General features: G+C 35.6%; 2 protein-coding genes, 1 long non-coding RNA gene and 3 other non-coding genes across 6 annotated transcripts; 4 read left to right on the forward strand and 2 right to left on the reverse strand.

The window, feature by feature from the left end:
- Positions 1-816: 816 nt before the first annotated feature.
- Positions 817-1827, reverse strand: LOC145820457 (uncharacterized). The gene is made up of 2 exons (XR_014362032.1): positions 1586-1827; positions 817-1134 (listed from the first exon to the last, which is right to left on the reverse strand). It is a non-coding gene; the product is annotated as an uncharacterized LOC145820457 (long non-coding RNA).
- A 22006-nt stretch (positions 1828-23833) lies between these two features.
- Positions 23834-30634, forward strand: LOC114267671 (uncharacterized). Its single transcript, XM_082916125.1, has one exon. It carries the CDS (start codon positions 30047-30049, stop codon positions 30464-30466), a length of 420 nt encoding a protein of 139 aa, XP_082772251.1. The 5' UTR covers positions 23834-30046; the 3' UTR covers positions 30467-30634.
- Positions 23994-24077, forward strand: LOC114267751 (small nucleolar RNA snoR116). The gene has a single exon (XR_003631050.2). It is a non-coding gene; the product is annotated as a small nucleolar RNA snoR116 (small nucleolar RNA).
- On the forward strand, positions 25726-25819 carry LOC114267748 (small nucleolar RNA Z161/Z228). Its single transcript, XR_003631047.2, has one exon. It is a non-coding gene; the product is annotated as a small nucleolar RNA Z161/Z228 (small nucleolar RNA).
- Positions 27671-27767, forward strand: LOC114267749 (small nucleolar RNA Z266). The gene has a single exon (XR_003631048.2). It is a non-coding gene; the product is annotated as a small nucleolar RNA Z266 (small nucleolar RNA).
- Positions 30635-55567: 24933 nt separating the features above from the next.
- Positions 55568-57370, reverse strand: LOC114314676 (AAA-ATPase At4g30250). Its single transcript, XM_028261138.2, has one exon. The coding sequence runs from the start codon at positions 57234-57236 to the stop codon at positions 55707-55709; it is 1530 nt and encodes a 509-aa protein (XP_028116939.2). The 5' UTR covers positions 57237-57370; the 3' UTR covers positions 55568-55706.
- Between the last annotated feature and the right edge of the window lie 14719 nt (positions 57371-72089).

The following is a 72089-nucleotide window of genomic DNA, read 5'->3' on the forward strand; positions in this document are numbered from 1 at the left end:
ATTTTGTGCAAGAAAGGATGTGGTGATCCCACCGAGTTAGAGGTGTGGAATATGTTTTGAGAGCACAAGGCTCTTTTCTTTCTTGTAATTATTTTTGACAAGCCAAGGACTTTACATGTATGGGTTCGAAAAACTATTTTTGTATAACTGGGCTTAAACCTTGGAATTTGTAGCCCTTGAGGGCATTTATTTGTACTTGACTTGTTATGCCACATGCTATAGATTTATATACTAGGGATGTTGAATGTATATTCATGTGGAATACCTTTTGTAAATCTCTTAATGGTTAATGAATACAAATGTTGGAGATTTGAGGATGATGTCAATATTGAGACTTTAATTCCGTTACATTAATTAATGGAAGTTGATGAATCTATATTGTGTAAATTTTCGAGGTGTGACATTTTGGAAAAAAAGGTTAAAAATAAAAATAGTGAAGATTTCCGTTGTTTCAATTCATACATCCCCTGTTTTAGTCAATATGAGATGGAAAATTAGTTTTAAAAGGCTTACAGAATTGCAAAATTCAAAGAGTTTCCAAATGAGTTGTTAGGAAAGCTTTATTGTCATTTGTTTTCATGTAAGGAAGATGTTGGCTTTTCAGTATATAAAATAGGTGAAGATATATCATTTGGATCAACCCTCCAACGTGCAACTTTCACTGTTTTATTTTAATGAAGGCATAAGCGAGGTGACATGTAATTGTCAATTGTTTAAGTTTAGAGGAAGATTGTGCCGACATCAAATTATGGTCTTCATGCAAATAGAGAGAATGAACCACTCCACTTCAAAGCTACAAAAATGTAACATCTCAAATGAGTCACCAAACTATAATCCATTTATTTCCATTCCAAATTCAATAGTCATTACAATTCAAAATACAAAAGTTGCTAATCCAACTAATAATCAATTTTGGAATAGCTTTTATTTTGATTCAAAGTACAAAAGTTGCTTGCCATTGTATGAGGATTAAGCATTCTTTCTTCTCATAAACAAATACAATTTGTCTTTGCTCGTCATCTCGGAGGACATTACCACCGTTGCAATTTTTGCTCACAAATCTCAGCTCATACTTCTCACCATCATCTTTGCCCCCATTGTAGCACATGTTATTAGATGATGATGATGTTGATTCTGCAAAAAGAAGAAGAAACAAGTAAATATTGAAGCAAACTAAATACTCAAGTAATAATGGTAATATGAAACAAGGTGAGCAATGCAGTTGCTTTTCAAGCATTTCCAGTAACAAAACAACCTCTCTGATGGGTATTTGACATATTGGGGAATAGATTATAGCACCCTCTAAATCAATTAGGGTTGAAGGGAAATCCACGTATAGGGAGGAAAAAAAAAAACAGTCATAAGCTTTAATTTAGTTATGATTTTTACAAAAAATAATCTCTAAAAAATAACAAATCCCTTCCTATCTATTTTTTTTTTTGAAAATCCCTAAATTAGTTGGGGAGATAACAAAATTCCCAAATTCAAATTCAATATTTTAGGGTTTTATACCATAACATAATTTACATCATCAAAAGCCTAATTTAAGGGAAAAAAAACAATGAAATTATAAATTTTTGCAAACCTTTTTAACTGGTATGAGTGATCTACTTTGCATGCTTGATTCCCTCGCATCTCCCTTTGTTGCCGAGTTGAGATTCTCAAATTGCCTATGACCAGATCGACTCACTACTTCTCTACATTTTAGTTCAAGTTTGCTTGTCTGATTTTCAAACTATCTAGCGACGACTCGTTGTCAGCAAAGAAATCCCAAAATACCTATTATACGAAATCCCCTATATGCAGTTTACTAAATAATACCTTTGCTGCATATATTTTTTTATTTGGTTTAGTGTTTTATATTTTATTTTTTTTAATTGATGAGAATAAGTAGAAAGTGGGACCCACAGGATTATTATTTTCCTTTTTTTAAAATTTTTTTTTGCTAAGAATGTAGAAAGTGGGACCCATAAGAACTATGACAAAAGCCATGTAATTCTCTGTGGCTAAATTTGTGAAATCTCACTGTGCTAGTACACTTACTGTTATGACTAGCTTTGAGGTTAAGGGATGTATATGACCGTACAAAACTATAACCAAATCGAATCCAAATCTTCAATGTTTTGGGTCTTGAATTCAAATGGTGTGTATGTGATTGCAATTTGGGGATACTGCTGCGCAGCAGCAACTGCTGTACGGCGAAATGGGTCCATTTTGATAATTCAAACCGTTCATATTTTAGAATATATCAAGTAGAACAAAACTGCAAAAAATCAACTTAATCAGATATCGTTTACCTATTCATCTACTCACATTTGTATTCATTTTTAATACTTTAAATCACAATTATTATTTATTTTTTTAGATACAAATGTGAGTGAATAAACAGGTAAACGATATCCTATTAATTTGATTTTTTGCAGGCATGTTCTACTTGATATATTCTAAAATGTGAACGGTTCAGATTACCAAAATGGGTCCCGAAATTGGCCTATTTTTCCACATAGCAGTTGCCGTTGTACGGACTGCGCAGCAGCATCTCTAATTCCATGTGATTGTAAGAACGAGAACCCAATCATATTTAATGTTTATGAATTGGTTTGTTTTGGTGATCAGATTATTTTAATAATTTTTTAAATTTTCTATAAAAAGATTAAAAAAAAAAGAATGATATGACAATTTATAATGATTTTTTTAACCTTTTAACTAAAATATCTCGTTTGGCATGTATAGCCCGACTTTTCGCGCTCCTTTGGGAAGACGAGGAGCCCTATAGTATCGGACTCCTGCGGTTCTGAATCTGATCTCACAAGTGCAATGTGAAATAGATAAACACCAAAAAGTCCAAATCCGATAAATCTTTTGGAAAATCGATTTTGAATCAAATTGTCAAAAATGGACCGCTTTGCCAAATACAGAGTCGTTAGCTAAATATTTTTGGGAAATTTTGGAAACTCATGAATCGTGCCAAAGGCCACGTGTCCGTCATCACCAAGATTGTCTTAGCTTGAGAACTTAGGTATGAGAGGGGAATGTCATAAATTGAGCATCTCACTTGTCCAATTAAATATCGGCCTCTACTAATTATGACATGATTTTTATTTACATTATATGCTTTTGTTCTGATTATTAGGCTCTTGTTACTATGTGATGCGCACACAAGTATATACTAACTTTGTAAGAATTAGGACACTTGATCTTGTGTTTTGTTTTAAAAATTGTTTCGAATATGTATCACTTGAAAAAGTTATCGCATAATGAACATTTACTCAAATTATTTCAATTCAAGCAACTAGCCTTCATCCACAGGCATTCAAGCAGTTTATCATTTAAGCAAATAGCCTCATGGTAAGCATACTAGACATGGAAACAATCACACGCATGCCATATGCTAAAGCGAGTAAAGGCTCACCTAGTACGTCAAGGCAAGCCAAAAGAAAAGAGTTAAAAAAAATGCATGCTCTAACTAATGCAAGATGCCTAATGCAACACATGTAATATGCAATTACTAGGCTCGGCTACTAATATGACATATGAATCAATTTGATAGCATGCAGTTTAAGCACCTTTTTCAAAGAAGTATTTAAACGACAATGCAAGTTAGAATGATGTGCCAAGCCTAATACATGCAATACAAGTGGATGCAAGGCATGAGAGATGTTAAACAAAACATGATGCCCTAAACTAACCATCATAAATAGTTAAATAAAAGGGAGAAAGACATAGGGTTGAAAGACATACACATTATTACAAGTTTTGTGCCCTCACATAGGAGGGTCCAAATGAACTAGCTAGCTAACTAATTAAAGCTAAACTAATTAATTAACTATTACAAACCCAAATGAAGCTAACTATTCTAGCTAGTTATTACAACATCACAATCTAACTAATTAATTACACTAATTAATTAATTACAAAATTCTAATTAGCTAACTAATTAATTACAACATGAAGTAACTAAATTAATTACTTCGAATTACTCCTCCTCGGGAAACGGGGAATGCTCATACATGCGCGGACTTTCCATCCGACAAAGCCACTGTTTCTGCTGCTTGATGCCTCTGTTGCACAGTAGAAACACTGTTGTCCACCTCAAGACCAATTTCGTTCTGCTTCAAAAGTACACTGCTGGATTTTGCATTGGTGGCTGGTAGAGGGCCTGTCGTCCACTGAAGGTGGCCTGCCGGCCACTGCTGACTGGATTGTCTTGCTACAACAGAGAGCAAATACAGCAGGTATAAGGTATTCTCAAGGGTTTATTTGCATAATTTACCCCTCCTTATCATTTGAAAAACTCAAAAGAGTAGTAAAAACTTGATTCACAAACCATAAATCTTTGCAATTTCATTACATGATGGCCTATAAACCAAAGTGTGCAAGTTCATTGAATGCAACAAAATAAGACTCTTAAAACCACCTCCCTCTCATGAAAGATCAAGAGAAATAGTTGACAATGAATCTCGAACCGTTTTCATCACTAATGAGTATGAAATGACTCAAGACTCAAGGGTTCAATTAACGTTCGATTGAACCTAAACCAAATTATTATCTTGCATTTTTTTTATATTATTCACCAATTTTATTGCTTCATTTTAATTTACCAACCATTCCTTTATCAATTAAGTCCAAAGGTGAATTTAAGTCCTCTAATGGAAATAGAGCTCAAACCAAGTGTTGCTTTGGGCATGAAAGAGACATCATACAATTGGTAATGAACCCCCAAAGGGATTAAACCATTAAGCATGACATCTCAATCTCATGTTTAAACAAATGAATAATTTGAAACCACTTTCAAAGCAAACAAAAAGCCAAGAAATGAGGGAGGTTACAAAGGTGATTAAAAGTGATCACAAGTATGGAAAGCCATAAATAAACACTATTAACTCAAATAAAATGGTGTCTAATGCCTAAAATACCAAGCTTTAGACAATTACACTACAAACATGCAAAACAATGCTCAAATGCAACAAACACTTAAAAATAGTCCTAAAATAGTCCTAAATAAGTCCTAAAACATGCTTGAATTAAGACAAAAATAGCTAGAATAATAAGCTAAAACATGGATCATGCTTAGCTAGTAAGCAAAACACAAGGAAGGGAGGCTAACCCCTCCAATTTTGGACTTCAAACCACTAAAATAACTCTGAAAATTAGTGTTAAAAGCCCAAAAAAAGATAGTGTAAAGGTGGGAAACACAAAGGTAAATGTCACGACCCGAACCTGCCCCCGTGGGTTAAGGACATAACCGGCCAGTAATCATGAGATTACCTACGACCTCAAACCAAACCAGACGTATTTTAACAGAGTTAACGGGGGCCAAACGGAAGCAATTTTAAAACTTTGTCCATAGAGCTGTGCTTATATGCACATCATAACATTCCATATATACATATGTTAATATCTCACAATAGAAAGTATAGTAACATAAAGTTCTATACAGATAGGATCATTCAAATCTAAGTCAGCCAAAACAAAGCTATATACAGACGTACACCAAAGTCCTCGCCAACATGGCAAAATAACATAGAATGGCAGAAGGGCGAAGACGTGTCTCGTGCGTGAGACGCAAGGGCTGACTCTTCAAAACCTTAGTTGTTCCATACAGACTTCACTGGGGCTGGGTTTGGACTTCTCCTAGCTCACCTACAAATACATGAATGAGCGTGAGCGATAGCCCAGTGAATAATATCAAATGAAGAATATACATTGGAACAATATACATCAAACGGCCTTGCGCCCAGTTTATATTTCTAACTAATACATACATACATAGATATATGTAAGTTAAGTAACTGCGGTTCCAAACACATCATACGGCCTCGGGCCTAATCCATTCATATCATTCTTGTCAAATTGGCCTTTGGCCCATTAATACTTTCAGGTCAAACTGTTACTCATGTCAAACTATCATTCATGTCAAACAGTTATTCATGACAGACTATCATTCGTGTCAAACTGTTATTCGTGTCGAACTATCGTTCGTGTCAAACTGGCCTCTGGCCCATTCATTTATGTCAAACGGGCCTCTGGCCCATTCATTCATGTCAAAACGGCCTCTAGCCCATTTATCTATGTCAAAACAGCCTCTGGCCCATTCATCCATGTCAAAATGGCCTTCGGCCGATTCATTTATGTCAAAATGGCCTTCGACCTATTCATTCATATCAAAACAGCCTTTGGCCCATCCATTCCTGTCAAAACGGCCTTCGGCCCATTCATTCATGTCAAAACGGCCTTCGGCCCATCCATTCGTTCTTGTCAAAACGGCCTTTGGCCCATTCATTCATTCTTATCAAAACGGCCTCTGGCCCATTCATTCATTCTTATCAAAACGGCTTCTGGCTCAATCATTTAGTATAACAACCCGTGTCCACCAATCGAATTAATGAACTTATAAAACTTACATAGAAGTAAGCAATTTGGACAACAACATATTTCAGATATCTTTGTTAAGATATTACTCACAGTGATCGGTTGGTTGGTTTGCCCTAGAGCTCGACCCTACACATTCCATGAACACAAAAGGGTCACAAACAATTGAATTCATTCTAAATTCACATTTTCCTCTTTAGGCTTCATTCTTATCTCTTTAATTCAATTACAATTCTCAATGCATGCCTAAGAGTACTTGGAAGTGAAAGAGAATAGAAAATGAAACACAAAATGTCTTTTCAAAATTTCAGAAAATAGGGTCCCCGCTTGAGCGTCAACTTCCCCGCTCGAGCGGACCCAATAGGTTTGCAAAAGTTCTGGTTAGGTCAAATTTACGCTCGATCGTCCACTCCGACGCTCGAGCGGAAGGGCTCTCTACATGGCTCCCTGCTCGAGCGTCAACTTCCCCCGCTCGAGCGGACACCATGTCTGCAGAAAATGCTGGGAGCCTGTTTTTCACACTCGAGCGGCAGTTTCCCCGCTCGAGCGGGCACCAAATTTTCTGGGTTTTCCAGAATGTGTTCTTGGGCTTCAACTTGATATTCAAAGGTTTAAAATGCATGTTTTTTGCTCAATCTTCACATATACATATACTAATATGGTATAAATACCCAATTACAACATTTTGAAGCTCAATTTCACGATATAATCACATGCATGTCCCAATCAACACCAAACTCATTTTCAACGTAACAATTCCATGTATTTCAACTCATATTCCCATAAATTGTACATGCATGTGGAATATAACTCCCATTTCAACTTACATGGTGCAAATGGTGATTACAAACATGAGCTTTAACCAAAATCCTACATGGATTACACACATTGTGCTCAATTATGGAAATTCATAGCAATTTCCTACATGCATGCATCAATGGACTTCAAATTCATCAAATACTACACAATTCCTTCACTTATGGCACAATTCTTGCTCTTGATCATTAATCAACTTTAATTTTACAAAATTACAAACTAGAATCCATGAAATACTCACCTAGGAGCTTTAATTCTCACAATCTATAGCAAATTCTTGAATAATCTTCAAGACTTCCAAGATTCAAGAGCAAAACTTAGATGATCTCCCTTTTCTCTCTCTAATTTCGGGTCTCTCTCTCTCTAGAGAGTTAAATCAGCCAAAATGGACAAAAAGAGGAATTGAGTGTGTATAATGGCCCTTTTTAAAAGCTCTCTCAAATACATTTTTAAATATAAAAATAATTGGGCACCATAACATTAATTTAATCCATTTAATTTGGCCCAAATCAATTTTCAATCAAATTTCACCGTATGCTTTAAAAATTACGCCAATCACAATGGCGCAGTCGATTTCGGTTTCTACGGCCGATAAGGCCTTCAATTTAATTTCCAAAGCGAATAATCAAACAGATATTCTTACGGTGAACAGATAGAAATTCAAAACCACATATATTCACATAATTGGCACACAAAATCATATCAGACACATAATCAAATTCATAATAAGGACCCATTAGCATAATACGGAACAGGGTTATCACAGTAAAGGCCTTGAAAGCAAGGTGTAAAGAAGAGTGAGCCACCCCTCAACCTTTATTGGCCTTAAAAATCCAAGTTTCAGCCCAAAAATACAGAGTTTTTACAGCCTAAAAATAGTTGAAAAATAATAAGAAAAAGCATAAATACAAGAAGTAAAGAGGCAAAGCTTTATACCTTTTGAAGAGGAGACCACTTTCAAGAAATAAAATAAGGTAAACACACCCTCAAGAGCTCAAACAAGGCTCAAAGATACCTCAGCTCAAAGATAGAGAGGTTTGGTTAAGAGTATATAGGCAAAGGTAAAGAGTGTATAGGTAAAGGTGAAGAAATTTTCACAAGAGAGAGAGAATTATAAAAAGTGGAAAAATTTTGCTCCAAAATTTTTCTCACCCTAAAGCAAGAGGGGAGGTCCTCTATATATAGAGAAACATGAACCTCCCTCAGAAACATCCAACCATACACATGGGAGCAGATGCAAGCATCTGTGCAAATAGCTAGCACAACTGTCACAAAATATCTGCAAAACACATTGGTGGCCAGCAGCCCATAGAAGTGGCCGGTAGGCCACCAGAGGTTGCAGGCTTGATCCAAGGTTTTGGTCCAAAAACAAGGCAAGAAGGGTGCAAGGTTTTGAGGGCTCAAAGTTGTGGCATTCCGCTGAGGACTTCGAGCACTTGACAAGCATATACACATTCATCATTGGGTGTGCAAGTGATGACGTCCAAGTCGTAAGGGCCGTCAAAAATAGGGTGTCTACAACATGTAACAGTTTTAGCTTAGAAGCCAAAAAGTTACTAAAAAAAAACCAAAAAGCCTATAACCTATATCAAAAAGTCAAAAATTTTCTTTTCTCTCTACTTTTCGCACATCTTTTCGTAAAAAAACAAAAACTCATTCCAAACATACTAGTTTTTTTTACCTCATATTCCAAATGGGACCTTGGTCCCTAAACGAGGCCGGATCCTTCCTAAAGAAGCACTTTGTAGAGAGGATATTTTGTGGGAAATACTACAATAGAAGATAATTTTGGTGAATTATTATTTTGGAAGTTCTTTTAGATCGAAAAAAGTTTTTACTATGTAAATGTACGTTTGAAAAAAACATTTCAAAAGTGCCAAATAACTTGAAAATATGAAAATATATCCTTAATTATATCTCTGATCCAACTTTCTATCCAAGGGGTTTCCTTATTTTTATTTCTTATTTTTTATTTTATTTTATTTTATTTTTGGTTTGATTTATATGCGTTTGTAGTGGCCTATTTGAACCTTAAATTTACATGTTTAGAGATCATTCATGTATATCAAGTTTTATAGACAGAGGGCCGCTATTTGCCTCCGCCTTTTTAGTTTGGCCTCTCACTTATTTGAACCGTCACCTAGCAAAATGAAACCCTTCATTTTCTCTTTGATCCCCTATCTCAATACCAACTATACTCCTAACCCCAAATTCAAACCCAAACCCTAACCCTAATTCCATCCTCACCACCTCCAATAGTTACGACCACCTTCGGCCGTGTCATGACCCAAACCCGCCCTATAGGTTCAGCATCGTAGCCGACGAGTAATTCGTAGATTATCGAAGGCCTCTTAACGATAATCAAATAATTAGGAGCTAGCGGAAGCAAATACAATCATATAATGTCTATAGAGCTGTGCAGACGTATATGGGACAAAGAATTTGAAATTTCTATTTACATATATGATGTCATCCTCACATCAGCCTTACGTCATCTTATATACAGATAAACCAAAATGGGACTTAGCCCAATCTACAGAATGCACAAAAACTTGTTCAAACTTAAACAAAAGAAACAAAAGTCCCAAACTTAGTTCACCAATTTCGATCACTTGTAGCATTCTGGGAACCTCCTCAGGAGGCGCACAGGTTGGCCTACACAAAACGGATCCAGGCAACAACTCAGACCTGATTACACGCTTGATCACCTACATACATAAACAATACGGTGCGTTAGATCCTAGTGAATAACAACAGAGTAAAGGGTTTATGAATAATAACCTAAATAGATTCAAAATCAGGGAACATATTCAGATTCACATACTTATACAGATTTTCTTAAGCAGTCATACGCGATACATCCATTAGCTAACAAATCATTGGGTCATAAAGACCCATATTCACTTGAGATGGTCATAAAGACCTACTTTTACTTGAGATGGTCATAAAGACCCACTTTTAGATCATATAAGCAGTTATGCATAACTAGTTCTATGAATGGAACCCACATGAAAACCCTAGTACCAAGTCACAGATATCACTTGAACATTTGATGCTAAGGATGCCACGAATACATTTCAGAAACACTGGGCAATCATTCATGATTCACAAAATAGCATTTCATAAAACAAATCATATTTTATCATTTTGAAAATACTTATAATCAAACATAGCATTATAGAGTTGTTACTCACAAATAGCTCCAGAAGCTGAACAGATAACTTAGACAGATAAGTCGAATAAAGGGGCGTGACCTACACACAAACACATGACAAATACATATAAACACAGGCCCCAAAGTGCTTAACTTACCATTCTTCTTTCTTAATGTGTGTTGCTAACTCTTGTTCTCATTATTGTAAATTAATCATGGCTTAGAAATAGCTTAGATGCAATGAGGATACAAAAATGCACTTTGGAACACTTAGCCAAATTTTGAAAAATAAGGCAGTTCGCTCAAGCGCAACTTTGGTCACTCAAGCGGTTTGCAAAGTCTGTAAAAGTATTGGATGCTCGATTTTCATGCTTGACGGTCGATCGATAGTCGCTCAAGCCAAGTGTTGAGAAAAAGGGTGTTCGATTGAGCGCCCAATCGGTCACTCGCGCCACCGTGCAATTGTCTGCAAAACTACTGGGAGCTTGAATTTTATGCTCGAGTGATGGTTTGGTCGCTCAATTTGTTCTCCTAGTTCAAAACTCAGTGTCAAAGCTTCAAAATGCATTCTTTTGGGCCAAAACTTAAGAAAACACTTGAAAACTCATAGAACTTCATGAATTGAAAGCCATTTCGCAATCTCACGGCCCAAAAATGAGTCAATTATTCAAAACCAAACTTGAAAGGCAAATAGTCAAGGTAAATGTATATAACATACATGCAATGACTTGAATAATAACTTGAAATCTTTGGTTCAAAACATGAATAAATGAAGTGATAAGTGGTAAATTGTTGAATTCTCAAGTCTCAAGGAAAATAAACTCTTACATGTAAGAATCTTTGAAAATAGAAACTCAAAGCTTTATGAATTATGCATGCATGCATGAATCACATTCCATTCTAGTTTCTTTCTCTTAATTCTTATGCTAACTCATCTAATTCTTTTGAATTCTTGCACTAAGTGACTCAAATGCAAAATTTAAGAGTTGGTTTTCTTACTTAATCCTTCAATTGAGCTTTAGATCACTTGTCCTTGAGCTACCAAGCCAATTTCCTCTCAATTCCCTAGTAATACTCCCTATCTCCAATCTTGAGCTTCACTCACACACACACACACACACACACACACACACACACACTCTCTCTCTCTCTCTCCACTCTCTCTCCTATTTTTTTTTATCTCAGAATGAAGTCTAGAATTGTTGTTGGCCTTATATAGGCTTGATTAGTGGGGTTTAATTAAGCTTGGCTTCAGACTAATCAATTGGTATTATTTTATTCCAATTGTTTGATTCTGAATTGAATTCTACTTAAACTTACTAGAAAATTTTAAAAATTCTAAATAACACATTGACGTAGTCAATTTCATGTTTGGTGGCCAATAAGGTCTTCAATTCACAGATTCAAGCAGAATTACTGACAGATATTTCCACAGCAAACAGATATTAACACAAATAACACATGGTACATGCAATTTACTTGGGATATCATCTTAATTACCTGTTAAGCATTCTTAATCAAGGATTATAAACTAATCATAGGTCTGGGTTGTTACAAGCCATTTCCTCCGGCAGTCCTCTTCTTTTTATTATTCTTATTTTTCCCTTCTCCCTTTGGCAACTGTAATGCCCCAACTTCTGGGTCGTTAATCAAACAAATCAACCTCAAATTTATAATTGCAGATAACTCATAATTCGAAATATACAAATCGTCTTCATAAATAGTTAATACAAATGTTTCCAAAATATAAATTATACAAATCTCCAAAAATAATATATAGTTGTGGGCCAAAAAAATTCTAACTCAAATAATCTCTTTAGAATTTCAAATTTGATCTCCACTAAATTCCTCCGCATCTGAAAAATAAATTAATTCGGAAAGTATACAATATAATAGGAATAACAAGGCTCGGACAAAGAATAAATCAATAAGGATCCAACAATTACACAACTGAATAGATTCGATAATCAAACAATTTACCAAATAGTACAAACAAGTCAACTCGACATATGATAATTTATCCAGGACCAAATACCTGGTCCTACTCGGTACATGACCAGTGACAGGCCTCATCCACCTCACTCAAGCACAACCGCTTATTTGGGTTGTTGGTTCAAGCTATTAGCAAGGTCCACTCGATCTATGTACAGAGCATTTTCACATCATTTAGCTAGACAAATCAACACTAACTACATAGAACAACTTCACAGAATTTATCAAATGACTAGAATAATCAAACGTATCAACGAGAATGATTTCACAAAATTTAACATATGACCAGGATAATCAAGAGAAGTACAAATGAGAAGTAATTAAAATAAACACTTTTTGCGAAGAGATTTAGAGGAAGCATATTGTTTACTACCTGAATTACCTCAAAACAATTCCATGATCGCTTGATGCAAAATCCCTCTAACACCAATGTTTTTAATCATCTGCTATATCACCATAAATTTCCAAAGGTTATGGGTCGAAAAGGTGTATAAAGTTTAACAAAATCTATAATTCTCTTCTTGAACAAAATGCTAACTCTCAGTCTAAATACTCTTAATCTAAACTCTAAATCTATAAAACAAATGGAGAAAGAAAGGGAGATGAAGCAAAAACAAAAGGATGAAAAAAGAGGAAGAATGATAGAAATAGTTGAGAGGTGAGCTCAAATTTATAGGCAAAGTAAAGAGTAGCCTCCTAGTAAACTTGGAGAAAAAGAAAGATAATTGACTTGTAGGCAAAGAAAGGTTGCTTGGATGGAAATAAAAGAACCTTTGCTTAGAGGGAAAGAAAAGAACCTTTACTTGGTGTCCAAGAATAATAAAAAATTATTAGAAAACAAAGGAGATGAATAATAATAAGGTGGAGATAAAAAGAGATAAAATAAATAGAGAAAATAAGTTAGGTTCTCATCTAAAAATCTCGGCACCAAACTACCACCAATATTTTTCACTAAACTACTAATACCTCAAAAATACAGGATTTCACAGCAACTCCCAAAGCAACCACCACCGTTACACCTTCCCCTTCGCTGCCTCCTCCCCAATCACGTCGCACTTCCACCGCCCTCTCCAAACCACCATCGGACCTAACTGCTTTCTCTTCTTATATTCTTTTTCTTCTTCTTCTTCTTCTCCTTGTCGCGATCTACCGCCAGAGTTTTCACTGTTTTCTCTTCCTCATCTTCTTGTCCCCATCGCGACCCATATTACAACTTTGATCACAACTCACTGTCGTTGCCATTTCTGAAAACCCTAGGGCTAGGGTTAGGGTTTTGATCTCCCTCTTTCTTTTTTTTTCTTTATTTCTCTCTCTCTATCTCTCTCTCTCTTTCTCTCTCTCTCGCTTGATCTATCTCTTTCACTCGATCTCTTTTTCTCGCTCAATTTTGCTATCTCTTTCTCTCGCTTGATCTCTTTCTCTAAGGGGTAAGGAGTGGTCGGAGGTGGTGGTGGTTGAGGCGGTGAGGGGTAGTTGAAGATGGTTGTGGTTGTGGTGGTAATGGGGTGTGTAGCTCAACTTTTCATGTCCCATCTCAGAAGACAAATAAGCCCTATAGTTTCAGACTTCCGCGGTTCTAAATCTAATTCCACATGTGCAATGTGAAATAGATAATCACCAAAGAGTCCAAATCTGGCAAATCTTTTAGAAAATTGATTTTGAATCAAATTGTCAAAAATGGACTACTTTGCCAGATACAGAGTCGCCACCTAAATATTTTTGGAAAATTTAGGAAACCTATGACTCGTGCCAAAGGCCATGTGTCCATCATCACCAAGATTGTTTCGGCTCGGGAACTTAGGTACGAGGGGGTAAGGTCATGAATTGAGCACCCCCGTTTGCCCGATCAAAGATCGATCTCTACTAATCATGACATAAGTCTTATCTATATTATATGCTCTTGTTCTAATTATTAGGCTAGCATTACTATGTGATGTGCACACACACAAGTATAGACTAACTTGCAAGAATTGGAACATTTGATTTCATGTTCTGTTTTGAAAAAGATTTTGTGAATGTGCCACTAGCAAAAATAGGCTTACATGTACGTTAATCAAACTACCCCAATTCAAGCAACTAGCCTTCATCCACAGGTATTCAAACAGTTTATCATCTAAGCACTTAAGCCCCGTTTGTTTTCAGAGATAGAATGGAGGAGATTCATAGTGAGGGGATTAATAGTGAGGGGATTAATAGTGAGGAATTGTTAAATTATTTTTATATAAAATAATAAAACAAATAAAAAAGATAAAAAATTAAACATTAATATTTAAAAAAAAATTCCCAATATAAAAAAAAAAAAAATTTCTAATCCCCTCACTATTTTTCTAATACCATCTCTATCTCCTCCTTACTAATCCCCCTTCCAAGGGGACTACTAATACCAAGGGATTAATAGTCCCCTCCCCATCTCTCAAAACAAACACTCCATTAGTAATACCAAGGAATTAGTAATCCCAATCCTCTCCCTATCACCCCAAACAAACGGGGCCTTAGCCTCATGACAAGCATGCTAGACATGGCAACAATCACATGCATGTGATATGTTAAGGTGAGTACAGGCTCATTTAGTACTCCAAGCCAACAGAGAAACTAGTTAAAAAAATGCATGACTCCTAACTATGCAATATGACTAATGCAACACATGCGATATGCAATTACTAGGCTCGGCTTCTAATATAGCATATGAATCAATTTGATAACGTGCGGTCTAAACACGTATTCAAAGAAGTATTTAAACTAACAATGCAAGTTAGAATGATGAACTGAACCTAATGCATACAATATAAGTGGATGCAAACATGAAGTATGCTAAAAGAAACATGATGTTCTAAAACTAACCATTGTAAACAGTTAAATAAAAGGGAGAAAAACGTGGAGTTGAAAGACATACACATTATTACAACATTGCGCCCTCACACAGGAGGGTCCGAATGAACTAACTAGCTAAGCTAATTACTATGAATTAACTAACTATTACAAAACGAAATGAATACATTAGCTAAGCTACTTAACTAATTATTACAACAAATTAATTAACTATTCTAGCTAACTAATTATTACAAGACAAAATTAAATAACTAGTTTAGCTAACTAATTAATTACAACATGAAGTAACCAAATTAACTACTCTAATTACTCCTCCTCGGGAAACGAGGAATGCTCATGCATGAGCGGACTTTCCACCCGAAAAAGCCACTGTTTCTGTTGCTAAGTGCCTCTGTTGCATAGTAGAACACTTGCACTGTTTTCCACCTCAAGACCAATTATGTTCTGCTTCAAAAGTACACTGCTAGATTTTGCACAGGTGGTCGACAAATGGCCTGCCGTCCACTGATGGTGCCCTGCTGGCCACTGATGGCTGGATTGTCCTACTGCAACACAGAGTAAATAGAGCAGGGACAGGGTATTCTCAAGGGTTTGTTTGCATAATTTACCCCTCCTTATCATTTGAACAGCTCAAAGGAGTAGCAAGTTTGATTTACAAACCACCAATGGATGCAATTTCATTGCATGATGGCTTATGAACTAACCAATGAATGCAACAAAATAAGACTCTCAAAACCACCTCCCTATCATGAATGATTAAGGGAAGTAGTTGGTAATGACTCTTGAACTGTTTCATCACTAATGAGTATGAAATGACTCAAGACTCAAGGGTTCAAAAACTTCCGATTGAACCCAAACCAAGTTATTCTCTTGCATTATTTTAGCCTAAGTTTTAACATTCCATTTTAATTACCTTTCCATTCTTTGATTCATTAAGTCTAAAGGTGGGCTTTAAGTCCTCTAATGGAAAAAAGCATCAAACCAAGAGTTGTTTTAGGCATGAGAGAGACGTCATGCCATTGGTAATGAACCCCCAAAGGGATTAAACCATTAAGCACAAAGCCTCAATCTCATGCTTTAAACAAACAACTAGTTTGAAACAACTTTCAAAACAAAGAAAAAGCCAAGAAACGAGGGAGGTTACAGAGATGATTAGAGATGAAAACAAGTATGAAAAGCCATAAATAAATGCTATCAACTCAAATAGGATGGTGGCTAAGGCCTAAACCACCAATCCTATGAGGACTATTACACTACATGCATGCAATACAAGGCTCAAATGCAATAAACAACTAAAAGTAGTCCCAAAATAGTCTTAAAACATGCAAAAGAAGTGCTAGAATTAAGACAAAAATGGCTAAAATAGTAAACTACAACATGGAGCTATGCAAGTTAGTGAACAAGACACAAGGAGGGGAGACTAACCCCTCTAATTTTGAACTTCAAAACATGTTTTTAGCCACTAAAATAACTCTGAAATTTAGGCCTTATTTGGTTTGACTTTGGGAGATAAGTTTTCAAAAAATATTTTGGGAAGAGAGTTTAGAAATTTTTGTAGTTTGTTTGATTGTATATTTTGAAAATAGTTTTGGAGTTTGGGATGATTTGATATTTTGTTATAATTGAGTAGATGTATGTGAGAGAAAAAGCGATTGAAAAAGAGAGAGGATAGAGAAAAAATGATTGATTGATGTGTAGGAGAGAGAAAGTGATTTTGAAAATTTTTGAGAAAAATTACAAACAAAACAAAATTTTCAAAAATTTTCTCCAAAATTTTTTTCCCAAAGCCAAACCAAACAAGGCCTCAGTGTTTAAAATCTCAAAAAAAAGTTGACAAAGAGGTGGAAACACAAGGGCAAAGGCCTAAGAAGCAAGGTATAAAGAAGGGCTATCAACCCTTCTACTTTTAATGGCCTTAAACCACAAGTTTTAGCCCAAAAATACAAGCTTTTAAACAGTCCAAAAAATATTAGAAAAGATGGAAAACAAGTGGTGTAAAGATGGTACAAAGGCAAGAGAAGGTATACCTCTTGAAGAGGAATGAACCCTTAAGTCATAAACCAACAATTTCATATTCTCAAGTGCTTCAAGAGCTCAAATTTAAGCTCAAATCACCTCATCAAGAAGCTTTCTAGGTTTGGTTTAGAGTGTTTGGGCAAAGGCTATATAAGTTGCAAAAGAGAGAGAGAATTGTAGAGAGGATATTTTTGCTCCCAAAATTTTTTCTAACCTTAAAACCAAGAGAGAAGGTCCTCTATATATAGAAAAATATGAGCCTCGGTCGAAAATATCTATATAAAGACAGGTGGAGCAATGTGGGAATAGCTGGCACAAATATTTGCAAAAATCTGGTTTTTTAACACTTGTGGCCAGCAGGGCACTAATGGTGGACAGCAAGACACAAAAGGGGTAAAAGTTTCACTACTAGCCGGCAGGCCACTAGCAAGGGCCGGCAGGCCACTATTTGTGGCTGGCCATAAAAATCTATTTTTAGGCCCCATTTCAAACGGGCATATCTCCTTCATCCGGACTCCGTTTCAGGTCATTCTTGAGTCTAAATTGAAGCCCTAAAAATATAATTTCCAATGGTGGTAGCCTCACATCTAAATTCTAAGTGTGTGCAAAGAGATATGCCTATTTTAGTGAATGTTGCTTAGTTTTGTCCTAACGGATTGATGCCTAACTTCTCCTCCAACTAGGTTTCTTCCCTCCCTCTCTTATTTTCTTCAACTCCAAACCTTTAAATAAGATTTTTTAAATATTTTTTCAAAGAGTTCATCTCTCTTCCATTTATTTCCACTTTTTCCTTACTCAGTTTACCAAAAAATGCAATTTTTAACGAAATGTGAGCCTCAGAACATCGTCGAAACTTTTGGAAAAAATATTTTTAAAAAGAGGGTTTTGAGGTCTAAAATAATTTTGGTCAAAATAGTTTTGGTCCAAAATAGTAAGGGTGGGATTTAGAAGCTCTTCTTGCTGAAGAAATCAAACATTTGCACAACATAACTTTCATCATCGAGTGATCAATCAATGGCACCCAAGCCTTAAGGACGGTCAAAAATACGGTGTCTAAAGGGTGGTCAGAGATGGTAGTGACTGTCGGAATTGATTAGGGTTTGGAAAATTCGGGTTAAAAGATTAGGAATGAGGGTAAAAATGAAATTTTAGGTTGAAACAAAATTGAAATTTTAAAAAAAATAAAAAAAATAGAAGAGGTGGGGGTTGTAAGAAGAAATGTGGGGGTTAATAGTAATGCATTTTTCATATTACTATACAATTAATAAAATACACTTTTAATATATTTTAAATACTAGTATTTATACTATGTTCAACTTGTACAAATAAGAAGACTTGTGTGATGAACCATTATTCTAGATTGTTCTTGTTTGACGAGGTGTATGGCTCAAGTTATATTTGGTTATAACTACTGATTTAATTATGACATTTGTTAAATCAACATTACACATTATCATTATTTGCATATGGTAGAGGGTGTCTTGTAGAAGGACCTATACCAAATTTAGGCCTTCTCTGGTATATCTTTCTAGATATATGATTCAAAAAGTAATTGTTAATCAAACAAAAATAATTTCTGATCAGTTTTTAATTATTCAGTGATATTTTAAAATTGACTCTATTGCTTATTTTTCATGTGATTTTAGTTTATTTTAATTTATTTAGAAAATAAAATTTTAAAATAAGAAGAGAATCCAAAAATCAAACAAGCAAGAAAAAAATAAAGAGTAAAAAGAGGCTAATCCAGACAAGGTCTAAACCCAAATGAAGGCTTTGAAATCAAAATAATGGAACTCTTAAAGTATAATCCAGAACAACAATGTTGGAAACATGTAAATCAACACGTAAAGTTGTCAAAAAAATATATGAATAAATATAATTTTATAAAATTTGTTGGCATAATTCATTTATGTGCCCTAGTTAATAATATATTAATTTGTATTGATTTTGATTAATTTTTTAATTTTAACTATACATTAAATTGATAAATTTCTATTTTTACTACTTATTAAATTAAATGTTTTTTAGGGCAATGCACCAATAAATCCCAAAATAAGACCTTGTGAACCATTTAGTCTTGTGTTTAATCTTATGGACTGATAAGTCCCATTGGAGATAAAATGGCCTATTTGCACGTGATGTTAGCGTGTGCCGTTTAGATTTTGTGGGTATTCTAGGGATTGAACAATGTTAAAATTACATTCCTACCCAATAAAGCTTACTATAGGTTGTTTTTGTTTTCCCTCCGTTGTGATACTCACGGAAGAGATTGACATGGAAAAATAGTAGATTTGCAATGTTAATCTAGTGAGAATGGCATTCAATCACGTTGCTGGGTTTGGTAATGTTTAATCGTCATTCTGAGTTTCCGATTTGTTATTTGGGTCATTGAAACCCTGGAATTACGAATCAACGTTTGCTGTAATCGATTTGGTATACTTTGACAACTGGTTTCCAGTGTGTGTAGTTCGTCGGTGTATCAAAGGCAACATTGGATTTGTTCTACGATGCTGTTAAGTATGGGTTTTGGTTGATTTAGAAAGCAACATATTCGCAAAACCAGTGTGATGAAGATGGAAGGTTCTTTGTTTGTAATGTTGGGACGAGGGAATTTTGCCAATTTGTTCCCCATATGATTTTAGTAACGTTGGATAATGATGTTTGATTGAACCAATTTAACATTATGGTTCATCAAAAACCCTAGAAATACAAAACCCCTTTCCTTCAAGTGTGTCGCTACTGTTGTTTCGGTGCTATGTTTAATCGATTGACGTTGTATTCGACATCGACGACGTAATAAAGACTTGTTCATATCCTGCTTTCCACATTAGTCGACAGCTGTGGTGTTAAACACTGATGCCAGGTATTTGTTTGTGATGGTGGTTTGCAATGTGGTGTGCTGTGTAGGTGTAGGTGGGTAACATTAGATGATTGTGCTGAATACTGGTATTAATGTAATGTCAAATGCTCTGTCTGGCATGTTGGTCTGTGAAAATTGTTTTGTGGGTTTGTAATTTTTTTCTGTTTGATATCGTGTAGTGTCTCTTGGTTTTTTTTTTTTTTTTTAAAAGCATTATGTTGGTATGTTGGAGTCCTGATGTTCACGTCTATAGGAGTTTTATCCACATGTTGTGTATGTCAATTTTGTGCGATTGCATACATGGTATTGGGTGTGTTGTGTAATTAAAAGATGGGGATGAGACCCTTTCTGGTTAGATGTCCTTGTTGTTTATTGCATTGGTTTGATGGTCATGTCTTTGGTTTTTTGAGTTTGTTCATGGTGTTGATACCAATGGATGTTATCAACGACGTTTTCCATATTGGGTTGTGTAACTTTTGAAATGATGTGTTTGCATTGTAGGCGTAATGTGGAGTGATAAAGATACCGATGTAACATACAGTGTGACACCGTTGGTATGCCTGTGAGGTGCAATGTTGATAGTGTGTAATATGTCTGTCTGGTCATTATGTTTTAGAACATTTGGGCCCCCCTTGTTAGGTGAAGGTGTTGATGTTGTTTGAATAAAATGTGAATGACTACGCTAGTAAGTTGCATTGTCATGCCTCGTGAGACGTTTAAGATTGTAATATGTTATGTACATGTGTTAGCAAACGTAATGCTTTTCGTTTGGCGTTTGTGCGATTTTGTAAATATTCGTTTGGTTTTTTAATTTTTATTTTTTTTTACAGTTTTTTGTGTGTGAACATACCAACATCATAGACCTGGAGCGACGAAATGTGTTCCTAAGGTTCTGTAGGTGAAACATTACGACACTCATTGCGAATAAGAAAGGCTTAGATTTGGCAGACCGAAGTTTGATCATGGTATGATGTTACGTAATTGTATTGTTATTAATTTCTGCAGGTTTTTTTGTAAATGAAATGGAATTTGTTTTGTTTATTGGCAGGTTAAAAATAGAAAACTATCGGGGACGATAATGGAACATTACAAACTAAATATGTTGGTGGCAGAGGAGAAGCATACTAAATCAAAAAAGAATATGCTAGATGTGGAGTCGGTTTCGATGTTTGATGGGAATACCGTTGAGGGTGTTGACGGTGTAGGGATCGAGGCTAGTTTTGATTGCTGGAAACTGGATTCACCGTCTAGAGAGCATGTCGAAATAGACACAGAGGTAGACACAGCAAACACTGACATTGGCGCTACTCGAGCGTCGGATAAATGTAACATGATGGTGTGTTAGTGTGCCTTTGCAGTTTGGGGTTCCTGTGGGATTGGCAACAGTGTAATGTTAATGCCATTTGTTGTGTTGGGTTTGTTGTTGTGTTGTAATGTACTACCCATTCCCCTATTTTTGAGTGTATGGATATTGGTGGTGATATAGAATGTTAATAACATTTGTGGTAATAAAAAATGTAAAGTTAACTGTATCAATGTTAATAAAGTGTAGTGTCAGTATTATTTTTTTGATTTGTTGTGTTGTAATCTACCACCCATTCCCCTATTTTTTGAGTGTATGGATGTTGGTGGTGATATGGAATGCTAATAACATTTGTGGTAGTAAAAATGTAATATTAACTGTATTGATGTCAATGAAGAAAATAATATCAGCAATTGAAACCCATCCACTGCATATCACTCTACAAAAATCAAACACACAAAAATGGAAATGTAAAATGTTACCATCTCAATCATTACACACAAATGAGTAAAAAAGAATCCACTAAAATCATAACAAGGGTAAAAGTGTAAACTCCACCCATGCCAAATCAAAAGAAAATATTCTTTATCAATTAAATAGGACCAAATGGTTCAAAAGAAAAAACACGGGACTAAATGGATTATCATTTCCTAATTTGAGATTTATAGGTAATTTCTCCTATTTTTTATTACTAAATGTTTCAATGATTTTTAAATTTGTATATAATTACTTTATAAATCTATTTTATATTTTTATACACAAAATAATAATTCAAAACATTTGAAGTCAAATGTAATAAAATATTATTAATTACTCTTGAATGACTTATTATTTATTTTTAAATAGTAGAACGAAAAATAAATTAGGGATCAGTGAAGAACAAGTTTTTTTTAATAATTTTTTTTGACTAAAATATGAGATAAAAAAATTAATATATTTAGAATAACATTTTTTTTAATAAAAATAAGGGTGAAACATCAAGAAATAATAAATAGCAATCTTATAAACTGTTTGGTTCACTATTTTTTTTCTTATGGATCCATATGTCTCATTCTAATGTGAATTACATAAAACGCCAAGTATAAATGTGCGCATGTTACATGTTGAGGGATAAATGTGAGTTTTCTCATAATATTGAAATTACTAAACGTAACATTTCAAAAAAAAAAAAACTCCTTAATATATTTTTCTCAAGTGTAACACTCCAATGTAATACGCTAAAAAATTTCTTAGTGTACTTTTCTCAAACTTTTTTTTTTTGATCGGCAAAGACAAATTACATTAAAAACATGAAATTTACAGGTACAAGGAAATAAAACGCAATGAGAGAGATTCGAAGAGTAAATACTCACTCTCCCACTACTGCTACTCGCGTTCTTACAACCAACCCCTAAGCCTCACGATTTTAAATTTTAAAATACAACAAAAAAATAAATAAAATAAACCACACACTTGAGCCCCCACCTAAAACGCAGCTACACACTGCTACACTGATACACTCTTGAAACACCCCACGTTTGACTCAAACACCGATACACTTTTGAGCCCCACGCCTGACCCGAACACCCTACACCATTGACGGACACTCAACCTCCATACTTTTCTTAAACTTAACAACGTAATATTCTAAAAAAAGAAATTTCCTCACCTCACCTTTTCATTTCCATCCCAAAAACAAATTAGAAAATTAGAAAAATGAATTACAAAATCGCATTCACTTAAACTCAAATGATACCAAATTAAATAAATACAACTTTTCAAAACAAAAATGACTAATTAATTTTTAAAAAAACTCTTAAAGCTAAATGGATCAACATTCCTTATATAGAATTTATGTTTGAATTTTCCTAAAAATAACGTATAAAAAATGAAGTGAATGAAAATAAAAATAATGTACAAATAGTTTTTGTTGACATTTTAATTTTTAGGCCATTTTGCTTGGTGGGTTGCCGGGTATTATATTTTTTTATTAAATTTGAGTAAAAGTTTTACTTAATATCAACCGTTTCAATGAAAAATTTTGAATTTTTATCAAAGTATTAGTCGCTTAGGAGGATGATCGGGAGATGTTCGATCAATCAACTGACCAGTGCAAATTGTCTAAATTCTGAAAACAAACTATTTATAGTAAATTGCAAGGAGGTGGGTGTTCGAGATACAATCAACCGATCAATTCATTTAGTGCTTTTGTATAACTACAAAACAAACAGCTACCTCTAATAATTTGATGAAAAACTCTAGATATTCTCAATTTAATAAAAAATATAAGATATTCTTTATTTGATATTGATTTAATGCTAATATTAAAATTAATTTTTTTTTATTAAATTTAAATTTGATAAAAGAAAATAATAATAGTTGGATTGGAGACGCAGTTACTGAAGCTTTCGAGGGCATCCTAGTAATATCAAATCGCGTGAAAAATTAGGGTTTGGTTGTCATCCTCGCCTCCCTATATAATCCCCCCTATGCTCCAACTACAGCCATGACATCAATCACTTCTCTTCATTCTCAGCGGTCACGGAGGCTGGAGATCTCATGACCATTCTGCAAGGTCAGATGTATCTATCTGTATTCCAATGATTAGTTGTAATTTTGAGGCATATTTTCGATGTTTGTGTGTTCAATTTCACTGTGAAAAATGGTTCTGGAGGCAGTGACGATGAAAATTATACCATCAAACTATGAAAGCTATAAAGCTTGTTGATGTGAACAAATCATTATTCTCTGAGCCTTTTTTTGAAATTTTTATGAATAATTTATTGTTTTTGTTTGGATTTTTGTTTTATTTGGTGCAAATGGATGATAATAAGACTTTGATGCATTTAGGGCAACAAAATAGAGTCACTGATGCGTTCTCTCTATAGCGTTTTCTGTGCTTTACGTTGCCGATATCAAAATGAAGCTGAATCTGAATCTGGCATTGCCTTTTTCTTGGCTCTGCCTTCAGATGTTTCGATATTTGATGAGGAATTTGATTTCTGCAATGGATCTTCATTTCTGATTACGTTTAAAATAAGTAATATTGTGTTTCTTGTAGTTATTGCGATTTGGTTTACGAATTTGTCAGGTGTTTTCTATTTGTCTTTGTTATTATATTTATTTTATGGAAATTCTTGCTATAGGATAATGGATGATGCATTTAGGCTGTGTTTGATTTAAGAATTTGGAGACGGATTTGAAAAGGGAACGGGGAATATATTTTATCTAATTTTATGCACCTTTTTCATTTTTCTTTTTGAAAAAATTTCCAAATTCTTGAACCAAATGCAGCCTTAGGGCAACAAATTAGAGTCTCTGATGCACCCTCACCATGGTGTTTTTAGCGCTGTACGTTGCCGATAACAAAATGAAACGGAATTCTGGCATTGGCTTTTTCTTTCACTTGGCTTGTGCATTCAGATGTTTCAATATTTAGCATTTCATAATCTTTTTTTTTTTTTTTTGTCTTCATATTGATAGTGAATTTGATTTCTGCATTGGAACTTTGTGATTAGATTTACGCTAAAATAATGTTCTTCCTTGCAGCTATTGGGATTTGGTTTACAAATTGGTTAGAATAGAGAGAAATTTTTCATTTGATTTCTACGATGGAACTTTACTTTGAGATTAGATTGCAAACTAGTTAGAATAGGTAGAATTTTCCAATTTGTTATTGTTATCATATTATAGTTATTGAATGTAAAATCTTGCTGTAGGACAATGAATGGTGCTTTTAGGGGCAACAAACTAGAGTCTCTGATGCGCTCTTTCTCCATAGCGTATCCAGCGCTGTATGTTGCCAATAACAACGTGAACCTGAGATGCTGGCATTTGCCAAGTATTTGTTTTCACCAGGCTAATGCACTCATATGTTTCAATATTTAGCACTTCAGTTTTTTTATTGATACTGAATTTCATGTAGGCAATTGAACTCCACTTGTTATTAATAATATTGAATTTAAGATAGACATGCACGAAGTTTGATGTTTTATTAGGGCACTATTATCTTTGAAACAACATTTACACTTTGTTTGGTTTGAGTGATTTAAAGTTTAGAGTATTTACTCAACTTGTGATTAATAGTATTGAATTTGAGAAAGACATGCACCAAGTTTGATATTTTATTAGGACACTATTATCCTTGAAACAACATTTACACTTTTTTTGGTTTGAGTGATTTAAACTTTAGAGTATTTACTCCACTTGTGATTTAATAGTATTGAATTTGAGAAAGACATGGACCAATTTTGATGTTTTATTAGGACACTATTATCTTTGAAACAACATTTACACTTTGTTTGGTTTGAGTGATTTGAACTTCAGAATATTGCTAGATGCATCTTCCTAATTCTATTTTGAGTTGGGGTTGAGGGAAAGGGGTTGTAACTACTAGAAACAAGGAAGCCAAATGATGAGTTTTGATTAAATCTCTTACGACGGTCATCTGACGTGCTTATTGTTAGCATTGATGTAATGTTCAACACCACTGATGGTTTTCTTTGAAGAGGGAGTGGTAGGTTTATGAAAATCAAAACGGGGTAACTTTGCCATGTCTTCTTAATTACTATTTGCCATATTTATATGGTTGGCATAACAATTTGTTTAGCATAGGAATCTGAAAAATATAAAAATGAAACAAATTAATTGGCTTCACAAAATCTGGCTTTGTATTCCATTTTTCCTTGGTGTTTTTTCCCCTACTTTTGTGGCTCTTGTTCCTTCATTTGGATGTGAATGGAATTAGAGTAACAAAACAGAACAACTTGATCCCATAGCATGTATTCCGCAATCATTTTGAAGGCAAGTGCTACAATGATTTGTCATTATAGATGAGCACTGCCTGAACCCCTAGGAGCAAATTAATACATTGTCTATCAAACCATTATTGTGAGCAAGCAAGTGTATTTTTTGTGTTAAGTTACTATGACCTTGTGGTTTTACAAAACTACAATTATCCCCATTCTTAGTATAATTACAATTACTTCCCTGTGTGAAATTTGTACCAAATTAATCCACACTGTTAAAAACTACTAGTAATTTTTGTTAATTCACAGAATTTTTAAAATGTTAAAATTATTGTTTGTATTTAAAATAAATAAGATTGATTATTTTACATTACATTATATCTGTCACACACATATATATACGTCCTTTGCTCCATTCCTCTCCCTATCTCCCTATCTTCATCAGCAGTGGTTGTGGTGTTCAATGGAAAGAGGAGGTTGGGGTTGCTGTGGACATGAAAATATTGTGGGGAGTGGCAGTATTATGTGGTGGTTGTGCACCAGTGGTCAGCAGAACTGGGTAGGGTTTCATATTCAAAGGCATGGTTGAAGATTTATGTTTTGTCTCATCTAAAATTCTTCTGATGTATATTCCCTTATGCACACACGAAACACTCATATTTATATGTTTTGGCTATTCTGAATCTTAGGGTGTAGTAATTGTTCTTGTTGTTTTGTTATATTTATGCGCAGCCCTTAAGATCGTCTTCCTCTTTCAACACATGGAAGCGTTTTGAGTCATAGCTGTGCTATATCAACTGTATGTATACACGTGCACTTACATGTATGTGTATGCATATGTTGGGGTTTCTCTTCAGGGTTTTCCTTTTGAGTTCCCTCTTGCCCCCATCTATACTTCTTTTGAGGCATTTCAAACACTTTTGGAGCTGAATCTGCCTATTTGTTGACTCTGAGGTACATAGTTTTTGTGCTATTTTTATCTCTGAGTGTCTCAATTATTGGGATTTTTAACTCCAAAAATTCATTGTGAAATGTCTTGACTTCTAGGTGGGGGGACACTCAATTCCTTCTTTGATTTCCTAGATTTCAGAGTTTTGGAACTTATCTGTTGTGGGTTTCATAAATGGGAGAAAAGTTGAGACCTTTTTTTCTCTTGATCTCCAGCACCCCAATCTATTGAGATTGGTCAATTTTTTATTTTTTGTTTTTTTTTCTTCGTATCAGTCACAGACATGTGTCTGTGGGGGTTGTGGGGGTCAAAGACACAATACCCACATATACAGGTCATTGAGTGATAGAACGAAAAAAGAAATGAAAAACAGAAAATGAAAAGTTGGCCAATTTCAATAGATTGGGGTGGTGGGAGTCAAGGAAAAATGAGGTCTCAACTTTTTTTTCCCTATTGTGGCTTTACCAGTGTTAGGATTTATTTTTATTTTTATTTTTATTTTTTTATGTGATTTTAATGAGTTATTAATAAATTTGTTATAGTTGAGTTTTGGAAAATACTTTTGGAAAAGCCGGGGGTATGTTGGAAACTTTCCCTTTGCGTTAGTGTGATATGTTCCTTTCATTTTAGTTCAATCAAATTGAAGTCCAAGAGTTGGCAAGAATGATGAATCTATATAGATGTGAGAGGAGAAAATCTTTTGTGAGCCTCCAATATTTAATGCTTATTGATATTCTGACTTGCCTTCTATGATTATAGTTTTAATTTTTTTGCTAGTTATTAAAGATCTTTTCAAATGCAGTAGAATTGTATTAGAATGATTGTTACTCATTTTGTACTTTTGTGTTGTTCAGTGCCTCTATGCCTTTTTAATGAAAAAAGGATACACTATAATAGGTTACTTCATAAATTTAATGTTGACTTGTACTCGAGTCAGCAATTCAACACATGTTTTAGCCTTAAGTTTTTTTTAGAGGGGTGTTTTAGCCGTGCTTAAGTTAGCAATTTAATGAATTTAATGTTGACTCAATTGAATTCACACGGCAAATTGTTGCAATTTTCAATGTAAAATTGCCTAATATTTTGTGCAAATTTTTTTGGTTCCAAACTGGGTACATGCGCAAACGAGGATGAGGCAGAGACGTTTGGTCCTGCATAATTGTCTAAGCTATAGGCTTTTTATGCGTGTTAAGGTACATCGTTTTTGTGTTTAGGGGGTGTTTGGGAAGGAGTTTTTTTAGTTTTTTTGATTAAAATAATATTAAAAGACAAAATAGAATAAAATATATAAGACAAAATGTCACATTAAATTTATAATTATTTTATTTTTTTTCTCACAAATATTATTTCTAATTATAAAAAAATTTAATTATTTTTTCAAATACAATTTTTAGCTTCCTAAAATAGTTAAAAATTAAAATAGTTTACTAAAATAGTAATTTTTCGAACACCCATTATATATAGTGCATTTTAACATAAACATCAATACAATATGCAAATATTTTTGTATATATAGGATGTTGAATTCATGGTTTGAAATTGTCTACCTTGCCGTCCAAGTTCAAGGTCTTGATGTAGTCTTGCAGAATTATCTACTTTGCTTTCCAAGTTGAAATTGACATTTTTGCCTGGCGTAAGAGGTGACAATCATGGGTGAGGTTGTTGGGCGAGGCTGTTATGAGGAGTGATTGTTTAGGGTTATGGTTTTGACGGGTTTGGAGAAGAATATGAAGCCAAAAGGCAATAATGTAAATTTTCATTTTATTATTATGACTTTTGGGTTCTCTTTTTTCTTGCGGCTCTTTGAACAAGCACGCCCCTTACACTACTGTCTTACCATTTCTGTCAATTTAGGCAACAATTTATGTGTTTGGAAAGTGGATTGATTTTTGGATTTTTAATATTTTGGTTATTTTAACCTGAGGTTAAAAAGGTTTGTTTTGGAATAGGTTTTTTGGTTTTTTTTAACTTTTGAAATAGGTGTTTTGATTTTTTTAATTTTTTGTGAGAGAGAGAATATAATGATTATAAATTTGATGTGATATTTTATTTTATTAAGTTATAAAATTTGTTTTTTCTTTTTGTGATTAAAATAATTTTAAATTCCAAATTTAACTCAGCCCAAGTTGCCAAACAAAGTCACAATGGATGTATTTTAGTGTAAAATTATGTTTGAATGATAATAAGAGAGTACAGTGAATTTTACTCCATAAATATAACATTGTTTTGATTGCTTTTAGATCATTCAATTTTCATATACAGTTAGAACTTATGATTTTAATGTTTAATAAGGCTTACGTATTTTTTTTTTTCCCTTTTAATTTTGTCTTTTGCCACTTGTTAGATCTAATAGAATGTTTGGTTTTATGAAATGAAATAAATAATTTGAATTGTTGATGTCTTCAACCTCAAAAATAAGTTTACCGACTCCAAATTAATAAAATTGAAATCCTTATCTTAGTAAGGGTTATCTACACATTTTTTTAAACTGTTAACAAATATTATTTTAAGTTTTTAAATTATATAAAAAAGGAATAGATGAACTCTTAAATTCATCAACATCAGCGTCTCTGCAATCGCTTTGACGCTGTTGTAAGTGTCGCTATATCCTTCATTCATTTTGTTAGCGTTACAGCACCTTCTCAGATGAAGCTACAGCACGCTGGTTGTGTGTTTGAAGTTTGGCCGGACGTCTGTCAATTGGTCAACGATAATTTATTTTTAAGAAATTGTTTAGTTGGTTGTTCATTAATTTAATAAGAAAATAAAAAATATAATAATAAAATAATATTTTAATAAGATGGAATTAAAATTTTAAAAAATTTGATATAATAGAATAGATAGCTAGTTAAAATAGTAAAATAAGTTTTTAAACTCACTAAAAATTTAAGAAGACTGTTATAGATGCTGTAAATAAAGAACTCTCCCCAATTGTATGGTTGAGAATTAACAATCTCACTCTTATCTATTTTGTATATATTTGTCAATCTCAACTGAGAGAGAGAGAGACAGAGAAGGAGAAAGAGAGATGGGAGTGGTGATAATAGACGGCTTGACGGTCCGATCCTTCGTGGAAGACGAAGAACAGTTCAAGAAGAGCGTGGACGAGCGTTTCGCAGCCGTAGATCTGAACAGCGACGGCGTTTTGTCTCGATTGGAGCTTCGTAAGGCGTTCGAGTCGTTCCGGCTTATAGAGACTCACTTCGGCGTGGACGTGGTTACGCCGCCGGAGGAGCTGACGAAGCTCTACGACTCCATCTTCGACAAGTTCGACTGCGACAAGAGCGGTACGATCGATCTGGAGGAGTTCCGATCTGAGATGAAGAAGATCATGCTTGCCATTGCCGATGGACTCGGCTCCTCTCCCATCCAGATGGCTCTCGAGGACGATGATAAGAACCTCCTCAAGAAAGCCGCCGATCTCGAGGCCTCTAAGATTCATCAGTGATGACTGAATCATCCAAAGGGCTCTGATTTGCTTTCTTTCTGTACGTACCTATAGATTTTCTTCTGTTTTTATTTTCGTTTTTGGTAAAAATAAGATGGCTTGTAATCTTCTTGGTGTATTGCCCTCTCTCTCTCTCTCTCTATATATATATATATAAATTAACCAAAACATCACTTGCAATTTGCAAACCATGTATGCACAAAAAAATGGATCAAGTTGACTTGATTTTTTTTGAGACCCATAATAATTTTTCATTATGTTTGTGACATTGAATAATTGAAAAGACTATTCGGCCCAATTTATTTCTCCATTGTAAAAAAATCAACTTAAGGTAGTATACAATCATTATATTTAAATTTAAATTTTAAAATAATTTTTTATCATTATTTTTTTGAATTATAAAATAAAATGTGTTTATAATGATTTATAAGTGGAAATTTTAAAAATTTAACAAAATTTAATATTTCAAAATAGAAAATGGACAAATTAGGAAAATTTATCCATAAGTCCTAGTTTCTGAAAAGTTGAATCATTTAGTTCTAAAAGTTTTCTTATGCTCCATTTAGTCCCATTTGTACATCAATCTAATGTTTGAAACATTAATCTGATGTTCGAAATCTAATGTTCGAAACATTAATTTGATGTTTGAAACATTGTAATGGGACCTTTCAGTCTATAAGAAAACTTTTAGGACTAAATAGTGTATAAGTTATTAATTTGGATTTATTGGTGCATCCCCCAATATTTTAAGATATTTTCCAAGAAATTACATTTTTATCCATTAAAAATTTAGTCACAGCAAGTGTATTTTTAACCGGTAAAAGTCTTATGCGATCAAATTTTTTAGTCAGCTACTTTGATCACAAATACATGTTTGGCAAAAGTGATTTGTAACTAAAAAATTTTTTAATCGAGAAAAAACAGCATATTTGCTGATTAAATTTTTGATCGTTGAACATATAACTACTGCCGCTAAATCGTATTGTAACTGAAAAATATTAGTCGCCAAAAGTATTATTTTTCTGACTAAATATATTAGTTGCTAATTGTACCATTCCTCGACAAAAAATGTTAGTCACCAAACAATATTTGTGTGACTAAATATTTAGTCAGCAATACACCTATTCGCTGACCAAAAATTTAGTTTGCCAAAATTAATAATTTTACCGACTAATTATTTAGTTCTAAAATGTACCTTTTCACCTACTAACATTTTGGTCACCAAATGTGAATGGTGAAATACCGACTAACAATTTTAGTCAGCAAAAGTATTAGCTATTTTTTCCGATCAATTGCTTGGTCGCCTATTTTTTCCGATCAATCGCTTGGTCGCCAAAAGAGGAAAAACCGAACCAAATTTTGATCGCTAATTCAATTCTTTTTGTTTATCAAAATACAAATAAAATATTATTTTGATACCATTTGATTTATATGGTATAATAATAATCCATTTGATCCATTCAATATGACCTGTAATTCGCAACAATCATTCAAACCATCAAAATATATAAATCATGAACATCTAACAAAATATATAAATCATCTAATCCTTAACATGTTTAATTAAAGTTGTCAAATATTTTAACTTTTCATTCAGAAGTAATTCCAAACTACCTAATTATCCAAAATGTCATATAATATATATAATCATCCAATTCACACCCATCTAGAATAAAAATTTAAAACATAACAAGTACTTATTATTATATTTAAAATTTTTATCCATACGTATCTATCTAAAAATGTAACTAGTAGTTACTCAAATGTTTTTCATACACATCTATCCAAAAATATATAATCATTCAAAAAATGTAACAAGTGCTAACTAGTCTGTACAATTCAACTTCATGCATAAGTTCATCCATCTGCACAAAAGAAAAAGAAAAATAATGTTTGGTAATTTTTTTAATGAAAATTTGTGCATATCAAATGATTGTAAAATTGAACAAAAAAATGAAAAAGGTCCATGGAAAGTAAATGTAACATAAACAAATTAAAGGATTATCAATACCATTTTATAAATAAAACAACATCATTCATATGTATATATCCAATCAACATTATAATTCTATCAATATCAATGCACCACAAAAATTACACTACTAATAGATGTATGACCTGTAGATTAAATGGTATAAAAAATAGAAAATAAACTCCACATTGATCAAGTATTCACAAGCTTCTAAAAAGTTTTATCTATACATTTGCTACGACCAATAAAAGATTCTCCTTCAATCAATAAAAGATTCTCCATATTTAAAATACAACAATGATAGAGACCACTAATTTTGGAACTCTAAAAAGATCACTAATGATATGGCACTCAATAAAAAAAGAAAAAAAAAAAAAACACCAAGGTCAAAACATCAAATCATTCATGGTGGGGCCCACTACCACATCATTAGTGGTAACACTAATTAATACTCTCACTCATTTTCCTTTAAAATAATACTTTCCATAGTGGGTATCATAATTCTAACAATTGAAACATCATCTCTATCACAAAGCTTGTCCAATAAACATACACAAATAAAAAATTTCATTAATTATCTAAAGGTTTACAAGGCAGAGTCTTCCATAGTCATCCTCTGTGTGAAATATTCGCTAAAGCAATATCTCATAATATTTATACATATATTCAAAGTGCATTATATGCATAGTGAAATGATCCTTGATCTTTCCAGATACATGAGTCCAAACACATGAAGATGTTCACTAAAATAACATGGTTGTGTCTAATTACACAAAGCCAGCCAAGAGAAAGCCCCTATAGTCAGAGCATACATTTAGTTTCTCAATCAATGCTTGCATCTGACTTTTATATCTCATATGGCAATAACTGGACAATATAAATGAATATTTGATCTACCAAGTTAGCTACTATGATTTGCAGGTTACATGATGTTTAAATACAATATACATATACATATATATATATATATATATATATAAAATAGATGTATAAGAGATACTTTGAAGCTTGAAATGCCATTAAAACAACATCGATGAAGTAACTGCAAGTGGATGATATAACCAGAGTAGTTCTGGCAACAAGCAATCATACCTATGGATAAGCACAAATCTCTTGAAAATTCCTAAGGCTCAGTCCTTATTGATGGAGGCATTAAGTCATATCTAAGCGACATCAACTTTAGTGGGTGTGAGTCTTGGTAACTGACTTAATAGGCTTCCACCTCAAAATGGGCAACATTGGGACAAGCATCTATAGTGAAGTTAAGCATTTATTATGCACTGCTTGCTCTTACAAGTTTGTTTAATCTAGGCCGAGGTAATCGTGATGATCTCAAGGTTGTTTCCAATTTTTGCCGCCAAACGGCCCATTTTTGCCTTTTTCTCTCACATTTTTTAGTTCAAATCTCTAATCGTATGTCCTATTGACGTGCCACTTGTTCTCACAAGTTTTTTTAACCTAGTCTGAGATGATCGTGATGATCTTGGGGCTGTTTCCAATTTTTGCCCCCAAATGGTCTGTTTTCCCCTTTTTTTTCCCCTTAATTTTTTTGGTCCAAATCTCTAACTGTGTGCCCTATCGACGCGCCGCTTGCTCTCACAAGTTCGTTTAATCTAGTTCGAGGTGATCGTGATGATCTCAGGGCTATTTGGGGTCTATTTCCAATTTTCGTTGCCAGACGGTCAATTTTTGCCTTTTTTTCTCACATTTTTAGTCTAAATCTCTAACTGTGCATCCTATCAACGCGCCGCTTTCTCTTACAAGTTTTTTTTAATCTAGTCCGAGGTGATCGTTATAATCTCAGGGCTACTTGGGGGCTATTTCCGATTTTCGTTGCCAAATGGCCGATTTTCGCCACCAAACGACCAATTTTCCTCACATTGTTAGTCCAAATCTCTAACTGTGAGTCTTACCGACGTGCCGCTTGCTCTTACAAGTTTGTTTAATCGAGTCCGATGTGATTATGATGATCTCGGGGCTGTTTGAGAACTGTTTCCAATTTTTTCCTTTTTTTCTCACATTTTTAGTTTAAATCTCTAACCGTGCGTTCTATCGATACATCTCTTGCTCTCACAAGTTTGTTTAATCTAGTTCAAGGCAACCATTATGATCTCAGGGTTGTTTAGGGGTTGTTTCCATTTTTTTTGCCCCCAAAAAGCCCATTTTTGCCTTTTTTTTCTTATATTTTTTAGTCTAAATCTCTAATTGTGCGCCCTATTGACGCGCCGTTTATTCTCACAAGTTTGTTTAATCTAGTCCAAGGTGACTGTGATGATCTCAGGGCTATCTGGGGGCTATTTCCAATTTTCACCCCCAAACGCCCTCAAGTTCATCGCGGCCTTTACTTTGAACATAATTTTTTTGAAATCTGGTTTAACACACTTACCCAATACCATGACTAGTTACATTGGGGAATCTAGTGGCCACCATTTTCTAAAACTTGTGCCAACATGCTCTGAAGTCCAAAAATCTATCTCTGCTTCTCCTCACATTGTCTTGCATGTTCGACCTCTTTTATTTGTTGCTCCGTTTTCTTTTTCTATTGTTCCTCCTGGTGTTTATACTGCTCTTCACAGAGTATCTCTGACTCGGATGTAAGCCTTTTCAATTGCACCTCACGTACTTGTGATGTAGCATTCAACCCAAAATCACATGAATAAGGCTTTGGTCCGACTCCAAATCCTTTTAAGTATCCCTTCTTCTTCGTAAGAACATAATTTGATATATCCTCTTGCATCATCGGTGTTTCAGACTCGATAGACTCATCCCACACTGTCATCATCTCTTCTTGTAATTGTAAAATATAAATATTATTAATATAAGTCAAACACAATAGTTACTAATGTTTAATATTTGCATGTGAATCACATCATATATGATTAATCCATTATTTTGTCTTCTTGGTCTGAGGAGTGTCCTTGTAGAAATCACAGATATTTGACAACACTTTACCATTTTCATTCGCCTGTGAAATGCCAAACATCAAGATCAATACTCCTTCATTACTATGATAACATATCAAATAAGTCTGGATAAAGTTAATAAAATCAATGAAATACATCTCACTGTAATGCTCATTGCCACTCGAAAAGGTCGAGAGCCACTAGTGTGATTGTAGGTTTGCTCTTATTAAGTTTGCTGGCGTCATAGCGACTCTATATGGACAAATTAAAATAATTGTTACATATGTAGTTATTATTGATAAGAGTACTCAGTAAAAATGCCATAGGGGTTCAACACAGCCGTAGCTGTAGCAATAGTAGCAACCACAACCAATGCAATTCAACTCAGCGCAAGCACCAGCCACAACACAAGCATGTGCACATGTGAGTATGTTACACACAACCACTAGAATACTTGTTAGATTCAACCATGTGTAGGTACAGCTGTAATAGTGAAGGTGGTTAGACATACGAGTGGATTACAGTTGTTTATAGGTATATAAATTGATCATTCATTCAATAAGATTTCAATTAGTTGTTAATAATACATTATTATTTTATAACTAAGTCATAACATACCTTGTTATTGGAATCCGACCATATATTGTCAATAAAATACTTCCAATAATCTAGGCTCACTCCTTTATATGGATGAGCATAAGGGTTAGTACCAGCATTCACAAGTTTTTTCCATTTCTTTATCATTCTGCATTTCCAATCTTTATGTAACAAATAACACTTCATTTCCACAACTTCTTGAGATAGTGGATTGTTTTCATAATCATCACAAATTTCAAATTTATCCTATAATCAATACAAACCACATAAGTAACATCATTGCACATGTGAAAGCTGAACATATTTAAGTACATCAAGAAAACCTTAAAAGGGGCTAAAAACATTTTAAAATTAGTTAGTAGTGGGAATAGATAATTTATTTTGAAATTCGAAGCTTTCATACTGCATAAAAAGCACTTAAAAAGAAAACAAAGTTCCTAACCATCCATCCTATATACACACAGACCATGACTGAAATTAAATCTTACCCGAACAGCTTGTACAACAACCCCTTTTGTCGTTGGATTAGTAGCCATCCAACTACTAACGCCTTGAATGGGGACATTCTCCTAACCTGATTGCCGATCTCATTAGAACCTGGGGTCGCTAGCACACATTCCAATGCATTGAATGTTCCAGTGATTGGAATGTAGAGATTGTTTCCATTATTGTTGACAATTCTTCTTTTCTGTTGCTTTTCCAGTTGTTGCCTGCACACGCCTTGATGAAGATGCACTTGCTAATTGATAATATTATTAGTATATTTACAAATTTACAAATACAAATAAATAGATATATTTCAATTGGATGAAACAATTTTTTTTTTTTACTTGCGTCGCTCATTTGACTTTGAGGAGATGGTGCATTCGTTTTAGACGAAGATTAATCTCAGATCTAGACAGTTGATTAGTCTTAGATCCTGACAACACATTAGTTTGAGACGGAGATGGTGCAATAGTCTTAGATCCAACTGTTGCAACACCTTTAGGACAAGTTGTAGGTGTCTCAATCGGGGATAAGTAAGGTTCAATTAATGCCCTCTTTGGTGGTGCTAGACGACACAACTTTTTTATAGGAGCCATTCTGTTAAATTCTAAAATAATCGAAGGCAAACAACATAATGAGCATATGGAGAAACACAAATTATACATGTGTACAGATATACATCATGAGTGATAATTAACAAATATATACGGTTAAAGACAACCATAACATTAATTAGTCTACAAAATATTAGAGGTAGTGTTAGAAACTATAAAATATAAGGTTGGGATTATAGGGAAGACTATAATCTATGAATATCGGTGAGTTGTATGTTAGGAGTAGAATGTTAAAAAATTCATCCAAACTTGAAAATTATTAAGAAGCAATAGGAGATGTGTTTATAATCCTAAGTTTTCCAAAAATATAAACTTCTAATTTGTAATGAACTACCCTAAACATTCTTAACCTTTATTTTGTAGGTGAAAAAAGCATAGGCTATTTTGGTGGTGTTATGGCCCTACATAAAGGGCAAGAAAAAGATTTCATTTGGAAGGGGGCTTTCGCTTTAAAATTCACAACACCAAATTCACAACACAAGGAATGAAGAGTCCTAGTAAAAAATGATCGAACAATAATTATATGTAGGTTATTTTTAATATGTTTACTTAATTTTTGTGAGCTACTAGGATGTGTTTGGATGCCTCAATACCAGTGTGAATGCTCCCATTTCACTATTTGTGGTATTCAAAGTGAAGATTTGTTACTTCAAATAGAGTTATTACAAAACTAAGGAGGTAATCCTATTTAGTGGCCACTGACATTTTTATGTGTTCTAGAAATGGCAAACACCATTGTGAGATGGTTGCCACTTTCTTAAATGAAAACATGAGACTTTATAATGTGTTTTATGTTCTTGAATTTCTCCCTGAGCTCAGTGACCTTGGGAATATCTTTATAGGCTTCAAAATGACTACATAACTAGTTTACAGCTTGAAATCGATTATCATTCTTAATAAGTGAACATGATGTACCTTCAAAAATAGTGTTCAACTGAAAAGAACCTTAATTTTACTCCAAAAGGTGTTTAGTTTTACATCCTAAGTAAAGGTATTACTGATTAATAAAATATAAAATAAACCTAAATATCTTGTTGCTAATAAGTAGTATTAAAGGTTTTTTTTACTCATATTTCAATCTAAATTTTGAACATTTTTTTTTGGGTGAATAATAAATTTTTAAATTTTTTTTGAACATATGTTTGTCTTTGAAGATTTATATTCAAAATCACCTTCCACAAAGCGTGTTCACCATTTAATGACACACCAACTCTCTCTTTGTCAAAGTTTAAACCAATATTTCCAATTTCAAGCATAGTTGGCTATGAATTTTTAAACTCAATTAATCAATAATACAATTAAAAGTTTCAAACTTAAATCACTTGTGGAATTGTCAAACTATCTTCTAAAGTAATAATTGGTTTGGTTGTAATCCAAATTTAGATTCCCATGACTAAATACTCATTTTTATTAACTTCTCTTTTCACCACCTACATTTCACTTGGCCATAAAGAAGAAGAAGAATATAACAGAAGTAGGTTGCATCATGCAAATTGTAACTCTTTCAGAAGTTTGGTTCCAAACCTTTGCCCGCCACTCATTTTTCCAAGATTTAAATGACAACCCTTGTTTCCTTTCTTATTTATGGGTTGCAAACAACCAAGCTAAGTATTTTTCTACTCAAGTTAGGCTCAAACAACCTTTCCCCTCCCCCCCCCCCTTCTCGAAATTGGCAAGCAGGGAAGATGTTTAAATACAAATTCTTAAATCAAGCATGTGAGAACCCATTAAGCCTTTATTCAAGGTCCACATGACAGTTAATTTCCTACTTTACTAGCAATTTGAGGTCAATTTCTATTCATGCCAAGCCAACTCATTAACTTAAACTTTTCAACCAACTATTTCTCAAGTTCAAGGCCAACTGACGGTGAGATATTGACTTAAAATTCAAAAGTTACATAAACAAGACAAAAGGCTACAAGACATGACATAATTATCTTTGGCAAGTAAGCCAAAAACCTAGGATCTAAATATTTTATTTGTAACGAAAATAATATATATCATCCAGACATATTGGAAGAACCACTTTTGCAATGTATGTGTCAAGAATCAAACAACTCATGAGAAAACTTTCATGACGTAACCAATATTTTATGCATTATATTTGATGTAAGATTCCACAATAGTTTTGGGAAGAACACAATTAAAAAAAGGATTTGGATACCAACGGCAATAGTTTTGACAAAGAACTTCTTGTGTCGATTTTTTTTTTTTGATCGGCAAAGAAAAATTCCATTAAAAATATGAAATTTAAAGGTACAAGGAGATAAAACGTATTGAGAGAGATTCGAAGAGTAAAAACTCACTCTCCTACTACTGCTACTCGCGATCTTACAACCAACCTCTTAGCCTCACAATTTTAAATTTTGAAAAGCAACTAGAAAATTAAAAAAAACAAAAAAATAAAATAAAATAAAATACAACACACTCTCTTGAGCCCCCACCTAACACACAGAAATACATGCCACGACAGACTCAAACACTTGATACACTCTTGAGCCCCACGCTCTTACACCCTGCACCATTGTCGGACTGCCCCACGCTTGACTCTCTTGGGCACTCAACCTCCATAATCCATTGCCGTCGAGAACCACCATTGCCGGACACCCACGCTGGCTCTCGACTTCATCCTCCACCATTGCCGGACACCCACGCCTTGGTTCTTCTTCAGCAGCCCCAGATTCTGCCTCTGGGACTGGGCTGCTGTATCACTGATGCACAAATAATCCCCAAGCCTGCCTCATGCACAAATAATCCTCTTCACTGGACACTCTGGTTTCTTGTGTCGATTTAAGTCAACAAAACCCACATTCAAACACCAAAAACTAAGGAAACTGTCATAAATTTGAAGCCTTACTAATACAAATTTTTATATCAAGCAAAGGGCACATTCATATATATATATATATGTGCTAATATCAAACATTAAAATAGAGAAGAGTTTCGAGAATGGAGAGCTTGCGGGTAAAGAAGGATGGACTAGAGTTTTGAGATCACAAATAAGGCCAGGCAGATTCTTCACTGTCTTCATTGCCAACATTCCAGAATCCATGTCTGTGGACTCACTCAAAGGTATCTTTCAGAGGTATGGTAAGGTTCTAAATGCATCTATCCCTGACAAAAGAACCAAGAGATAATACTCAAGGTTTGGTTTCATCCGTTACGACAAACTAGACACAGCTGAGGAAGCAACAAGGAAATTCAACGGGGCTTGGTATGGAGAGAATATACTCATAGTCAAACCAACTCGGTTTGATAAACCATTTCCTTTTTCAGGCATGCCACTCACCCCTACTTCAAGATCCCAACCTCTTAACGTCTCCAACAATCAACCGAGACATGGAATCTTCATTGTAACCTTTGTTGATGTAGTCAAAAGAAAGCCTCCCATTGAATCATCTTTAGCTATTCAGCAGTAGGAAATGATTGGTTCACTTCTCGGTTTGAATATTATAAAGAATGGTCTGATTCAGATTTTTCAAAGTATAGATTTGGAACAATTTGGATTTGTTGTTATGGTGTTCCTCTTCATTTATGGAATTTTAAAAATTTCAACAACATTAGGTCTATGATAAGACTCTCTCTGCAGCAGTCTCTCTGCAGCAGTCCCATAAGACTCTCTCTGCACCAGATGGCTCTGCAGCAGCAAGCTCAAGAACTCAAGATAGTTAGTTAAGCAGTTAGTTTGTTGAACCCAGGTTAGTTAGTAATTAGAGTTTGTTAACTCAAAGTTAGTTAGAGTTTGTTATAGTTTGTTAGAAGTTTGTTACATGGTATCTGTATAAATATACAATGTATCTGATCATAAATATAATAATAAAAGATTCAATTGTTCTTCATGGTATCAGAGCTTCCATAGAGCTCCTACGAGCATAGTTTCAATCCATATATCCATATATGGCTGCTTCATCATCTTCTTCATCTTCTTCTTCTTTACCTGCAAATCTTAATCTCTTGATTTCCAATCTGAATTCTTTTATCACTGTTAAACTCGATTCTACCAATTTTCTTATATGGCGAAGTCAATTTCAGAATGTTCTACGAGCTACAGAGCTGTTAGACTTTGCAATTGGATCAGTTCCATGTCCTTCATTGATGATCACCAACTCTAATGGTGTTGAAGTTTTGAACCCAGATCGAGTCATTTGGAACAAGACTGATGCTCATCTGCAACACAGTTTCGAGGTCTGGACTGCTCTTTGCAACCGGTTCACCATGGTGTCTCGTTCTCACATCCATCAAATCAAGAATCAATTGACTCAGTTAACCAAAGGCTCCAAATCAATTGAAGAATATTTGCTTCAAATCAAAGAACGTGCTGATAAATTAGCTCTTGCTTCATCACCTATGGATGATGAAGATTTGGTACTGATCACTCTGAATGGCTTGCCGGATGAGTTTGATGCTCTTAAAACTGTTGTCCGTGCTCGAATTGAGCCTATTTCCATGGTGGACTTATCTTCTCTTTTGTGTTCTGAGTCTCTTCATATAGACTTCAAACAAAAAAAATTACAATCTCATGAAAACACAGTTGCCTATGTGTCCACCAGTGGATCTTTTTCTTCAAGAGGAGGACGATCTTCTTTTCGAAATCAGAGAGGAGGCTATCGAGGCTCTTTTCGTGGTACTGGACGACATAATTCTCGAGGTAGAGGTCGATTCTATTCATCTGCTAAACTTTGTCAAATCTGTGGCAAAGGTAATCATACGGCTATTGATTGTTGGCACAGACTGGATATGAACTTTCATTAGACTGTTCCTCCACATGCTTCTACTCCGACTTCTTCATCACAGTCTGTTTCTGAACTCTCTTCTGTTTATCCTTCACCAAGAGCCTATGTTACTTCTGTTCCTCCTCCTTCTCTATCTGAGACTGCTCCATGGTACCTTGATTCGGCTGCCTCTGATCATATTACTAATGATCTCTCCAATCTCAACATATCACAAGCCTACACTGGTTCTGATCAGATTATGGTTGGAAATGGCACTTCTATTCCTATTCATCACACAGGTAAAGGACTCCTTCCTACTCCTCATTTTTCTTTCAAACTAAATAAACTTCTTCATGCTCCCATCTCTTCCAATCTTCTCTCTGTTCATCAACTCACCAAAGATAATAACTGCACTATTACTTTTGATGCTTCTTCCTTTGTGGTTCAGGACAAGACCACCAAGGCCATTTTGCACAAAGGATATAATGCTAATGGCCTGTATCACTTTCCATCTCTGTTGTCTTCTTCTCATCATCTTACTGCTATGTATCCTTCTTCAGCCTCATCTACTGCCTTCTTAACAAAGACCTCTGCCTGTGCTTCTGCAGATACTTGGCACAAACGATTGGGCCATCCATCTTCATTGAAGTTTACTGTTTTAAAGAAGCATTTGCCTTTTTCTTTTAATAAAACAAAGTCTGATCTTAGTTCTTGTACACATTGTAGTATGGCTAAGAGTCATAGATTTCCCTTTAAACTGTCAAATTCTACTGTGAATAATCCATTTTCTCTCATTCATAGTGATGTATGGGGACTTTTTCATTCTACTTCATCTGAATACAAGTATTATGTGCTTTTCATTGATGATTGTAGTCGCTTTACTTGGCTTTATCCTCTATGTTACAAAAGTGAAGTTTTCTCCAAATTTTTAGAATTTAAAGCCTATGTTGAGACTCAATTTTCTACTAAACTTCAAGTCTTAAGGACTGATGGTGGCACTGAATTTGTGAACTCTTCCATGACTAAATTCTTAAAAGCTCAAGGAATAGTCCATCAACTATCTTGTCCTTATACTCCCCCACAAAATGGTGTCTCTGAACGTAAACATCGACACATTGTTGAGACTACTATTGCGTTGCTTCACCATTCTTCTGTTCCCACTACATTCTGGTTTGATGCAGTTGCTACTGCCATTCATCTCATTAATAGAATGCCCAGTGTAAAATTGTCTAACAAATCTCCTTTTGAGCTCCTTTATCATGTCTTACCTGATTATTCTTTTTTGAAGGTCTTTGGCTGCCAATGCTTTCCTTGGTTAAGACCTTACACTCATTCTAAGTTGCAACCTCGATCCTCTTTATGTGTTTTTCTTGGCTATCACTCCTCCTATAAAGGCTATCGTTGTATGGACATGACCACGGGTCAAGTTTATATTACTCGACATGTTGACTTTCATGAAAATGTTTTTCCTTTTTCTACCTATTCATCTGCTCCTACTCAATCTTTATCTCATCTTCATTCTTTCTTTTGGCCTCCATCTACTCCTGCTCCACCTTCCTCTCGATCTGCTGTTGCTACTCTTCTGCCTTGTTCACCAGCAGCCCCTTTGCCTTCTTCCTCTGGAGCTCCTCCTTTCTGTTCTTCTCACAGACCTCTTGCTGTTCCTTCCTCAGTTCCTCAACCATGTTCCTCACCAGCCCCTCTGCCTGCATCCTCTCCCGCTCCTCTGGTTTGTTCTCCTCCCAGCACTGCTGCTGTTATTTCTCCAGTTTCTCAGCCCTATTTTGCTGTCCAACTTTCTGCTCCACCTTTATCTGAGCCTTCCTCACACCCTATTGCATCTTCTCACCCTATTCCAATTGATTCTCTTTTTATTCATTTACCTTCTTTACCTTCTTCTACTAATTCTCATCCCATGCTTACCAGATCTAAAACTAAGGGTCTTGTCGCTTGTACTACTCCTTCCTTTTCAGATATTGAACCTTCTTCTCATCAACAAGCTCTTGCTTCCCCTCTGTGGCATTCAGCTATGCTTGAAGAATATAATGCCTTACTTGCTCAAGGTACTTGGTCTCTTGTCCCTCTTCCTTCTACTAAGAAGGCTATTGGTTGTAAGTGGGTTTTTCGAATCAAACGCAATAGTGATGGTTCTATTGCCCGATATAAAGCTCAGTTGGTTGCTAAGGGATTTTTACAGCAAGAGGGCCTTGATTATACTGAAACTTTTAGCCCTGTGGCTAAACATCCCACTATCCGGGTTTTGCTTTGTATGGCTTTACATTATCATTGGCCATTAAAGCAACTTGACATCAGCAATGCATTTCTTCATGGCACTTTGGATGAGGAAGTATATATGACTCAACCACCAGGTTTTGTTAGCTCTTCCTCTCCTCATCATGTATGCAAGCTTCAGAAAGCTCTTTATGGCCTCAAACAGGTTCCTCGCGCTTGGTATTCTACTTTCTCCAAGTTTTTATTATCTCACGGGTTTGTCAATAGTCATTGTGATAACTCTCTCTTTATTCACAAGACTTCCACTACCATAACAGTTCTTCTGGTGTACGTCGACGACATTTTACTTACTGGTAATAGTCCCTCTCATCTTCAAGCTCTTATTCACCAGATGTACTCTGCTTTTGCCATGAAAGAATTGGGTGATCTTTCTTATTTCTTGGGTATTTCTATTCAAGCAGTGGGTGACTCTTATTTTCTGTCTCAATCTAAATATGCCTCTGACATTTTTCTTAAAGCTGGAATGACCTCTTGTAAACCATGTCCTACTCCTATGTCAATGAAACTTGTTGATACTCCTGCTGCTAATTTTCCTTTTCATCAGCCTCAGTTATACAGAAGTTTGGTAGGTGCTTTACAGTATCTAACTCTTACTCGTCCAGATCTGTCTTTCGCTGTCAATCAAGCTTGTCAATACATGCATGCACCTACTAATGCTCACTTTACTCTGCTTAAAAGCATTCTTCGGTTTGTTCAGAGTTCCCTTTCTCATGGCTTGACTTTTCATCCTAGTTCGTTTGAGCTTCAGGCCTTTTCTGATTCAAATTGGGCTGGTGACACTGTTGATCGCAAATCTACCTCAGGCTACTGTGTTTTCCTCGGTTCTAACATCATCTCTTGGTCTGCTAAAAAGCAGCCTACTGTGTCCCGATCCAGCACCGAGGCAGAGTATCGTTCTCTTGCTCATGCTACGGCTGAACTTAGTTAGTTACAAATGCTTCTTCATGATCTTTCTCTCCCTATTGTAACCACTCCCATTCTTTGGTGTGACAACTTATCTGCCATTGCCTTAGCCTCCAATCCTGTGTTTCACACAAGGTCCAAACATATCGAAGTTGATTGTCACTTTATTCGTGACAAAATTGCTTCCAAGAAGCTTCTTCTTTACTACATACCCTCTGCTGAGCAAATTGCCGATATCTTCACCAAACCACTGTCTGTTGCTCGGTTTCAGTACCTTCAGTCCAAGCTGCTAGTCACTTCTCCTCCCATCCGCTTGCAGGGGGATGATAAGACTCTCTCTGCAGCAGTCTCTCTGCAGCAGTCCCATAAGACTCTCTCTGCACCAGATGGCTCTGCAGCAGCAAGCTCAAGAACTCAAGATAGTTAGTTAAGCAGTTAGTTTGTTGAACCCAGGTTAGTTAGTAATTAGAGTTTGTTAACTCAAAGTTAGTTAGAGTTTGTTATAGTTTGTTAGAAGTTTGTTACATGGTATCTGTATAAATATACAATGTATCTGATCATAAATATAATAATAAAAGATTCAATTGTTCTTCAGTCTAAATGGGGGGAAGTCATTTTAGTTGATTCAACTCTTAATGGAGATTCTTACGAATGTGAAAAAATTATGGTTGTAACTAATCATTTTGATGTTATCAATCAAGTTATTCAATCAAGGGAAAAGTTTTTCTTGTAAGGGTTAAGGAAGATCAGGTGGTAAGTTCCGTTCCAATTACAAAAAGATTAGATGAAAGCTCTGAGGAGAGTGCAATGGAAGCAATTGTTGCAGCTCTTGAGGTGGCAAATAGTAAAGGAAAACGTGTCACTCCTTCACACAGCTTCACTTTTGAGGCTAACGTTTGGCCTTTTGGTGGAATTCCTACAGTTGGGCAATCTTCTTCGGCTCCTAGGGAGAAGGGCACCAATCCCACGCCTGACATGCTCCCCACTTCCATTAATCCATCTGAATCGCGTGAGGATCCTCTAGAGTTTCTTCTCTAGAGTGATCTCTCTACAGTTAGATCCAATGGTTGATATTAAGGGATAGAAAACAACGTCGTTTTAATATTAAAAAAAAAAACAACAACAACAAACCATACATTTGTCTCTATTCTTTTCTTTTTTTTTTTCCCCCCGAACAATTAGATCCTAGAAGATATACTCACCAGGAGGTTTATGTATGAAACGAGAAGGAGGACCAAAAACTACAAAGCAATCCCACAAGGCAAACCCACTTCTGTTTTGATTTTTTTTTTTATATTAAATTTTGAATCAAATGAAAATGAATTTTAATCTGTGAGATCTAAATAAAAAAGAAGATTAAATCAACACAAACATCCGTCAATTTCTTCAAGTGCTCTTGCATTCTCTGCACAATCAACACAAACCGATATGAATATGTATCTCTATATGCATATATGTAAATTTACAGACCCTATGTATATATGTATATCTATATGTATATTTACCTATTGAATCAAATGAAAATGGATTTTGATCTGTGAGATATAAATAAATAAAAAAGAAGATTAAATCAACACAAGCATCATTTAGTTTCTTCAAGACAGAATCAAAGACGATGGAGATCGGCGAAGGAGATCAAAAACAACGGTACGACTAAGGTTCAACTTGCCAACGGATTTGCGGTGTGTTGGAGTAGCGGCAGCGGAAGAGATCGAAGACGAAAGCAGGGACAGAAAGTCTTCCAGATCTCCACGGCAGCGGCGGAGATATACCGGCGACGTCCTCCTCTTTTCTCATTCTCTCAGCCCTTCTCTCTCTCTCTCTCTCTCTCTCTCTCTCTTCTCTCCGCCCTTCTCTCTGTTTTGAAATTTGATTTTTTTTTTTTTTTTCAAATTACACACCAAAACGATGTCGTTTTGGTGAGGGAGATGGATCACTTTAGGAGATCACTCTAGACAAGAAACTCTAGAGGATCCTCACGCATCTGAATCGTCTTAACTATTTTTAAATAAGCCATTGGACCCACTAATTTATCAGTCCACCATTTGCAAGCCCAACAATCCTTTTGCTTCTGGCCTAACCCAAGCCAATTACCCAGCATATATTGTGGGTCCATCTCCATCATTCAAGCCCATTTCTATCTAAACCCATTCCCAAGCCCGGTCCTACCTTCAATCCCAAACCCATTCTCATTCACACCTCCATTATCAAACACATCCTCTAGCTCATCTTCAGACCCACTCTCATCCTCACCCCATTTTCTCCACACATCTTGACAATCATTTCTCACCCCCACAACAACGTCTCTGTTCTCTACCCTCCATATCAGATCCAATTCAAAGTTCCTATCTCTCCATTATTCCAGACACCTTCTCTTCATCTCACACCATAACCCCAAACCCTCCATCATCCCCCAACATCTCTTTTGTTCCTAACACCATCCTATCTTCCCAATTAGAAATCCCTAACTCTACTCCATCTATTTCTCATATTCCAATCATGGAGCTCCGGGATATGTGTTCCAAACCGATTGAAGCCATCTCCAAAAGAAAGAGCAAGAGGAGAGTCATTGCTGACATTTTGGGCAACTTTAGAGCTGAATCAAAAAATCAAAGAGGTGGAAGGAAAAAAGGTGGCAAGTCAGCTACCTTCATATCAGCGATTGCTTCTATTTCGCTTTCAATTTTAGATGATGCAATTGTTAATCGTAATCGCATTATTCTGAATGAAGCACAAGCTTGTTGGGAAATCGGGAAATGGATGGGGATTAGAAGTAACGAACCAGATGATGAAGTGGTTAGCAAACTCCATGAGCTCGATAATGATGGCACAATTCATGAACAAGGGGATAAAACTCAAGGAAACTAATCCTTACTATATGAGCCACTTTGAAGGATTATATCAACATTTTAATGAAGATTATTTCTTGGAACAGACAGAGACTTGGGTAGGATGGAAAGGAGAAGAGGGATTGGGAGACTCTTATCTCAAAGGAAAGTAGATATTCTTTTTTTTTTTTTTTTTTTTTTTTTTTTTTTTTTTTTTTTCAGGAAACTAAGAAGGATTCAATTAATTGTAATATGGTAAACTCTTTCTGGCCTTTTACAAACTTTGATTTTGCTTCAGTTGATGCCTCTGGTCTAGCGGGAGGCATTTTATGTGCATGGGATCTAGATGTCTTTTCATTGGATGAAGTCATTCAAAACAAGAATTTTATTCTTCTAAAATGCAAAATTGTTCCTGAGTTTGAATGCATTTTAATAAATGTTTATGCGCCTAATGATCATGGAGATAGAAAGATCTTATGGGATGAAATTAGCAATCTCAGGTCTCGACTCACACTCCCTTGGTGTGTAGGTAGTGACTTCAATGAAGTTTGCAAAATTAGTGAAAAGAAAAACTGTCTCAGAATTAGCTAGGGGATGAGACAATTTAATGACTTCATCAGTAATCTGGAATTATGCAATCTTCCTCTACTGGGTAGAAACTTTACCTGGTCTAATAATCAAGATGCCGATAGATGGAGTAGAATTGATAGGTTTATTTGTCACCCTGAATGGGTTGAAAAGTTCAACCTCATGCAGTGGGGATTATAGAGGCTTCTATTAGATTATTGCCCAGTTTTGATTATGGGTGATAAAAGAGACTAGGGTCCAAAACCATTTCGGTTCCTCAATGCATGGGCATCTCATCATGGCTTCATGAAAGTAGTCAAGGAAGCTTGAAATAATTGTTCAATCTTAGGTTGGGCTGCTTTCAGAATTTTCATAAAACTTAAAGGAGTAAAATCTGCACTAAAATCATGGAATTCAGAAACCTCTGGCAATCTGAATGAAAGTCTACATAAGGAGGAGGTTTGTAACCATTTCTCTTCATTTTTCAAGGAAAGGTGGAAATCAAGACCAAAAATTCTCGGCCCCTTTCACTCAAAACTCTTTTCTTCTGATGCTGCAAATTTGGTGGTGGAATTTTCTCAAGCTAAAATTTAGGAAGCTTTAAAGGATTGTGATGGAAATAAAGCCTTGGGCCCAAACGGATTCAATATGTCATTCATCAAGAAATGTTGGTCTATCATCAAGGATGATTTATGTGCCTTCATCAATGAATTCCACAAAAATGGCAAACTTGCTGAAGGAATCAACTCCTCATTCCTAACTTTAATCCCAAAGATCCCCAATCCATCATCTTTTTCGGACTACAAGCCTATCAATTTGATTAATTGCTCATATAAATTAATTTCTAATCTTTTGTCAAATAGATTGAAACCTTTATTGCCAAAATTAATTGCTGAGACTCAATCGGCTTTCGTAAAAGGCAGAAAGATTTTGGATGGGGTCCTTATCGCAAATGAAGTCATTGACTTATGGAAGAATAGTTCAAATGGAGGATTTCTACTCAAATTGCACTTCCAAAAGGCCTTTGACTGTGTTAATTGGAATTTCATCCTTCATATGTTGCATGAATTTGGCTTTGGGGACAAATGGATTTCCTGGATTTTTGAATGTATCTCATCCTCCAGCATCTCCGTCCTGGTGATTGGCTTTCCTACAAAGGAATTCACACCATCAAGGGGTCTCAGACAAGGGGATGCTCTTTCCCCTTTTCTGTTCAATTTGGCTATTGAAGGACTCAATAGCTTGCTTAATAGGGCCAAGTGTCCCAATCTGATTCAAGGAGTGAGTATTGGATCCTCAAATCTTATCATCTCACATCTTTAGTTTGCAGATGATACCCTTATTTTCTGTAATCTTGATTGGAGTGAGATCATCAATCTTAAGAGAATACTTCGATGTTTTGAGCTTGTCTCGAGCTTAAAGATAAATTTCCAAAAATCAACACTTTGTGTCGTTGGTGTTAATAATGATCATACTTCACAGATTGCCATTTTCTTCAAATGTAAGGTGGGAACAATTCCAATTCATAATCTTGGGCTACCACTTCGCACCAATCCTAGGAGGATAAAAACTTGGGATCCGGTCATTGATAAGATAAAGAAAAGACTCTCTTCATGGAAAAGGAGGTATTTATCTCTTGGTGGAAGAATTACCTTAATCAAATTGGTTCTTGTATCACTTCCCCTTTACTACACGTCTATGTTCAAGATTCCAGTTCAAGGTTGCTAGTGAGATTGACAAGATCCAAATAACCTTTCTTTGGGGTGATGGTGACTTGAAGAAAAAATTTCACCTTCTAAATCGGGATGTATGCTCTATTAGTAAACAGCTTGGTGGGCTCAGATTTAGAAAGACTATTGAATGTAATGAGTCTTTTTTTTCTAATTGGTGGTGGAGATTCGTTTCTAAAAATTGTTCTCTTTGGCGTAAAGTTCTATGTGCAAAAAATAATATTGATCAATCCTCTTGGTTCCTAATCTCTTCTTCTTTTACTAGATGCTCCTCCACTTGGAAAGCTATCATGTCATTGGAACGGGGTAACTCTCAAATGCTCAATCTCTTATTTTCCAATTCCAGTTTCAAGTTAGGGGACGGTTTTAGGCTCAAATTTTGGAAAGATGAGTGGGCCACAGATGAACCACTCTCAATCCTCTATCCCAAGCTTTTCAACTTGGCTCTCTCAAAAGATTCAAATGTCAATCATTTATTAAGAAATGGGCTACTTGCTATTTCATCTACTTAAGCCTTGGATTATAGAATAGGTCTAAGAGCATGGGAGGAGGAGTTACATCACGAGATGATCACCCGTATAACTCATTTTGCAGTTCTCAGACCAGGTTGCAAGGATTCAATAGTCTGGGCAGCTTCTAATTCTGGCGAATTTTCCATTAAATCCCTCTATTATATTTTCGAGTCTTCTTTGAATCTTCCATCATTTCCAGCAATGAGAATGTGGAAATCTGTCGTTCCTCCCAAAATTAAAGCATTTGGTTAGTTGACCTGGTGGAACTGAACTGAATTGCCACGTCTGATTATCTTTTCTCTAGAAGCATTATCCTTACTTCTTATCCATGTGCCTTTTGTGAACTTGAGGCTGAAACCCCTAATCATCTTCTTCTGCTTTGTCCATTCATGGAAGGTTTGGTCTGACATTCTGAATTGGTGCGGATTAACTTGGATCTCCCTTGGTTTGATACCTGATCTTCTTACATGGTGGTATAGTTTTAAGCCCAATCATCTTGGCAGAATCATCTGGGATGCACTCCCATTAGCAGTCCTTTGGTCCCTCTGGCTTGTACGTAACTAAAAGATATTCAATCATAAAGTTCATGTCTGGATTGAGCTTGTGGAACTCATAAAGATTCGAGCTACAATTTGGGTGAAAGAAGCTTCCAACATCACAAATTATACAATCAATGATTTCATCTTCTCTTTCCAAGGCTTGAAATCTGCTAGAGTTCACCCCTCAAAGCTTTGATATTTCCTCTTTTTCTTTTGTGTTATTTTTTTTTTTTGTTCAAGTTGGGCTCTCACCAACTTTTGGTTTGTCTTTGATCTCGGTATGCATATAATTGGGCTCTAAAATATGTGCCAACCTAGTTGGGATATATCTTTTAGCTATGATGCGTTTTTTACCAGATCTTGTACCCTTTCTATCTTTAATAAAATTTTCTTTGCTGATTAAAAAATAATACATATATATATATATATATATATATATCCCAATGTAAACAAAGTCATCCCACAAACTCAAACAAACTCAAGGTTACATTCCTGTGCCACCTAAGATTCACTTTTCTTTCCCTATTTTAGGCTATCAAGAAGATCAGAGCGATTAGACCAATTCAAAACTTTGTCACTAAATTTAAGTATTCATGCAAAATACGCCACACCACAAATAAATCATGAATTTCTTTTGTAAAATCTGACTATGAGAAGGGTTTTGAAAAATTAATGATTGATAGGGTTTCAAAAAATTAGGGAAAATAAAGAGAACAAAAAAGAAAAAAAAAAGAACATGAACAGAAACATTGAGAGAGAGAGAGAGAGAGAGAGAGAGAGAGAGAGGATTTATACCTCAAATTGTTTTTAGGGAGAGTTGAAGATGCTCTGGAAAAAGGGGATGGTGAGCGCCCTAGTGGGTGAGATATTGTAGAATAAGAAGAGTATGAGAAAGAAGAGTAAGGAAAATCAAAGAGAAAAAGTGAGAAAGAGAGAGATAGATAGAGACGGACAGAGGCTTGAAAAAATATACTACGATGACGGTGGCGAGGCGAAGATGAACGGTGGTGAGGTGAAGATGGACGGTGGCTTTGACAGTGGAGAGGCGATGACAATGGACGACAGCGTTGATGGTGATGAGGCGAGGTGAGTGGCACGATTGAGAGGGTGTGATTGATTAGGTGCGTTTTTGTGAAATATTATAAGGGTTTGAATATGTTTTCCCCTACAACAGTGTTGGTCGGCTATTTGTCACTCTATGCATTTAAAAAGAAAAATGACGTCGTTTTGATATCTGTGACCAAATTGCATTAGTCACTAAAAGATTTTAGTGTCTTGCCCAGTTTTTCATCCTTCCGCTTATATTTTTGGCAACTAATATTTCAAATTGGTCTAAAAAAATCACTTTTCTGCAACTAAATTACTTTAGTTGGTAAAAGTATGAACTTTTGCCTTTTTTTTTTTTTTCCTAGTAGACAAATGTGATTTTTTTGCGACCAAAACTTTTTTAGTCGGCAAAAGTGTAATTTCCTGTAGTGATGGATTAAAACAAAAAAAGGATAAATAAAATGGAACGGAGTGAGTATGAATTATGTTTTGTTTTGGTTTAAGGATTTAACTAATTTTTGAAAACATTACCAACACATATGATTACATTGCATTTGATATAGTTTGAGAAAAATCATATCAAGAAAGTGACCCATATGTACCCTTTTTTTTTTTATTAGCAAAAGATAAACTTTATTGATGGAAGAAGATTTACAAACGAAAAAACTTATAACAATAAAGAAGGGAGATGCAACAAGCATCATAACTACACTTCACAATCCCAACTAGGTTGGCACCAAGAAGGTAGAACAATCATATACCAACACTACACCCAAGATTGGTGAGGATCCAATCAATGGACTAAAGAAAATAACAAACAAAGAAAAACAAAGAACAATTAGCTGCTGCTTACCCTTGCCTAAAAAAACTATTAATAATCAATCTAGCCCAACTTCACTGTGCTCCTATTTTATTGAACAATGTTGGTAATGCTACCACGTTTATTAAAAATTTTACTAAGGCTTTGGGTGAATAAAATTTTACTAAGGTTGGGTTCACAATCATTTTGGCTTAGTGTAGAAACATGTTATTTTAGTAATTTTTTGACTTTTTAATTAAAATATGAGATGCTTGGAGTAATTTTTTAGCATTATATGAAAAAATGTGCAAAAAGTAAAGAAATAAAATTTTTGACTTTTTAGTATAGGTTGTTGGTCTTTTAATTTTTTTTAGTAATTTTTTTGATTTTTAAACCAAAAGATTGAGTTGCGAAACGAGATCTTAGTATGAATTTCACACAAAAAGCTAGCAAAATTATTAGTAATAATGTTAATAATTTTCTATTTTATTATACAAGCTTTATTATAGGAGCTCACTTCTCTTTTCTCTTATCAATAATGTTAGAAATTATGAAAGAAATATTATGAAAAGTTTTCATGAAAATTATTCACCCTTATATTAGTTTGTAATATTTTATTATGGCCTTATTTGTCATAATATAAAAAAGTCAAAAAGACAAAAAGTCACTATCCTATTTAAGTCACATAATCTTATTTAAGGCACATCACTTCTTTATCACATTACTTCAAACCCAACTTATACATAATTCATATTTTATAAAAAGTCAAAAAATATACTAATTTAGATCATTCCAAACCACCCCTATATGTTATGCAATCACCATTAGATTAGTTTTATAAAACTTTTCATAATATTAATATCATGATACGTAACATTTTTTTTTTGATCGGCAAAAAAAAAGACTTTATTAATGGAATAAACAAGTACAAGGTACCAAGCAAATTACATCAATAAATAAAAGAAAAGTGCAAAAGCATCACAATGAGCTAAATCATCCCAACTAGGTTGGCACCAAAATGCTCATTCTATCATTTGCTAGCACCCCAGAGTTGGCGAGAGACCAACGAGAAGACAGACCAACCAAATCAGCCACTCATCTCACAACCAATGATCCCTTAGCCAATCAAACATCATAGACTCAATTAAGCTTGAACAATAAAACAAGGCCCATTTGAGCAACCAACACAACATCTCATTAGCTAGCACCTATGCATAGCAGTCAAGCATCAAGCAGCCAAACTCCAAAAAAGGGCAGCAAACTCTCCAAGTTAGCAACCAGAGACAGAGCAGACTCAGTTAAGCCAGAACAATACACATTTAAGCAACATTAAGCCTTGAGACTAAACAACAAAAATCCTCCAGCTATTAGACCGACTCTATAAACAAACCAATCCCATGCAAACTCAGGGCCATAAACAGACCAGCTCCAGATCAAACAAATTTATAGACCAGCAAAACAATGATTGTTTAGCCACAGAATAGATCAACCCACTATCTTACAGAGTAAAGCAGACCAACAGACTAGTAAAATGGAACATACAGACTCAATTAACCCTTAATATTCCTCCAATTGAAAACTACATCACTGACTGAAAATGGGAAGTCCTTGATAGAGACCTTGAGCCAAAAAGCTAACCTGACTTTGATTAGTTCTCACAGATCATAATTTCTTGGATGGCTAGCATGGAAGGGTAGAATCAAGTTATCAGATTTTTTTACAGAGGATTGGTGTAATTGGTGGGGATATTAGTACTCTATGTGTGTTTTGTAACTCTAAAGGTGAATCTTTGAATCATGTGATGCTGTGGTGCCTAGTGGTGTAGAGATTATGGTCAAATATTTTAAATTGGTGGGGTTTTTAGTGGGTAATGCTTGGATCAATTGAGGGGTTGCTGTGTTGGTGGGCTGGGTTTAAGTTTAAGAACTTTTATTGGATGTTGTGGAAATCTATTCCTAGTACCCTTATGTGGTCCTTATGGAAAGCAAGAAATGACTGTGTATTTAATGGGGTTCAGCCTCATCTGGATGAGTTATGCGATTTAATCAAAGTTAGGATTATCTTGTGGTCGAAACCTCACTATCCCAGGTGTGAGTACACAATTCATGAACTTGTTAACAATTTGCAGCAGATCAGAAGCTTTGCTTTATGACTTGACGTGATGTTACTGCTGTTTAGGTTGAGATGCTACTGCTTTTGATGTGTTTGTTGCTGCTAATGCAGTTGCATTGGATGCTATTTTTTGGGGTGTTTGCTAGATGGAGTTCATAGTTACATGGGCTTGTTTTTTTGTCATTGGTTGGGCCTCAGGAATGCTTGGTTGTAATTGTTGGTGATTGCATTTGTTTGTTGCTTGTGTTTTGCTTGTTTTTATTTTGCTCTTTATGTTGGTTACTCACCAACTTGGAGCTTGGAGCTTAGAGCTTGTGCTTGTAAATGATTTTGTGTGTGTGCATTTTGGTACTAATCAAATTGGGATCTTGATATTTTATTGTGATACTTTTTACACTCTCCTTTTTATTGATGTATTTTATCACACTCTATATATTTTTTTCATCAATAAAACTTTCTTTTTACTGATCAAAGAAATAAAATATATATACATAGGAAAATCACTACTTTAAATGTTATTAATTTTAAGAAAAAAGGGTCCACCAACTAACCATATCACACATTGATATCACAATTTGGTGTATACATGGTCCCAAGGTTAGGACTAGCAAAAGCTAACATTAGAATTCACACACCTCTCCTTCCAGAGTCAGACTTGGTCAACGATTTGAGTCTCACTAGAAACTTGACCTTCCTCTCCCAAGTTGACCCCTCATTCTTCTTCTTCTTCCCTCCAAGCGTCCACTCCGAATCCTCCCAATTCTCTGGCGATAAAACCATCACCTTCCGATCACCACTCTCCACCGTATTCCCCGCCACATCATCATACTCGTGTCTACTGTTGTTGAAGTCCACATCAGAACCCAAAATCTTGGCTTGCATTGCTGATATCACCGCCTTGATTGCCACGTCAGCATCCCGTCTGTTCCGCAACAAGATCTCTCCGATCTGAGCTGGCGTGAGGGCCCCGCCCGACCTTATACAACTCTCCGCCACGTCAAACATCGCATGGGACTCCACACCCAGGTAGTTCATCACTAAGGCCTTGAACGCATGCACTCCACACGTGCCGAGGCAAACGTGCACGTCCATGCGCCCACATCTAATGAGCGCCGGGTCGACATTGTCTCTATGGTTGGTAGTGAAAACTATGATTCTCTCTTCTCCACAACAAGACCACAGTCCATCAGTGAAGTTCAAAAGCCCCGATAATGTCACCCGTGGGTTATCATCACAGTCACCGTCGACACACCGAGTCCTGTTCAACAGCCTATCACCAGTCAAGTCCAGAGAACAATCAATGTCTTCAATCACAATGATTGATCGATTTGTAGTCTGAATAAGCAAAGATCTGAGCTCTGAGTTGTCTGAAACTTTGGTGAGCTCAAGGTCATACACGTCGTAGCATAGAAAGTTAGCCATGGCAGCAATGAGGCTCGATTTACCGGTTCCGGGTGCGCCATGCAACAAATACCCACGCTTCCATGCACGTCCGATTCTGTGATAGAATTCTTTTCCTTGGGAAAATACTTTTAGGTCCTCTGTGATTTGTGTTTTTAAGTCAGGCTCGAGCGCGAGCGTGTTAAAATTGGAAGGGTGGCGGAAAGGGACGGAGACCCACTGGTGACCATTGTTGGTGAAGAGTCGCCGTTCGCGGGACCCACGCTCGAACTCCTCGGCACGTGAGGACACGTGCCGGAGGTAGGGGAGGAGGAGGGAGAGGTGGTGGCGCTTTGGGATTTTTAGGGTGAAGTTTCGCTTTTCGTCGAGGGAGTCTTGGACGGTGTCGACGTGGTGGGTCCAGGAGAGTTGGTGGCCGAGGAAGGAGTCGGGGAGGGTGTGGTTGGGGGGGATGGTGAAGGAAATGCAGGGAGAGGATTTGGAGAGGGAGAGGGCGAGGCGGCGACAAGTGGTGGTGGTGGTGGTGGTGGCAGTAATGATGGAGTTGAGGTAGAGGTTGACGTGGCGGTAGAGGTCGTTGGGGTCGAGGGTGGAGTGGTCGTTGAATTCAGGGATTTCAAAGTAGGAGTAAGGGGTGAGGAAGTCTTGGAGAGATTCATAGAAGGAGTTTAATAGGGAGAGGAGTTGGGAGGGTAAGATGTTTTGGAGGAGTGTGAGAAGGCCTAAGAGAGACCACATTTGTGACAGTATCTCCATTTTTGTTGTTGCTAAATTGTGATTTTGTCTCTGTCTATGTGATTGAGGATTTTTATATACAAGAGAGAGAAGACAAAGAAGACAAAGAAAGAGAGAAGGTGGTGAGTGGTGGTGAGGGTTGTTTTTGGAATTTGGAGATGATGAATATAATTTTGAGTTGAGAATAATAAAGAGAGCTAATAAAGTCACTGTTTGATAAAGTTAAAGCTGACTGATGTGTTTTGTTGCATGAAATGGAATTTCAAGCCCATGGAGGCTGGTAAAAGAGAGAGATGTGTTGATATGTCTTGATTTGGACATATTATACGTTCATATGATCATCAGACACACAAGATTGGCTTTTGCTTTTGGTAATTGCCTTTGTTTGCTTCTTCTTTTGTTTCATATGCAGCTTTAACTTTTTTTTTTTTATGCTGTTGGTTGTGATATTGGGTTGGGTCTTTTTAGGTGTAAGAGAATGCTCTTCGAATAATCTATCCATCATAAACCCATCACGAGATGATTACATGATTCTCCTCCTAATGGATTATTTGGCACAACTTATATAAATTGTTTATAATTTTTTATTTATTTTAAGAATATGTTAATTCAGCAATGTTAGGAATCATGAAAAACTTATCATGAAAAACATTTCATGAAAATAATAATGAAAGTTTTGTAACTCTTGAATTATATTTAGAACAAAACATCACACACTAATAAAGGTAATTCAAGAATCATAAATCTTTCGTGATTATTTTCATGAAATTTTTTTCATGATCCCTAACTTTTCTCATGTTAATTTGTTTGGTATAATTTTTACTTATAATTTATTAATTAAATTAAAAAAATTAATTTCTAAAAACTGTATAAAAGATATTTTTAACTCCTATTTTAAATAATCAATTTTTAAGTACTGAACAATACCTACTCATGTTTTCTACGTCTATATATATAATGACAATTCTGTAATACTCACATTCTTTTGAGTGCCTATCACGTGCATTCCTCAATTACAATATGATATGCTTGAAGTAATAAATTGATGTAATGACAATTCAATAATGTGTACTGTCTTTTTTTTTTTTTTTTAGTGCATATCAGGTACATTCCTCAATAAATATGCTTGAAGTTATAAATTGATTAGTGTCAGTTTCACATTAAGCAAGTACACACCCTATAGTATTCATGAATGAATGGCTTTAACTTTTGACACCATTCATATCCAAGATGCTAACATGGTTTAACTAGATGATTCACTCACTCATCATCAAGTGGGGTGAAAGTTTGAAGCACCAATCATGCTGCTAGGTTTTTATTTTATTTCACAACACCCCCCCCCCCCCTTTTCGTTGTTTTTCTTTTCTCTATTGATCAAAATTTATAAATTATATATTTATTTTAATATTTAATTATAATTATTATTTAAGGTTAAAATATTTATTTTTCTATTTATTTAGATTGTCTATTTAATTAATTTTCTTGTTTAACAATAATTAATATTTTCCTTTTTAAATATTCTTGACTTGCAAGAATATATATATATATATATATATATTTTAGATTTTCTCGACTAGCAAGAATTATTTTAGTATAAATAAAGATGTAAGGCTTAGGCAATAGGAGTTGAAGTTTATATTTCATTAATAAAAATCAAGAGTTTTATCAAAATTGTTTGATCTTAGAGAGAATCTCTAATTTGGATTTGTTCGTGATTCGATTTCGTTATTTACTTGTCCTTTCGATATGCTTCCCTACACCTGATCATGGCACTAAGAGGAGCACCATGTGGTTGATATGTCGCTGTTTTTTTTTTTGATCGGCAAAAAAAGGAACCTTTATAGATGAAAAATCATACAAGATATGAGATTACATCAAATAAAGGGAAGGAATTTGGTGAGGAACCAAACCCGAAAGGAAAAAACAGAAGAACAAAAACACAGACAAAGAACCAAAAACAGAACAAAAACTAAACAAGGCAAGCACACAAGCTGGCATAGCAGACCAACAGAAGCAACCAATGAAACAAACAGACCATCAGCCCACAAATTCCAGCACAAAACAGATTAACAGCCCACATAGCAGAGCACCATCTACCCAAATTAACAACCCACCAGCACTCCACCTTATATCAGTTCAGTCTGTACTTTTGCAACCACATTACAGACCACCAGCAGTTGTGCACTCCACATGACAGCAATTCCGCCTATACTTCAGGTTAGCTACTGACACTGATGATCCTTCTCACATCACAAACACCAACACAAAGACTCCAAGAGATCAGCAAGCTATTAACAACCCATCAGCACTCCACCTTATATACAATATTTCACCAGCAGATAGACCACCGCAGACAGACCATACCAAAAATAGAACCTTTCATGCTCGTAATGGACCATTCCTCACAGCAGTAATGCAACAGCAATACTTCCATCAACCTCACCAAACCTTTCATGCCAGTTAAGACAGAGCAGAAATGAGACAAAACACAGAAAAATCAGAGCAGCTAAGACAGAGCAACCGGCCTGGCTAGACCAGCAGTACACATCGCAGGTCAGCTTCATTGTTGCAGAAAGGACAGGCTTGGTTGACATTTGAACCCAAGACCCCAATTCTGCAGAGAAAGCTTGCAGTCTTTACCTTGCCATGCCAAGCTAACCAACCAAAGAATTGGGCTTTGGGAGGGACGCAGTTATTCCAAAGTATATTAGGGCAGCTCAGAGCATGACCAAGAGAAGATTCCCACCAATTATACGCTGAGGACACAGTGAAAGAGTTTGAAGGGCCAGCATTCCAGGATAAGGTGTCAGGCTGGGAATTGCATGTATCAGGTGCAATTGTAAGAAAGTCATACAACCTAGACACCTCTTCTTCCTCCCAAGCCAGTAAGGCTCTTCTAAAACCAAGATTCCAATCTATAGGACTAACTCTTCTCTGATAATAGGCTTCAACCACACCCATCTTATCAATGGATAAGGAAAATAGCCTGGGAAATGCCTCCTTGAGGCAGACATTTCCTGCCCATTTATCCCACCAGAATAGAGCCCTCCTACCATCCCCCAACACAATGATGAAGTTATTGATATAAAAGTTATGAAGCACTGCGTTTGGTAGGGCAGGAGATAAGATATCAGTCCAGATTTTGGAATCGTTGCCACCCGAACTAGGAGTCCAGTTGCCATCCCTCAAGCTATACTTGTTACATATTACAGCTTTCCAAAGAGAGAGATTCTCAGTCCCAAATCGCCACCACCATTTCAGAAGAAGACAATCGTTCATAATATTGATTCTTCTCACCCCTAAGCCCCCAAAGCTTTTGTTTCGCGTGACCACATCCCACTTGACCAAATGCACCTTCCTTCTTAAATCGGATCCACCCCAAAGGAAAGAGGATTGCAATTTCTCTATCTCCTTAGCCACTCCAATAGGTGCTCTAAACAGGGAGAGATAATATGTTGGTAAGCTGGACATGACAGATTTGATTAAGGTCAACCTTCCAGCAAATGAGAGCAGTCTCCTCTTCTATGAGGCTAGTTTCAACTTGAGCTTCTCAAGAACAGGTTTCCAGGTGCTTTTTCGGCCTGGATTTGCTCCCAAGGGCAGCCCTAAGTACTTAAGAGGAAGTTTATGATACAGACAATTAAGTCGACTAGCAAAGTTATGTAACAATCCCTCTTCAACCCCAACACCACTGATTACACTCTTATGATAATTAATTTTTAGACCCGAGAGCAGCTCAAAGCATCGTAAAATTCTTTTGATATTCACCACTTCCTCCCAGTTAGCTTCACAAAACAAGATAGTATCATCCGCAAATTATAGATGGGATATAGAGAATCCAGATGTTCCCACTTGAGCTCCTTTTAAAAGTCCTAGCACTTTTGCTTTAGACAACAAAATATTCAGGGCCTCAGCTACTATGTTGAAGAGGAAAGGTGACAAGGGATCACCCTGTCTTAGACCCCTTTGGGGATGGAATTCAGGGGTTGGTGAACCATTGACCAGGACTGAAATCTTAGCAGAAGATACACAAGCTTTGATCCATTTGATCCACTTGTTGCCGAACCCAAAGTTGGATAGCATGGAAAATAAGAAGGCCCAATTAACGGAATCAAACGCTTTTTCAAAGTCTAACTTGAGAATAAGGCCTTTGCTTTTCGATTTCCTCCACCCATCAACAATCTCATTTGCAATCAGAACCCCATCAAGTATATTCCGGCCACCCACAAAAGATGACTGAACCTCACCAATGATCCTAGGCATAACCAATTTCAATCTATTAGATAACACCTTGGCAAGAATTTTGTATAGGGAGCCAATCAAACTAATAGGCCTATACTCATTCAGAGAAGAGGGGCTATTTGTTTTTGGAATCAAGGCAATGAATGAGCTATTAATTCCTCCAACAAAACATGCATTGTGATGAAACTCATACATGAAATTGACCACATCGGATTTCACAATGTTCCAACATTTCTTAAAGAATGCCAAATTAAAGCCGTCAGGCCCAGGGGCTTTATTACCCTCACAAGTCCTGATAACATAGCTGATTTCCTCTTCAGTGAATTCACCCTCTAAGTGGGCTATAGCTTGTGCACCACCAATGTTCTTAAAAGGGCCAGATAATTTGGGTTTGGAGCCCCAAGGTTCAGAAAAAAACCTGAAGAAGTGATCAAAAACTGCAACTCGAACCTCTCTAGGCTCCTCCATCCGAGAGCCATTCACAAGCAAAGAGCCCAAGGTGTTCCTACTATTTCTACTGCAGGCCATGATGTGAAAGAATCTTGTATTTCTGTCCCCTTTCAGAGCCCAGTTTTGTCTAGACTTCTGGAGCCAAATCCACTCTAGCCTTTTGTTCAATTTCCAAGCTTCGCCCCTTATTTCCTTTCTTCTGCACGATTCTGCGGAGAGGAGTGGCCTTACCTCCGCTAGCAGATCTAAAGCATGTGCTTCCTCCTCGAGACTTTTTAACCTGGATTCAACCCTTCCAAACACCTGCAGATTCCATTGTTTTAATGCCTGTTTCAGAACTTTGAGTTTCATAAGACATTTATATCCTGCCCACCCTACTACTTGCATTTCAGACCAGCTTTGCTTCACAAAAGGAATGAACTTAGGATGCAATAGCCAAGCATTGAGAAATCTGAATGGTCGCGGGCCCCAGTCTCTATCATCCTCCATCAAGATAATTGGGCAGTGGTCTGACAACTGTCTAGGCAGCCCCCAGAGTTTAAGAGAAAAGTTTTGAATCCATTCATGATGAACTAGAAATCTGTCAATTCTACTCCAATTAGCCCTATCCTGAGAATTACACCAAGTAAATTTCCTCCCAAGCATGGGTATGTCCAATAGATCTATTTGCTCTATCATGGTGTTGAAATCCCTCATACCTCTATCTCTGTTGGAGCATCCAACCCTCTCAGATAAATTCCTAATTTCATTGAAATCCCCTCCCAAACACCAAGGCCCTGGGAAGTTGGGTTTGAGGTTCACTAAACTAGCCCAGAGCTCTTGCCTTTTTGCCACATCATTAGGAGCATATACATTAACAATTACACAAGGGAAACTAGAAAATAATGTACCTGAAAGTAGCAGGAAACTATGATTACAACAGGAGTCCATAAGTTGGAAGACGTCCGGATTCCAAATGCACAATAGACCCCCAGCTCGCCCAACAGCATCGACTGCCAGAAATTCAAATTGATCACCGGGCCACATGGATCTTATGAGACTAATACTTATCTCAGACTTTTTAGTCTCTTGGAGTAAGATAATATCCACTTTCCTTTCAACAACACCTTTCTTGATCTTTCTCCTTTTTTCGGGTCTGCCAATCCCTCTAGTATTCCATGATTGTATCTTCATATGGACAAAGTTATACTCTTGAACCCCAGCCAGCCGTAGCCTAGTTGGCATCCCCAACCCGAGCTCGAACCTTCTCCATATCTTCAGCATCCATCTGCAGCAATTTGCTAATAACCTCTTCATCCTTACCTTCAAAATCGATGCCCAGAGTTTTACCCAGAGCCAAGGTAGCTTCCGGTTCAGACAAAGCGTGCCTCCCTCTACTGGATTTGCTTGCCATTGAGAGTGAAATGGTAGCTGCTGCTGATCTGAAAACAACCCCCTTCCGTAAGTTTAGTGTCGCTAACGCAAAGCTAGAAGTTCCAATCCGAAGGCCTTTCATCCTCCGAAATTTCCTCCCTGGTGCTCTCTGCTGAAATCTGGAGCTATTTGGGGGTGAGCTAGTGGCATTCAACCTCCATGTGTGCTTAGGTTGAGGATGATTCGGAGCCCCCACACCATGGGTTATTGGGGCTGAGAGTAGTGATTGTGTTCCTATATCAAAAGGAATGAGCCCAGCAGTTGGAGGGTCTAGGCTATTTGGGCCGGCAGCCAGATGGTCTGAAACTGGAGCTTCAACCAATCCATAACATTCATGGGCCGGGGGTTTTTGCAAGTCCACAATTAAATTAATCCCACGAATCAAATTGTCAGGCCCAGACAAAGTTCTAATCAATCCAGAACTTTGAAATTCAAGTTCAGACCTCCCATCATCAACGGCTCTCAGCAGTCTTGCAGGGCTCTTCTGACGTACGTAGCCGATTTCTTCTGACATGCCTTTCTGTAAATCTGATTCGGCCACCATCGAAGTGTCTCTGAGCTGATCATCATCTACCATGGTGTTGCTGCTATCATGTGCTTGCACTATTTCATGCTCAACCCCTTCTTCATGCTTGCTCCCCTTATCTGCGATCTGATTGCCAACTGTTGCAAGAGTATTATTTCTGATGCCACCAAAGTGCTCTTCGGAGGAATGGCTGAGACCGGCTATCTTCATATCTTGAATGATAATAATTTGTTCCTCGCACACCCTAACTGGGTATGTGACGCCCTTGCATTCTAAATTGAGGGATTGATTAATGGGATCCATGAAGTTTGTTGCAATCTGCACTTTTCCACATTGGAAATGATTTAAATTTCGAGTATCCTCATCCAGAGCAGTCACCAAACCCCACATCTTACCAATGTTGATGAAGGTATTGCAACTCCAAAGGTGTAGTGGAACTCCATAACAACTGAGCCAAACCTTCCGTTCTTGGATAATTGACATCCCCTGTTTCCATTCAAGAACGGAATCGCACCAGTCATTTAGCCAGCTCTTCATTAACACAAGTTTTTCCTTCATGATTTCCTGAGATTGAAATGTTAGAACCAAGTCTCTTCTTCCGCCTGCTGTTACTTGAACTTCCCCCAAATCTCTTCTTACTATTTCTGCCTTGAATTCTTCCGCAGCGTAGATTGGTTTCAACCTAGCTATGACACTCTCGTATAACCAACCATTACCTTCCTCATATACTTTGATAATGCAGGAGGAGTTAGTTGCTAATGCCTTGCCACTCACCACCTCCGCAAAAGATCTCTTACCTTGGTATCCCACATGCGAGCTGTTGCGTTTCTCTGCAAACTTTCCAGGCTGCTTTGATGGACCAGCTTGCTGTTTCGTACCATAATCCTTACTGTAATCTGCCTTTTTTACCTTTATAGCTTTATCATCGCACCAAAGCCCATTGGCTTTTTGAATAGCCATATCTGCTGCAACAGGACATCTGTATCTGACAAAGCCAAATCGGGAATTCGTCGTTTTCCTCCTCTTGTTTGGAATAAAGGTATCCACCACAACCCCATAGTTGCAGAACAATGAGAACAACCCTTTAGCTCTCATGGTTTCGGGTAGATTATCCACGAAAATAGAATGGATAGACCCATTCATCCATCTATTCCGAACTCCCCTACCGCCGTGTCTTCGAACCACCGGCTGCCATTCTCCATCACTTGGCTTGACCATCGCTTAACTCGTGAAGCTTTTGGTGTGGAGAACAGGCCTTCTTGGACCCAGAGTCTTGTTGATATGCCGCTGTTGAGAAGGTGTATAAGTGAGATCACGCAACACAAGATTCCCAAATAGAGGGGAGGCTTCGACGTTTAGAGAGCTTTGAAATGAAGTTTACAACCTTGTTGGATCATTTTGAAGCAATGAATGTTAGAAACCGATCTCACAACCATCAACCAAATCCACGGTTTGTGGAGAAGGAGATGTACATGATGTCAACGATGAAGATGAGAACCCGTTTGGTGCATACAAACCACATAGAAGGCGTCTGACGGCGAATAGTGAATCCAATCAATTGGAGTCGGGCTTCAAACTTGATATACTAGAATTTAAGGGTTGTTTGCAGCCTATAGAATTTATGGATTGTGTTGTTGTAGTAGAAGAATCCGATGAAATATTTTTGGACACAAATTCTTCGTCATTGCAGTCACATATTGATTGTGATTTGCTTCTGAAGTACGATGAGTATTTAGAGGAGGAAGAAGAAATTGAAGTTCACGAAGTCAAGACCATTAAAATCAACGAGGTACCTTCAACCTTGAGGTGTGCTGGAAAATGACAGGGCTTTCCTCGTGGTGCCAACCTAGTTAGGATTATGCAGTTTGCTTTGATGTCTTTTGCACTTCCTCTTCCTTTTTTTGATGTAATTCCTGTTTGGCAATTTTCATCAATAAAATGTTGTTTTTGCTGTTAAAAAAAAAAGAAGAAGAAAAATCAACGAGGTACAAGTTTGAGAAAAAATATTCGATGCTACACATAGCAAACCAGAGCTTAATATTGGTTGAGTCATTGTGAATTGATGGCTTGTTCAACATACTTCAACTCGCAAGGCAGATTAACCAAGATCAAGACTCGGAAAATTTTGATGAAAAGATAAAACTCGATAAAGAGTTAGTAATTGTTCCATTAAAGAGCAATTTGTGCTTATATGAAGATGGAAGAAATTCATTTAAAAAAAGTTATTTCTTTAATTTAGAAAAACCATTTTTTGAAATTTAGGTTTGAGAAAATCAATCCTAAATAACATATGCAGACAAGTGCAGGTAAGTCAAATTGTTTCAACCCATGGAAACTCGAGGATGAGTTTTTTCGAGCAGAGGAGAATGATGCAGATCAGAATTTATAAATTATATATTTCTTTTAATATTTTAGTATTTAATTATAATTATTATTTAAGGCTAAAATTTTAATTTTCTGTTTAGGTTGTCTATTTAGTTTATTTTCTTGGTTGACAAGAATTAATATTTTCTTTTTAAAATATTCTTGACTTGCATGAATATATATTTTCCTTTATGCTGTGTTTGGTTGAAGGATTTGATGAGGGATTTGGAAAGGGAAAGGAAAAAGGTGTGTGAAACTAAGTGAAATGTAGGTATATTTTATTCATATTTCACCAAACTTTTCCCTTTCCCTTTCCAAATCTTTCTTCAAATCCTCCAACCAAACACAGCGTTATAGATTTTCTCGACTAGCAAGAATTATTTTAGTAGAAATAAATAGGTAAGCCTTAGGGCATTAGAAGTTGAATTTTATATTTGATTAATAAAAATTCTGAGTTTTCTCAAAATTGTTTGTTCTTAAAGTGAGTATCTCTAATTTAGATTTATTCGTGGTTCGATTTCATTATTTACTTGTCTTTCCGATATGCCCCTACATCATCTATGCTCTCTCCCTCTCTCTTTCTTTTTTGCTTTTCTCTTTTTTTCTTTTATATTCCTTGAGCATGAAAAATCCTGGGAAATTTTGAAGAAAACAAAGATACTTTGTTCCTCTAGAAATATGATTTACATGAATGGATATTGGGCAAGAAAGTAGAGCACGATTTGAATCTTTTAAGGCTATTAATTATGTGGTTGCATTTATAAATTTATGCTGAGAGATTTGCGCTTGAATGCAAACTTTTTCTTTTGTTCTTGGGGCAAAAGTGTTGCTTTTGATTATTTTTTTTATTTTAATTTTCTTTGGGCTTGACAACCAACTGACTAGTTCTATCTTTTGCCTTTTAAATAGTTATTAAGGTATTAGCTCTTTCAAAATAAAATTGACATTTTAAAAAGGGGTAAGTGATGGAGAGGGAAGGATGAGACTTTGTAAATCATATATATTATCTAAAATTATGAGATATTATTTTGTGTCAATTTTAATTGGAAATTTTCCTTTATTAATGTGTTTTTTTATTGGTGATTGATTTATTTGAGAAAATTCATGAGTGAATTTCTTTCTTTCTTTTCTAGATGTAGGCATTGCCAAGCTACATTAATTCTTTCTTGTATGATTATATTAATTTCTTCAATAAATCTCCACCCACTAAAAATTATTTACAAAACTTTATTAACCAGTTACACCCTTATAAGTCAGTGTGAGACCTACAAACATGTGAATAAACGGTAACAAATTTGACACGTATCCAAAATTGTAATAAAACCAATGAGATTAATCAGATCAGGGTGTTTGGTTTCACATGCATGACAGACAAGTACTAGTTTAAGGACAATAGTTCACATGTTGAATGGATCTATTGCACTTTTTTGTCTTCTTCCCGCTACCTACCACTTTAAGGACAATAGTTCACGGATTGCTATTTGAGTTATTTTACTTCCAGCTATATAATTCACAGGTTGTTCATTACACATTGCTCATTGCAATGCTTGGCATTGTGGAATATTTCACAGATTATTGTTCACTACACTTTTTTAATTCACTTCACATATGATGGTAGATTAAAGAAGTTGTGATGTGTTGTGCTCTGTATTGTTTTTGTTGTTGTTTATCTTTCATGTTTTCTGATGTTTATAAAAAATCAAGTAAACTTTTTGCCTATTTATTTCAAATGTTTTGCGAGAAAAAGATGTGTTGGGTAATAGCAACCGTCATCTTGGCAAGGGAAAAAAAAAATTCACAGGTTTTTTTTTTTTTTTTGACAAAGAAAAAAGTTCACAAGTTCTATTATAAATTCAACCTTCTTATTTTTGATACTATTTTCTTCTTCTTTTTTTTTTTTTTTTTTTAATAAAATCAACTTATTTTTTCTAACTTATTTTTTTTTTTTTTTGGTGTCTTCCTTTGGAGTAAATGGCTAGTATTGTTGGTAACATTTTTTTTTATTATATATATATATATATTAATGTGATTAGTTATGGAATAAAATGCGTAGCATTTTTTTTTTTTTTTGTGGTTACAATATTTTATTGTAATTAGTTATAGAATGAATTTTGCATTTCTAGCATCTGCATGCAACAGATTGTTATTTTTGGTCTCAGCTTTCATGGATCCACAAGTGAGTACCAACTCAAGTGTTGTTCGCAACGGCCAAATTAATGCATGGATTCGCGAGACGATCGGAGAGATGGAAACCACTACATCAATGATATGGCTTGAAATTGTATGAGTGGGCTATGAATACATGTATGTTGACAGGAATCATTTTCACACATTTTCATTGACCAGAAGAACATGGATGAATGAGATGCTTAACGGCCGTCCCAAACCATTTTAGCATAATTTTTGCATTCCACGGGAAGTGTTCCTTATGTTGCGTGAGATGTTAGTATTAGATTTTGGCCTCCCCTTCCACAACATCCACATGGTGTACAAGTAATTGAGAGTGTTGGAATGTTTATCTATCTGTTGAGAGGCTTCCTGAGTTGAGATATTGAAGACCGATTCCAACACTCATCCAAAATAGTTTCGGGCCATTTTAATCATGTTCTTCAAGCCATGAAAAAAATTACAAGAGTCCATTGTCAACCGACAAGGCCACAAAAACGACCAACATCCATACTTGGACTCACAAGAAAACATTTCCCCTTCAAGGTGAGGTCAATTAAATGAAATTTTGAATTTATTTTTATTTTTTAGAATTATTTTACATATGACGAAATTCTATTTTTTTCGTTACTGATGTAATTTGGTTGTGTGTTTGACAAGAACTGCGCTTGATCTCAATATGAAATCATGTTATATGTTCCCACAATTTCCGACAAGGCCGAAAAATGGACATCCATACTTGGGGCTATTTTGGAAACTTGGAAAAACACAGTTTTTTGTTTTTTTGTTTTTTTTTCGACTTTTTTGGCTTTTCCACATAACCATTTGGCAAGGACTATAAATCTATCAAGCACGTTAATACAGTCCTTGTTGAACACACAACGAAATTACATCAGTGACGACGAAAACCAAATTTCGTCATTTATAAAATTATTTCAAAAAATACAATTAAATTTGAAATTTCATTTAATTAATCTCACCTTGAAGGGGAAATACTTTTCTTGTGAGTCCAAGGATGGATGTCGGTCGTTTTGTGGCCTTGTCGGTCGACAATAGACTCTTGTAAATTTTTTCATAGCTTGAAGAACACGATTAAAATGGCGCCAAATTATTTTGGATGAGTGTTGGAATCGGTCTTCAATATCCCAGCTCAGGAAGCCTCTCAACATGTAGATAAACATTCCGACAGTCTCAATTACTTGTAAACCATGTGGATGTTGTGGAAGTGGGAGGCCAAAATCAAATACTAACATCTCACACAACATAAGGAACAATTCCTGTGGCATGCGAAAATTACGCTAAACGACCATTAAGCATCTCATTCATCCATATTCTTTTGATCAATGAAAATGTGTGAAAATGATTCCTTTTATCATACATGTACATTCATAGCCCACTCATGCAATTTCAAGCCATATCATTGATGTAGTGGTTTCCATCTCTCCGATCGTCTGGCAGATCTATGCATTAGTTTAGCCATTGCGAACAACACTTTTTTTTTTTGTTTTGATCAGCAAAAGAAAGTTTTATTGATGAAGAAACATATAATGTATGAAAAAGTACATCAATAAAACGGAGAGTGCAAAGAGCATCACTGTGCAACACCAAAATCCCAACTATGTTGACACCAAGATGTACACCCGAATCCCGATCATCTGCTAGCACAAAACTCCAAACTCTAAGTTGGTGAGAAACTAACAGACAGAACAAAACAGAAAAGACCACCACATAAGCAACTCCAAGCACACAACTGGTAAACATCAACATCCAGTAGACACTAAAAATAACAATCTGTTGCATGCAGCTACTAGAAATGCAAACCAAATAAAAAATAAAAAAATTTGCTACGCACTTTATTCCATAACTAAACACACACACACACACACACACACACAAAAAAAAAAAAAACCAGGTTACCAACAATCCTAGGCATTTACTCCAAAGGAAGACACCAAAAGAAGGCACCAAAAAAGGAAAAAAAACAAGTTAGAAAAAATAAGTTGATTTTATTGAACTGAGCACCGAAAATTAAAAGAATAAAAGTAAGACAAAAAAAAAAAAAAGTATAAAAAATAAGAAGGTTGAATTTATAGTAGGATAACCTGTGAATTTTTTTTTTTTTTTTTTTCTTGCCAAGATGACGGTTGTTATTACCCAAATGAACACATCTTTTTCTAGCATAACATTTGAAAGTAATTGACAACAATTGACAAGCTTTGCACATGCTTTGAAATGGGCAAGAAGTATACCTTTTTTTTTTTTTTTTGTAACCATCAGAAAACGTGAAAAGACAAACAACAGAAAATAAGTGCCCACAACTAAATAATACAGAGCACAACACAACACAACACAACTTTAATCTTCCACCATATGTGAAGTGAATTGAAGAAGTATAACGAACAACCTGTGAATAACTTTGTGAAATATTCCACAATGCCAAGCTTTGCAATGGGCAACGTGTAATGAACAACCTGTGAATTATATAGCTGGAAGTAAAATAACTCAAATAGCAATCCGTGAACTATTGTCCTTGAAGTGGTAGGTAGCTGGAAGAAGACAAAAAAAAGTGCAATAGATCCATTCAACATGTGAACTATTGTCCTTAAACTTGTGCTTGTCTGTCATGCATGTGAAACCAAACAACCTGAATTAGAAGACAAAAAAAGTGCAATAGATCCATTCAACATGTGAACTATTGTCCTTAAACTTGTGCTTGTCTGTCATGCATGTGAAACCAAACAACCTGAATTTTTTTTTTTTTTGAACGAAAACACCCTGAATTAGCTATCTCACTTTCAACCCAAAACTCAATTAAGTTGGAGATTTGGCTAGATCAAAGATCTTAGCAGGTTTGTTATAAGTTTTAGCTTTTAATTGCAATCCATAAATTGTTACTTAACCCCCCAAAAGAACAATATGAATTGTTCCAAAGTATATTAATCTTTAGAGCCAAAGGTATTCTCTTTAGTTATAAATACAATTTTGCACTCTGATAAAGGTATAAACTTTGGAGTCTTGGAGTTAGGGCTGAATGCAATATGAGAATAGGCTTTTTCTTTTCCCACTTTGTAATTGTTTTCCCCCACATTTACAGTTCTGTTGCTTTTATAAAAGTTTCATTTTTAGTTTTTCAATTTTCATAAATGGTTGAAATTTGAAAAAAGTAAAAGAAAGAGAAAAAGAGAAAAAAAAGAATAGAAGTTTTTGTTGGCATCAAAAGATACAAGCATGCATAAATGGAGGTGGGTGGAGAGCCTAACAGCCTAACGGTAGATCAGAAAAACTCAGCTTCAGAAGAATCAATAATAAAAGCCAAGAAAAGAGGACATCATGTGGAATATTGTCTAACCTCAGGGGAGGTGAGTGTAATTTACCCAAATCTTTAACATCACCTTGGTTGGTTTCATTCAAGTTGATCCATCACATGAAATTAGGACTGGCAAAGCTACCAGTCAAAAGGAGCAGAGTCTTCTTCACCAAGTTGTGGTTGTGATGGGTAGGGTGTTACAAGTGGGGTATGTATGGATAAAGTGATGGAATAAATTCCATTTACTTGAGCTTTGTGTATTAATGGAGAAAAAAAGAAAAAAACATGCTTTCACAATAAAAAAAGGGTTGAGCAAAGGCCATAAAAATTTAGCTTTGGATACTCTTTAGGGGACTCCTGTCCACTAGTGTGTATGCTCAATACCTTTGTTGGTTGGGAGAGACAG

This window comes from Camellia sinensis, chromosome 2, assembly GCF_055761805.1.
Source record: "Camellia sinensis isolate YWXY chromosome 2, ASM5576180v1, whole genome shotgun sequence".
NCBI lineage: Eukaryota > Viridiplantae > Streptophyta > Magnoliopsida > Ericales > Theaceae > Camellia > Camellia sinensis.

Bases quoted from the DNA above. Each gene is read 5' to 3' on its own strand.
- LOC114267671 (XM_082916125.1), top strand. From the start codon at position 30,047: ATGGGAGTGGTGATAATAGACGGCTTGACGGTCCGATCCTTCGTGGAA.
- LOC114314676 (XM_028261138.2), bottom strand. From the start codon at position 57,236: ATGGAGATACTGTCACAAATGTGGTCTCTCTTAGGCCTTCTCACACTC.